The 60,635-nt window shown below is 42.1% G+C and overlaps 4 protein-coding genes across 4 annotated transcripts in view; 3 read left to right on the top strand and 1 right to left on the bottom strand.

Annotated features, from left to right (window-relative positions):
- LOC117449517 (microtubule cross-linking factor 2-like) overlaps positions 1-391 on the top strand; it is a 7,726-nt gene extending 7,335 nt beyond the window's left edge. The window contains exon 3 of the mRNA XM_034087245.2: positions 326-391. Coding sequence (XP_033943136.1) covers positions 326-391 — 66 coding nt within the window. The remainder of the gene's footprint in view (positions 1-325) is intronic.
- A 1,062-nt stretch (positions 392-1,453) lies between these two features.
- Positions 1,454-7,464, top strand: LOC117449065 (protein SPT2 homolog). Its single transcript, XM_034086438.2, has 2 exons — positions 1,454-1,664; positions 2,334-7,464. The coding sequence occupies exons 1-2, from the start codon at positions 1,531-1,533 to the stop codon at positions 3,181-3,183; spliced, it is 984 nt and encodes a 327-aa protein (XP_033942329.1). The 5' UTR covers positions 1,454-1,530; the 3' UTR covers positions 3,184-7,464.
- A 15-nt stretch (positions 7,465-7,479) lies between these two features.
- dnmt3ba (DNA (cytosine-5-)-methyltransferase 3 beta, duplicate a) lies at positions 7,480-38,304 on the bottom strand. Its single transcript, XM_034086391.2, has 28 exons — positions 38,239-38,304; positions 36,526-36,663; positions 36,250-36,395; positions 34,853-35,024; positions 31,671-32,972; positions 31,106-31,314; positions 30,426-30,554; positions 26,131-26,260; positions 25,532-25,585; positions 25,426-25,454; positions 24,829-24,978; positions 23,828-23,896; positions 23,532-23,681; positions 22,565-22,672; positions 20,409-20,538; positions 17,755-17,874; positions 17,591-17,635; positions 17,431-17,510; positions 16,089-16,201; positions 15,642-15,825; positions 14,802-14,886; positions 14,542-14,687; positions 13,960-14,050; positions 12,581-12,729; positions 12,147-12,232; positions 11,986-12,055; positions 10,864-10,982; positions 7,480-7,633 (listed from the first exon to the last, which is right to left on the bottom strand). The coding sequence occupies exons 2-28, from the start codon at positions 36,650-36,652 to the stop codon at positions 7,492-7,494; spliced, it is 4,335 nt and encodes a 1,444-aa protein (XP_033942282.1). The 5' UTR covers positions 36,653-36,663; positions 38,239-38,304; the 3' UTR covers positions 7,480-7,491.
- A 15,243-nt stretch (positions 38,305-53,547) lies between these two features.
- nol4la (nucleolar protein 4-like a) overlaps positions 53,548-60,635 on the top strand; it is a 61,016-nt gene continuing 53,928 nt past the window's right edge. Inside the window, exon 1 of the mRNA XM_034086456.2 lies at positions 53,548-54,169. Within this exon, the coding sequence (XP_033942347.1) occupies positions 53,834-54,169 (336 nt within the window). The 5' untranslated portion in view covers positions 53,548-53,833. The remainder of the gene's footprint in view (positions 54,170-60,635) is intronic.

Below are 60,635 nucleotides of genomic sequence, written 5' to 3'. Positions count from 1 at the left end.
ATACGAACCTAAAAGAGACTCCAAATGCATTCAAAATGATTTAAATGACAGCAAAACAACAACAAAATAGACAAACTCATCACAAATGACGTTAAATGACTACAAAGCGATATAAAATTACCAAAAAGAGACCAGAAAGAGACAAAATAGGACTATTGAGGGTCATACAATTACCATAAAAACACACAAACCCAACACTAAAAAAAAAACATCTAGAAAAAGACACACATTTTTTTAACAAAACATTCAAAACGAGGGCAAAGTGACTCAACATGACTAGCCACAGTGTGGCTGTGGGCCCTTTGTCTCTTAAGCTAATCTGCAGAGCCTTGTTTACCGTGCAGAGATCAGCTGTTACGTCAAACGCTCAAAAAGGAAGAGTGAGGGCTGAGTCGATAATGAGATAAGATTTCCTCTCCTGTCAGATCCTCTCTGAGATCAGGAGCCTCTCCACTTTCTCTCAAAACACATATAAATAAACCTGAAGTAGTTTCCTGACTTTGTGATTTTAAACGTGAGACGGTAAAGATTTTTCTTTGAGTGTTGAAATATATTTTGGTGGCGCCTGGCAGCAGCTGTCTGTCACACAATAACACAGTGTCAAGTTTCTGCCACGCACACACACACAAAGAAACACACACACAGAGAAACACACACACATACAGAGAAACACACACACACACTAACTAATAGTTATTTCAATGTTCTTTGTTACTTCTTTAATTAAATAGAGGGGGGGGCGAACATATCAAAACGTTAGTATGTATAGTACTTTATAGTAAGCTGATTTGGATACAAGCGTCCTCTAAATGAAATGAAATGTAAAAGTATTTCTGATTAAAGGAGTGGATTATAAAGTCGTGGCATTAGAAGAAAATGCCTACATTTAATTCCAACATATAGTCAATAGAATTAGTTTAGATTTTTAGATTATGATCTTGCACATTGATCTGAAAAAACATTATTTATATTGTTATCATTATTTATGTACTCCTTTTTTGTGTATACTCAATTATATACAATAGATGTTTTTAATTAAAAATGGGTAAAAATTAGAGCAGAAAGGGGGAAATGTTTGCTTTCTTTTATATAACTGGTTTCCCTGGTTAATTTAGTGCAATTTGTAAACTGAAAACCAATAATTATACTATTAAAGAATAACTTAAATCGCACAACCTCTGAGAAATACTACTTGTATTTAAAGAATAAGAAAAATGGATGTGCAAAAGTTACCAACAATGGGGGTCAGTTTTTTAACATGCAAACTTCATTATGAGTCCTGAAACTAAAAGAGAACATATTTGTGTGTTTTTAAATGTATTCCACGATTAAGAAATACATTTTTTTAAATTATTATTAAAATACAGAGTGTAATTACACTCCCGTCCTACAGGGGGCTGCATAATCTTTTATCTCCACTGATTTTCCTGCTTTAACACGAGCGGAATAACAACAGAGCCAGGCAGCTGCACACAGACACCGGATTCTGATGAAGTATTATCACATAAATTAAAGTTATTCACAGATTAAATGGAGCCGGTTTTCCGGAGGTTTCACTCGTTTGACTTTGAGTCTGATCAGAGGTTTCAGGAGGGACTGAAGGATTTAAATAAAACCTGCAGAGAGGAGAAACTGCTGCAGCTGAAACTCTTCTTCTACAACAGGTAGGAAACACCTGCAAGTACTATTTATTTAGTACTAATTATGTAGAAAAATACTTTCTACTTGCAAGGAATCTTTGGCTAAAAATGTATTTAAATCATTAATCCACGTTGATGTTTGGAGCATAACATATATACACATATAAAATATAAGAGGCAAAGTAATGCAACATTTAAGAACTTAACTATAGAGAAGAAAACTACAATAACAATGAAAACTGCAGAGGAGAAGCTCTTCTGAGAGGAAATACCTGCAGTTACTAAAGTACTGCCAATAAGTACACATGTATAGTACTGTCTTAATTACTCTACTGCATGTTTCCGACAGCTTCAGTTACTTTATACATTCAGATGTCTTCACTCGTAAGGAATCTACCTTGGTGTTTGGTGCTTAACAATATATAACAAATATAACAAATAAGAGGCGAGGTAATGCAACATTTAAGGACATAACTATAGAGAAAAAAGACCACACACACACACACACACACACACACACACACACACACACACACACACACACACACACACACACACACACACACACACACACACACACACACACACACACACACACACACACACACACACACACACACACACACACACACACACACACACACACACACACACACAGTGCAGTAACTGACTAAATGTGATGCTTGTCTGCAGGTGTGTGGAGCCCATCGACCGGACGAGATACAGAGAGTGGAGGAAACACCAGGACTCTGAGAACAGGGAGGAGCAGAGAGGAGGAACATCTGGAGAACCTACAAGGACATCTACTACAGGAACATCTGGAGAACCTACAGGAACATCTGGAGAACCTACTGGGACATCTACTACAGGAACATCTGGAGAACCTACAGGGACATCTACTACAGGAACATCTGGAGAACCTACAGGGACATCTACTACAGGAACATCTGGAGAACCTACTGGGACATCTACTACAGGAACATCTGGAGAACCTACAGGGACATCTACTACAGGAACATCTACTACAGGAATATCTGGAGAACCTACAGGGACATCTACTACAGGAACATCTACTACAGGAATATCTGGAGAACCTACAGGGACATCTACTACAGGAACATCTGGAGAACCTACAGGGACATCTACTACAGGAACATCTGGAGAACCTACAGGGACATCTACTACAGGAACATCTGGAGAACGTAGAGATACATCTGCGGGAACATCAACAGGAACTTCTAGAGAACGTAGAGACACATCTGCGGGAACACCTGGAGAACCTAGAGAAATATCTACAGGAACATCAACAGGAACATCTGGAGAACGTAGAGACACATCCACAGGAACATCTGCCGAACCAAGAGAAAGATCCACAGAAGCATCTGGAGAGACGGAGGAGAAGCAGCTCTCCTTTGCCGAGGTGATGCAATTCGTTCAGGCGGGACAGGAAGTGCCCGGAGCCGCCACACTGGAAATAAAACCAACGAACGAGAGTCCCACTGCCTCTCAGATGGAGAGGAGGCTCAAACCCTGGGAGACGTAAACCGTTTGAGTGAACTTTAAAATCAGTATTTTTGTTATGAAGCGAGAACTTCTCCGACTCAACGAGATGTACATATTGTAAATAGAGATCAGTTACCAGGTGTCACCTCAGAATAATTATTTACTGAATAATAATAATAATAATAATTGAGCTTCTACTTTCCATTTGTATTTTACACGAGTGTTTCGGTCTCAAGCAACCTTATATTTCTACATTGAAGAGAAAATAAAGCAAATAAACTGACAAAGGCACAGGAAATGACCCATGGATGTATAATAAGAACTGGATACAGCGTCGGAGGCGGGGTCTCGGTCTTTCCTATGAGAGCTGCTCATTGGTGCATGAAGGCACAGAGCGAACCGTCACAGATTACCCATCATGCCTAGCTGTCAGGGCAGAAGAACCTGTAATGTGCGCTCACAGAGCATGCGCCCCTTAAGCCCCGCCCCCGAGCTCCCACTCTCGGCTCAGTAGAATGAATGGAGACAGGAAATAAAACTAGATTTGGCTTTTAGTGCGTTTTACAACTTTAAGGACCTAATCATTCTAATAAGGGCTCTAACACAGTTCATACTGGGTAGTTTATTTAGTTTTTTAAAAAGTATCTTATATATCTTAGTATTGGACGTCTCTCCAATGACTCGGGGTGTTTCTCAATGTCGAGGACGCTTGCTTGGTAGCACATGTCTTCCGAGTCACTTGCTTCAGAAGCGAGGCAAGAATCCTTCCTAGCCTCGGAAAAACGAAGAATGGTGGAACAGGTGTGCGTCATATGCGAGGCCCCGCCTTAAATGGAGCGTGATTCCCGCCACAGATTTGGGGAAATTGGTCCGTGCGCAAAGCATTGTGGGGATTTTAAGACCGGAGTCAGTCTACACATGTGCAGCCTCGAAATTTCTCCAAACGAAGTATGCCGGGCTCGGTAGAATTCCAAATATGCTGGACATTGGAACAGTGCTTCGGCGGCACTCGATGACTTAGTATGCTTGAAATAGTGGCTCAGGAGCAGCCTTCCTCGACATTGAGAAACACCCCGGATCCACACGATCTACCGGAAGATGACACAATGATATACTGCAGCACAACGGCGCCCTCTTGTGGTGGAATCATGACATTGCACTTGCTACATAAATATACTCCATGAACAATATGATAAAGAGAAATAAGAAAAGACATCTGGGGGAACTCCATCCTGCATGTATGAGTTTAATTACAGAAAACAGTAAAAACAATAAAGTCCTGAAAAGGAAACAGATCCCATGAAAATCCCTCTTGCACTTTTTAAATCATCAATTTGTTTACATCACTAATATTTACTGATATCACTGTCATTTCATAAAAAACAAACATCAACACACAGAAAAACAACAACAGACTACAAGAAATACATTTTGAGCTGCGGCCCATTTAAAAACAAACTGTACATGCAAGGTTAGCGCCGTTAGCTTAGCACCGCTAGCTTAGCGCCGTTAGCATAGCGCCGTTAGCTTAGCGCCGTTAGCTTAGCACCATCAGGAATTAAAACACCCAAAAGAATGAGGTAAAAAGAGACACAGAAATATGATTTGACTCCAGTTAAAATGTTGAAAACACTGCAGGGGAAATCCCAGATTCACACTGAAGGCAGCTCAAATATCTTAATGTGTAACGACAAAAACACAAGTGACATTAAAACACTAAATCAGGCACAGATGAGCAGCACTGTTGATGATTTAAGAGTTCATTATAAGGCTAAAATAAGACTTTTAGTTAGTTAAAACACACATGTTGAGATTTAAAGACCATATCAGTGGGTTTGTTTGCTAAATAAACGTTACTATGGGATTAAACGAAGATTAAGGCTTTGGATTTCACATTCCAAGCTTCTATAAAAGGACTGTCATCATAACAAAATCCTACATTTTGAATTTAAGGCATTGAGGGGATCCAATTAGTCTTTTTTAGCATTTAAATCAACATTCAATTGTAATTCTCAGTACGAATAAGGCTTCAAACAATCACCACGGCCCTTAAGAGGCTCCTACTTTGTGTGTATGAGAGCTAATAACAAATATGTGCATCAGATGTCTTCATGCTGTCCAACGAGCATAGACATATTGGAGCCATATCTTTTGTAGTTTTACATATTGTAGGTTAATTTAACGCCAAAAATGACTGAAAACTGAACGTAAGAGGTGAAGTTAAATGCGTTAATTGTTATTTCAATTATCTTTTATTACAGTAGCTGCTGGTTTTTCTCTACTTCTAAAAATTAAACTAATAATATTTTTTTATGAGATTTTAGCATTTTATTCATTATTTTTAGTTATTTTCTTTTTCTTTTACATTTCACCCTCTTTATCTAAAACAAAATCAATCGTGCCAAATGGCTTCAAAAAAATAAAAAGAGACACATGACTGTATTAGTTGGTATCTTCCAGTAGAAATGGTTTGTTCCTGAGGTGGAACCGAGCTGGTCTTTAATAGTCACTTTAATAAAAAATCTCTTTAACACGCCTTGGTTTGTTCTCCATGATTAGACAGAACATATTTTTGGTATTAAAAGCAGACATTGTAATAGAATAATGGAGGATAATAAGAGTTTAGCACCAACCAGTGAGTGATTCTGTAAAGAACCACAGAGAGATGAATGTCATTTGCATAAAACGTATACAAAAATCAGCTGACAATGAACATGTTTGGATCGAAACCTGGTAAAATATTACGGTAAAATACAGAAATACTGACTGAGGTAGAGCCTGAAGCACAGAGCGAGATCAACGGGATTAAAAAAGATGCTCAATAACAGATAATCACTAAATATATATTATATGCATATAACGTGATCGGCAGCATTTAAAATGTTAATTTATAATCCAAATATCCAGCTATGAATGGTTACACAAGTTACTACTTTAACATTACGAGCTTTTAAAAAAATGTTATTTAACGGGAAAAAAAATGTAAAAGGCTAAATGTCAACAAATGAAGCTCAGCGCAAGTTCAACCAGGAAGACCGTCTTTACTCATTCAATTCCTATGTCGATGTTACTACTCCCTCTCCTCTCAATAACTGATCGGGGGCGTCATTCCCCAGCTCAACCAATCACTTCGCTTTATTCTCACAAGCCTATCACAGTGCTCCGCTAAACCTTCGGTTCTCCCCTCCCGAATGATACTCCTGCACAACGGGGCCTCATCGCCAAAACTCCATTACATTAATGTGTGTATTCCTCGCAACAAATATGTATTCTTACATCAGAACCGTCTGTCCTGATTGAAATGATATTAGTGTCTTATCTGTATCTGCACAGACACATTAAGCACATTTAAATGTTAATTTATAATCCACATATCCAGCTATGAATGAAGAATTGAAGTTCCTACTATGATAACAGGGCTGCAGAAACGTACATAATCTGATTTATATTTTGTTCCTAATTTGGTGAAACCTTAGAATATTTGGTACAGCCCTTGTAGAAATATTATGGATAATGTCCAAATATGGATATGGCAAAGGCAGGGTGTCCGCGGGGTCTTAAAAAGCATTACAAGTTGAAAACGAAGGCTATTTAAAAGTTCTAAAAAGTATTAAACAGCATTTTTAGATTTTGTAGCGCGAAGGCCCGTTTACGCCGGTTGCTAAGCAACATCATTATGGGGAAATGCAAGTCTGCGTCCAAATGGTTGGAAGATAAGGAGGAAGGACAATCAATACTGTATATAGTCAATGTGAGGTAGAGTGTGTCGCCAAGGTAACCGGTTAGAACTCCAAGTGGAGATGAGGTCTTAAAATGTATGGAAAGTATTCAAAGTGAATGGGCAGAAGCGTCGGAAGCTTCAACGCACGCCGCCGTGTGGACGGCCGGAAGGCTTTTTTCTAATGCTGAACCAACAATAATGGATAGAAGTAAAGCTCTGACTGAATTAATCCTGATTGTTTATTATAATGGTAGGCAAACACATGTCTCGACTGCTTGTGTTTCCTGTAGGAATTAATACTTTTTACACCTGAGCTGATCGGTCAGGAAAAGGGTTTTTTAACCATCTTTGTGACAACAGATAACCTGAGATTAGCCCAAAAGAAAGATAGTTAACCCCCCGTTAATCTCGCCTCGTGCTTGAGGAGTAGATTATAGTTTGATCAACGCACCGAGAGGAGGAAGTGTCGGTGCCTGCTGGTGAGAGCGGATAAAAACGATGAGAAAAACACGTCTAAAAGTCGAACAGTGAATCAGGACAGATTGAATACCGTGGTGTTTGTAAGGCAGGATCAGCTGTTCACAGTTGTTGTTCACAGTTGTTGTTTACAGTTGTTGTTCACAGTTGTTATTCACATTCAAAGTAGTCCTTCAGCGGGGCGAACAGGTGTCGGATCACCGGGACGCTCCAGGATCTCCCGAGCACTCGCTGCCTCTGAGCTCGACCCATGTTGTTCACATCGGTGTAGTGTTTGGGGAAGCCAAAGATCCTGGAGGAGGAAAGAAGATTGAAATACAGGCTGAGTGAGAGGCCAGTTTATTTATACAGCACTTTTCAACACAAGGCAATTCAAAGTGCTTTACAAAAAATGAAAGACATTAAGAGCACATTAGAAACATTAAAAAGCAAAGATAATAAAACATGAATAAAAGTTACAGAGGCAAGGCAAGTCTATTTATATAGCACTTTTCAACACAAGGCAATTCAAAGTGCTTTACAAAAAATGAAAGACATTAAGCATTAAAAAGAAAAGCTAATAAAATAAACATTAAAAGGAAAAGTACATGGATAAAAGTTAAAGTGCAGTCTAAAATATGAATAGTTCAATTAAACATTAAAAGAAAAAGTACATGGGTAAAAGTTACAGTGCAGTGTGAGATGTGAATAGTTCAATTAAAAGCAGCGACAAAAAGAAAAGTCTTCAGCCTGGATTTGAAAGTAGTAAGAGTTGCAGCGGACCTGCAGGTTTCTGGGAGTTTGTTCCAGATGTTTGGAGCGTAATAACTGAACGCTGCTTCTCCAGGTTTAGTTCTGACTCTGGGGACAGAAAGCTGACCAGTCCCTGAAGACCTGAGAGATCTGGATGGTTCATAGTTTAGCAGGAGGTCAGACATGTATTTTGGGCCTAAACCATTCAAAGCTTTATAAACCAGCAGCAGTATTTAGAAATCTATTATTTGACACACAGGAAGCCAGTGTAAAGACTTCAGAACAGGAGTGATGTGATCCACTTTCTTAGTGTTAGTGAGGACTCGAGCAGCGGCGTTCTGAATCAGCTGCAGCATCCTAATAGATTTTTTAGTGAGACCTGTGAAGACACCATTGCAGTAGTCGAGTCTACTGAAGATAAAGGCATGGACAAGTTTTTCCAAATCCTGCTGCGACATTAGTCTTTTAATCCTAGATATGTTCTTTCGGTGATAGTAGGCTGATTTAGTAACTGTTTTAATGTGACTGTTGAAACTCAGGTCAGAGTCCATGACTACACCTAGATCTCTGGCTTTATCTGTTGTTTTGAACATTGCAGACTGAAGCTCAGCGCTAACTTTTAAACGTTCTGCCTTGGCTCCAAAAACCATTACCTCAGTTTTATCTTTGTTTAATTGGAGAAAGTTCTGACACATCCAGTCATTGATTTGTTCAATGCACTTACTCAGTGTTTGAATTGGAGCATAGTCTCCTGGTGAAATGGTTATGTAAATGTGTGTGTCATCTGCATAGCTATGGTAACTTATTTTGTTGTTCTTCATTATCTGAGCCAGTGGTAGCATGTAGACGTTAAAGAGAAGAGGCCCCAAGATGGAGCCTTGAGGAACCCCACATGTCATATTTGTCAACTCAGATGTGTATTTACCTATAGAAACAGAGTTGTTTCTGTCCTTTAAGTAGGATTCAAACCAATTTAGAACTGTTTCCGAAAGTCCCACCCGGTTTTCCAGTCGGTCTAGTAATATGTTGTGGTCAACAGTGTCAAACGCAGCACTGAGATCTAATAATACTAACACTGCAGTTCTGCCACTGTCTGTGTTTAAGTGGATGTCATTGAAGACCTTTACAAGAGCAGTCTCAGTGCTGTGGTTTGGACGAAAGCCTGACTGGAACACATCGAAACAGTTATTTAAATGCAAGAAATTACTCAACTGTTGAAAAACAACTTTTTCAATGATTTTACCTAGAAATGGAAGGTTTGATATGGGCCTGTAATTGTTCATTACTGAAGCATCTAGATTATTCTTTTTTAAGAGCGGTTTAATGACTGCAGTTTTCAGGGCCTGTGGAAAAATACCCGAGTGAAGAGATTTGTTTACTATATGAAGTAGTTCTGAGGCCATGCAAGGAAAAACATCTTTGAAAAATCCTGTTGGAATAATATCAAGGCAGCAGGAGGAGGACTTCAGAAGTTGTATAATGTCCTCCAGGTTTTTATCATTAATCTGATGGATTAACAGAGCAGTGTGAGATGTGAATAGTTCAATTAAAAGCAGCGACAAACAGAAAAGTCTTCAGCCTGGATTTGAAAGTAGTCAGAGTTGCAGCGGACCTGCAGGTTTCTGGGAGTTTGTTCCAGATGTTTGACAATATCCCTCACCAAGTTCTCACACTCCTCGACCCCTCGCAGTGTTTCCGCCAGACCAGGGCTGAGAGGGCGTGACGTCCCGTCGTGTCACGCGACTTGAATTTTGAATTGAGCCGTCCCTTATAGATACTGTCTCTTTACGTATTGGTGATGGGAATCTTTCGGCTCCTAAACCACCCCATGTTACCACAGTTTCCCATGGAGCCTCAGTTTCGCCGCTGCGAGGCTCCGAGGCTCCGACGTTCACGGCGCCACTAGCACCCCTGCCGAGGCTCGCCGGCAGTACCCTTTCCGTCACAGGAACGAGCTTTGCTGGCGGCGAAAAGAATCCCACCGGACTCCTTTGCCCCTCCAACAGAGGGACGTCCTTGCACTTTTTCCTTTTCGTCATTTCAAGCAATAAAAACTCTCGATCTTCTATCGAATTAATATTCTTTATTAATAATTATTCTTCGACTCGGCTCGAGTTCAGGGCGTTCCGAGCTGAATGAGGGCGTCAAATGAAGGCAAGACGCCCCCCTGGCGGAAACGCTGACTCCTAGTCTTCCCGTGAAATTATAGTTCTTCTGACACTTTTCTAACCTTTTTATATTCTCTTTCAATCATGTTGCATCTCCAGACAACACATGTTCCTGTTTTACTGTTACCCGAACAGTCTTTGATCTTTAAACCCACTTTTCTTTTCAATTCCCACAATTAGGATATTTGAACCTGTGGTGCAGGAATGAGTCCTAAATGAGTCAGCTTTTTACCACTTGGTCAGGAAGTCGTGGCGTGAAGTCGGATTGGTCAAGAACGTGATCGGCAATGAGAATTAAACAGGGAGTCGTAGAAATTAGGGCTGTACCAAATGTATTTTTGTGTTTCAAACACAGATTCAAACTAAAGTAACCAGCCTGTTTGAAACATGTAAGAAGTAGAAAGTACAGGTATTTGAGTTCAACATGTAAGAAGTAGAAAGTACAGGTATTTGGGTTCAACATGTAAGAAGTCAAAGTCCTCAGAAAAATAAGTAGTGGAGTAAAGTACTGATACCAGAAACATGTGCTTAAGTGCAGTAACTAAGTATTTGTACTCCACTACTTCCCCCCTCTGGATATAAGGACTAGACCCAGGATAAAAACATATTCAGAATATCTTACTGTTCCATCTCCGTGCACCACAGGTAATCCTCTTTTCCGTTCATGGTGACGGGCAGCGGGCCCATCTTCCCCTGCCGGATCGAGTTGGACTTTGTTGTGATGGTGCGGACCTTTTCAAACTGCAGGAAGAAACGACAATCAGAATCAGGAAGCACCGAGTTAAACTGAGACGACTTGAATGCCATGGGAAGGACATTTAAATGCGCAATATTACATTCTACAAATACGGGTCTCCTGCTCTCCTCTGAGGAGAGGACGCTTTAAAGTAGAGACACTACATACTGATATACACCTGAACATCAGCAGGAGAGGACTCTTTAAAGTAGAGACACTACATACTGATATACACCTGAACATCAGCAGGAGAGGACGCTTTAAAGTAGAGACACTACATACTGATATACACCTGAACATCAGCAGGAGAGGACTCTTTAAAGTAGAGACACTACATACTGATATACACCTGAACATCAGCAGGAGAGGACTCTTTAACGTAGAGACACTACATACTGATATACACCTGAACATCAGCAGGAGAGGACTCTTTAAAGTAGAGACACTACATACTGATATACACCTGAACATCAGCAGGAGAGGACTCTTTAAAGTAGAGACACTACATACTGACATCAGCAGGAGAGGACTCTTTAAAGTAGAGACACTACATACTGATATACACCTGAACATCAGCAGGAGAGGACGCTTTAAAGTAGAGACACTACATACTGATATACACCTGAACATCAGCAGGAGAGGACTCTTTAAAGTAGAGACACTACATACTGATATACACCTGAACATCAGCAGGAGAGGACTCTTTAAAGTAGAGACACTACATACTGATATACACCTGAACATCAGCAGGAGAGGACTCTTTAAAGTAGAGACACTACATACTGATATACACCTGAACATCAGCAGGAGAGGACTCTTTAAAGGACAGACACTACATACTGATATACACCTGAACATCAGCAGGAGAGGACTCTTTAAAGTAGAGACTTTAAAGAGTCCTAGAATATGGCCCCTTTAAGACATTTTAAATGCAAAAATGTTACCAAATGTATCTATTGAGCACTTTATCATGTCATCTTTCTCACACGGGAAACGTTAAGCTCCTACCATTGCCATGCGCCCGCGTTCCAAGCAGTCCTGCAGGCCGACTTTATCATCCATAGCCGTAGCCAGAGGTCTAAAGAGAAAACCACACAGGCATTGAAACTAAAGAACTGTTTTTAAGGAGCATGTACTGAAGAAAGGGAATATTGATTTGAATTATTTACCTGTTCATGCCGGGGAGGTTTCCCCAGAAGTATCGCGCTCGGTGAGCAGGACTGACCTTCACTGCATCGATGAGGATCGGATTACACTGAAGAAATAATAATAAGAGATAAAGCTTTGCCATTCAATTGAGAGGATTCTTACAACATGTAGGAGCCAACAATATTTTATTTTATTATCATTATTTGTTTACATCCTATAGTCGGTCACTTCTGGCACGTATCACATGGGTGTGACGAAGGTAATTTAATCCATACGATATTGTATTCTGTTGACCCTTTGGTGCAGTTGAAGTCATCGTCTGTTTTATTTTCTTTAATAAATATCAAGAACAACAACTTGAGTACGGACTCTTATTGGTCAAAGCTAAGAAGAATCTGAAGCTCAAGCCGGGGACGAGGGAGATTATCCTAACACTAATAAATAATATAATCACCTCCAGGAATCTGCAGATGTCTGATTTATCGTGGCCGCTCATGAACACCACGTTCTCAAACAGCCAGAAGAACGGGCGGTCGTCGCCCTCCTTCGGCTTCATGAGCGTCAGCAGGCGGTAAAACTCAAAGAACAGACGTCCAGTTCCCTCTGCACCACAGAGAGAGAGAGAGAGAGGGAGGGAGGGAGGGAGAGAGACAGAGAGAGGGAGGGAGACAGAGAGGGAGAGAGACAGAGAGAGAGAGAGACAAAGACAGAGAGAGAGACAGAGAGGGAGGGAGACAGAGAGAGAGACAGAGAGATAGAGAGAGAGAGGGAGAGAGAGGGAGACAGAGAGAGACAAAGACAGAGAGAGAGGGAGAGAGAGGGAGACAAAGACAGAGAGAGAGAGGGGGAGAGGGAGAGAGAGACACGGAGAGACAGAGGGAGAGAGACAGACAGAGAGAGACAGAGAGAGGGAGACAGAGAGAGGGAGAGACAGAGAGAGAGAGACAAAGACAGAGAGAGACAGAGGGAGAGAGACACAAAGACAGAGAGAGAGACAAAGACAGAGAGAGGGAGAGACAGAGAGAGAGAGACAAACACAGAGAGAGGGAGAGACAGAGAGAGAGAGGGGGAGAGAGACAGAGAGAGAGAAAGAGAGAGAGAGAGAGAGAAAGAGAGAGAGAGGGAGACAAAGACAGAGAGAGAGAAAGAGAGAGATAGAGACAGAGGAAGAGACAGAGGGAGAGAGAGAGAGGGAGAGACAGACAGAGAGAGACAGAGAGAGAGAGAGGGAGAGAGGAAGAGACAGAGGGAGAGAGAGAGAGGGAGAGAAAGACAGAGAGAGAGAGACAGAGAGAGAGAGAGAGAGAGAGAGAGAGGGAGAGAGGAACACAGAGAGGGTTATCACCAGGGAGAGAAAACGTGTGAAGATACATAAATAAAAAAAAGACAAAACTAAGAAATTCTCTGAGATTAAAAGCAAAAATGTAATAATATACATTTGGAAACGGGGAATACTCCTGACTCCGACCCAGAACCAGCATATCATCATAACTCTGCTGTTCTCTAACTGTTGAGAAGAGAACAACAAACCCATGAACGCGTTCTCCTCAGAACGACCTCGTGTTCATTCATTAGGGAATTCATAATCTCGGAGAATAATCAAATACTTTTATTGTAAAAAGTCGTACGTTGTTTATTGTCTGACATCGACCTCTTCCATCTCAGCATGTTGTCTGTTTTCTTTAATGTTTTATCTGGGAATGAAAATCTTACGCGGCTCTAAATACTTATTTTATGAAAAGGCCAGATGTATGAAACTAAACATTAATTCATCAGCAACCACCTGTTTCCAGTTCCACACGCACCGCTACCAACATGTCTGGAATAACATACCGAATAATCCTTTCCTCAGAGGGTTGACCATGGAGAGGTCGTTGCATGGACTGCCTCCGATCAGAAGGTCAAACGGACCCCACTCCGCCAGCTGCAACACACACACACATTCCTGTTTCTGTGTTGTTTTGACACACACACACATTCCTGTTTCTGTGTTGTTTTGACACACACACATTCCTGTTTCTGTGTTGTTTTGACACACACACACATTCCTGTTTCTGTGTTGTTTTGACACACACACACATTCCTGTTTCTGTGTTGTTTTGAAGCCCTCTGATTCCCACGTGTTTCTTAAGCGATCGGCATTCAGAGAAAAACGTCATGTTTACTTTCTAAATATTCCCTTTATCTGTAAACCGTAAGAACATATTGAAAAATGTCACATTCAGTTTCTGAAAGTCCAAGTATGTGTTTCGATGTCCAAAGACAGTCACTTTTATTAAGATATAAAGCAGTAAATCTCCATATTTAAAAAGACGAAACCTATTTTCCCCCAGAATAAAAAAAACATCTATTGGAACACTGTTTTGTTAAGAACAAGCAATAAAACAACTCTAGATAAGGTCAGTGTGAACGCACGTGTTTCCTGGTGATGGTTCGAACATCGTTGACGTATTCGATCTTCCCCTCGTGCTTTATCAGCCCCACGGCGATGGAGTCCTCGCAGATCTCTGAGGCGATGTAGCGATCGAGCTTGAAGCCCAGGTCTTTGAGCACCAGGTAGCCTGTGGGGAAGAACACACGCATTATACGCACTGCCACTCAAATAGAAGTCTCGTTTGTATTCGGACTCCCGGTTCCTCTTCAATAGTAAGCATCGACAAAAAAAGATAACCGACCTGTTGCGATGCCGTCGAAAAGCGAGAGCACTCTGATTGGTCGGCGCTGATCAGCGGGGATGGAGGGGTAGACTCTGTGAGGCTCCTGGGATTAAATAGAAAATAGTACACAAGTTTCAGTTTCAGCATTTTTGAGCAAGAGACAGTTGTTGTGTACCGACCGGAGGTTTGTTTCATTATTTAATTAGGGGGTACAAGTGTTGAGAATACTGTATTTCACATTAGGTTGTATCAACTAGAAGAGCATCAGGACTGTTTGAGGCAGATGATAGCTGTGTGATGAACATGATGATTCAGCCTCTATGGAGAGAGACATCAAGCATGCTCATTTCTGACGTGGAGCTAATCTGAAGTAAACATTGAGTACTGCTTTCTAGTCCTCCATCTTGTGACTGTGTAACTCCCTCTCTTGGATATCAGCATGTGAAGGACACTGCTCAGGAACTAGTTGATGCTCTGTATGTGATGACTGTATGTGATGATCCTCTCCATTCTGGAGAGGATCACAGACACATGGATCCTGAGGCTGAAGCTCAAGACGGGGACCAGGGAGTATTATTAACAATGTTAAGTATTCAGAAAAAGTTTAAAGATTTTTGAGAAAAAGTCAGAATTTTTTGATATTTGAGAAAAAAAGTCATATTTTTGAGATTTTTAGAAAAAGTCATATTTTTGAGGAAAAAGTCATATTTTGGGGAAACGTCAGATCTTTACCAACCAAGAAAAATACCAACGAATTCTCTTTTTTAGTTTTGACTACTTCCATCCTGGAGTCAGAAACACATGGATCCTGAGACTGAAGCTCAAGCCGGGGACCAGGGAGATATTTGTAACACGTACGAAGGCCATGGCGCTGTTGTTGGCGAAGAAGTCCTGGACCTTGACGCTCCAGTCCGGCCTCAGTTTGAGGTTCCCGGCACACAGAGCGGGTTTACACATGTAGCAGCTCCACGGATCCATATCCTTCACAGCGTCGAAGGTCCCCGGACCCACCAGGATCTCCAGACAGCCCTTACAGAAACACCTGGAGGAGACAAGAAGATAAGAAGTAATGTTAGTGTTGCAGCAGCATAACAAACATGGCATCGTACAATACAAAATGAAGACAAGAAATAAACAAGAAAGTAGTTGAATTGACAAATTAACAATAAAGCAAGTTATTATATATGCATAAGTATGTGAGGGATGGAATATTAAATATGAAACTGAATATATACATGATTTTAAGTCCAAGAGAAGCTGTGGAGCACTTTAGGTCAAATGATTAGAAAGACTGGTGACGTTTACCTGCAGCAGCTGGTGTTTCCACACAGGATGACTTCCTGTCCGGCGCAGCACACGGTGCAGTACGACTGGTACCCGTCTTCATCGTAACGGAACAGCGTCTCTGTGAAGTTCTCCTGCAGAAAGAGACGTGGTGTTAGGGGCAGCTGAGTTTCAGATGGAGGGTAGACGTTGGGAATTGGAAAAGATGCTCAGAGCTCTGGTTTCAATAGATTACTCTGAACTGGCTCAAACTACTTTGGAGCAACGGACACTAGACAGATACCGGGCTCCTGCCGGTTCCACCAACTCAAGTTTAAGACCTTTTTAAGACCACTTTCAATCGAATTTAAGATCTATTTCACGGCAAGAAAGCACGAAGCATAATTGCTATGAAAGAAGAAATACGTCCCATAGTTACTTACAAAGTAAATGTCTTCACGTTCAACATGAGAACGATGACTGAACATAACAGCACACAGAACTGTGTTGGCGTGTTAGACAGAAACCAGAACAAAATACTGCCTAACCGTGAAAGTGTGTGTGTGTGTGTGTGTGTGTGTGTGTATCTTCTGAGCTCTGCTGCCTTGGCTACAATCTTTCATCGTTGCTGTTGTAGGATTGGTGTTTAGCGTCCACAGCACCTCCGCTTTTAGGGTTGGCGTAGAGCCAAACGTCGCCCGGAGGCAGAGGTCGCGTAAACCGAATAGTTTCCGTCTATGACCGATTTCTTTTTAACAATGACGGAAAAATCTGAAAGCAGTCTGTCATTTTGACAGATTAGAACAAACTCGGAACAGCGCCAAAGTTTCCCCGCAGCGAGGCTCCGGTGTGATGCCGTGTACCGATACCGTTTCCAAACCGTACAGATCATTGAAATGTCTGGGAGTTGTTGCTGTACGCCGTGCGCGCTCCCGCGAGGTGCATGCACATCTCAGCGGGCATTCATAACACCGGCACAACGGTTCACGAGCGTGCTCTCGCTAGCTGAAGCTTGGTTGCTAGGTTACTAGCTGGGTGTTCTCCGATAAGGGGATAATTACTATTATACATTGTACTTTTTTCTCGTCGGTCAAATGTCCGGACAGAATTTATTTTAACGGACAAATTTGAAACTTACCGTTCATGTTTCAATAATAATAATAATAATAATAATAATAATTGTGTAGCAGAGTTTCCGTTAGCAGGCATTTTACCGGCTAACGGAAACCCTGGTGTATATATAACAGTATGATATTGTATCTGTACCACGTTGTGTGAGACTCACTGTCATGGAACTTGTTCTAATAAATGTTAAAAACAAGTGGTGTGGGATGGAGGGAAGCACACCAAATAACACGTACAAACTTATTTGTCATTAAATTACCTTGCATCTGAGACAAAGACCACCTTCGAACAGCGGGTGCTGCACCTGAAGCTCAGTGGATCCACAAGACAAGCAGAAATCTGAAATAACAAACCATCGAGTTAAAATTCAGGATTGTTCGTTGATATAAAATCACACGTCTTCCACACATACAACTTACCTTCAATCGTTTTCCCCTCCTCTTTGACCTTTTCTCGAATCAATTCTGTAGAAAACAAAATCGCACATAAGGAATAAAAAAGATTATACTCTGTGACTAAATCTAGAGAGAAACGTTTACTCTTGAAGACGTGTTTTTTGGACTAAATGTGGTATATTGTGTACCTCGGTTATAGATGATGGCGGGTGTGATTGCCTTGTTTTTAAAAACATATTTCCTTTTCGGTGGAGGCTGGTAGTCAGACGGGGCCGAGTCAGAAGTTTCCAGAACAGCGGCGGCGGCATCTTGAAGAAGCAGGGAGAGACGACATAAGGAGAAAATTAAGAAAAAGCTGGATATGTAACGACTAACAGAGCAAAGACCAGGGTATGGCTGGGGTCGGCGACAGCCAGACCAAGAAATGGCTGAGCCCCAGCCAGCAGCCACTTGTCTGGAAATACCGAAGACTAGAAACGGTTTTGAAAACTGTTGTCACGTAGTGATCGTCTTCTCGATAGAACATCTTTGATAATGTCTTCTGGCCAATCAGAATCAAGATAACGACGTGGTGTTGTTGCAGGAAGTCCCGATACATCGATACAACATTACGTGTTGATAGAAATCAACACGTAATGAAATAAGACGCACGGTTTGATGAGTGATAGGTGGGTGGGCTGTCTTTCATTTTGACACACAGAACAATGGGGGCTATCCACCCTTATCCACCATGTCAAGTCATTCACAGCCTCTTCTCTCTGTGAGGAGCAGCAGGTTCAGCTTTCAGAACAAAGTAACAGAAAACTAAAATGGTATTCATTTTTTTTTTAAATATGTCGTGTAGTAATAGATGTATTTATTTTTCTTCTCAAGAGAGGACCAGAATGTGTATTTTATGTTAGTATTCCCCCCAGCAGGGGTTGGGTTTTCAGCATGTCAACTCTTTCACCTGTGGGGAAATTGCAGGATTGGCTCCAGGTCGCCCTTTTTATTTCATTCAGTTCAATTTGGATTGAGACGGGGAAATAATCGAACCCTCACGCGTGGCGTTTCACTGTCAAGGGGGGCGTGTATGTAATTACATTGACTGACATGAGCCCCACCGCTGTATGGGTTAGCCCTACCATAGCTTACCCAACACAAATACTCTGGCGCCGCCACTGGCAAAGACAAAAGATTACGGATCATTATACTATTTGTAGGCATATATCATGGGTCTCAGATATATACAAATATATTAAAAACATGTCTATGGTGTGTTTTGCTCAAAATACCAAACAGATCAGACATTTTACTGAAGTGCTGTTTTTGGGTCCTTCGCTCTAAAAAAAAAAAATCAATAAAAAAAGAGACGAAAGCTCGCAGGAGAATTCTAGCGGCAGATACTCAGTTAAATGCTGCCGTGATTAAACGCCATCGTGTTCCAAACCACATCAGGGATTCTCTCTCAGGTTTACCACAAAGTGAGTTCCTTTCTTTACTTCCTGCTTCTTCACACACATGCTCTCCAGTACAGGTTAGCTCTGAGTGCTAGCGATGCTAATGTAAACACCGACCATATTACGTCCAAAACAGTCGAGCATTGTTTCTGATAGCAACGTTTCTGATTGGCCCGTGGGTCCGCATTTCAGATGTTACGTCGGACGCAAATTCAAGATTCAAAGCTTTCATTGTCATATGCACAAAGCTACAGAGTAGAAATGGCAATTAAATTCTTCTGACCTGAGCTCCTCCAACGATGTAATAAAATATAAAAATGGCAAAATAAAAAGTAGTGCAAAAAGTCTATTCACTGAATCAGCTCCGTTTTTAGAGATGTGGGTGCGGAGGGAACGAGAGACGGTCTTCTGACGCACCGGGGACACGTATTGATGTATAGAAGACATCAAAAAGTGCATTTCGTACGATAGGAGACCTTTAATACTTCCTGCTCTGCACTTTCCTTTCATTTGACTTGTGTTGTGAGCACACCTCCCTCTCTCCTCTGTGCAACACGTGGGGCTGCCTTATTCCTGCCGTGTTTGGGTCAGTGTGTGAATATTCACCTGAATGCATGTATTTGATTGACACACAAAGGAGCGGTTTAAAAGACATCAAAAAGGGACTTTTAAACTCCTAATAGAGCGGTGCAGGAACGAGTCCTAAAACCAGGAGGTGAGTCAGCGTTTCTCCACTTCCTGTTCCCTCGTCTCAGAGCCAATGGGAGCTCTCCGTAGGGTTTAGGAAAGTATCTGAAATAAGGTCTGTGGTTGAGACACAACGAAGAGACGGATCACGTTTTGTTCTACGACATTAAATCCATCAGCAGGGACCCCACTGGGGATTTCTGAAGAGTGGACGTGTCTGAGAAGCGATGGTTGTTACCAAGTGGCTGAATAGGACTCCAGAAGTCGTGGAGGCCGTTGTACGTCATTACGCCGAACACGTGAACACTCCTCTGAGTTAGTTTCTGTTCTGCTTGAAAGCAAGTCCCTGCCTCCTGCAGAGTGCTCAAACAAACGCTTCAACTTGTGTCTGAATATGGATCTGAAGTCGGCGTGACGTTGAAGTCGTGCTGCTGGACTCGGCTGTAGTTCCTTTATAGCATAACGTTAGCATTTAGCTTCTAGATTTATGATTCGAACATTATAAAAGTAGACATGTGGAGATCATCCGGCTGAACAGAACGTGCATTCATCAAACAGGTAAGTTTCCACAGATCTTAATTCGAGCTATTTTCCAAAATCCTCTGGAGAAACCCGGTTGCTTTTTGTCCAAAGAACCCATGCGCAGTTTAATTCCGGGTCGGCCTACAAAAATACGTCATCCCTGCATCCCTAAATGTTGATAACAGCGCTCTTACCAGGAGGCAGGAATCCCTCGGGGCCGGAGGGCAGGAAACCCTCAGAGGCCCAGTCCAGCATCAGCTTCAGCTCCTTCTCTTTGGTTCCTCCTTTCGCAGAGAACGACTTCCCACAGCGCTCACCGGCCAGCTGCACAACACAAACATTATCTGAGTCAACACAACATTGTCTGAGTCAACACAACATTATCTGAGTCAACACAACATTGTCTGAGTCAACACAACATTATCTGAGTCAACACAACATTATCTGAGTCAACACAACATTGTCTGAGTCAACACAACACAGGGCGGTCGATTCAAACAGGAGAATAGTCAGAAATCAAATCAAATCAAATTTAAAAACGATGTTGGTCGAGCCAAAGTGCTGTACATGTAATTTAAACACATAAAAACACAAGACAATAAATCACAACAGATAAGCAACACATGGAACAGTCAGGAGTCGTGACCGCACTCTGACTAGAAGGCCAGAGAGAAGTAGTGAGTCTTCAGTGTGGATTTAAAAGCCCCTAGGGTCCGGGCCGACCTCACATGGAGGGGCAGTGTTCCAGAGCCTGGGGCCAGCTGCTGCGAAGGCTCGTGCCCTCGGGGTTTGAGCCTGGTCTTGGGCACTATCAGCAGCAGCTGGTCAGCGGACCTTAAGGCTCCGGGGTGTAGCGATGGAGGAGTTCAGCTATATAGGCCGGAGCCAGAACATTTAGGGCTTTAAAAACAAATAAAAGGATTTTAAAATCAATTCTGAACCGGACTGGAAGCCAGTGCAGTGAGGCCAGAGTTGGGGTGATGTGGTCAGTCAGGATAGTCCAGTCTGAGGTCACAAAGGCGTTAATAACCCTTTCCAGGTCTTTAAAAGATAAATACGACTTGGTGTTGGCCAATAGTCTTAGAAAAAGCAGAAGGTATTGGTTACAGGTTAAGTACCAGACACTTGGTTAAACACATCTGATTCAGTTCATTGCAAGCCCTCGGACGCTGTTTCTTGCAAGATGTTGTGTTTTGCCGCGGGCCGTGGGGATTCACTGGTTTAGGCGAGACACCTCAGGTGAATAGGGTAATTTTTTTAACTTAAAGATATCAGCAAGACATTCCTCCAGTTAATTAATTACATTCAGGCAATTGTTTTTTGTATTACAAGTTTTCTGAAATAGCAAGTTTGAATATGCAAATGAGCCATACTCATTAAATATGCGCATATGTTAATCTAACACAAATCTGAACATTGGGTGAAGCCAGGTTCAACATTCTTGTTTCACTCATTTTTGAGGGACGGGTGGCGCAGTGGTCTGTGCATCTGATCATCAGATCAAGGGGGAGTGCTGGGGAACTCTAGTTCGAAACCCGCTCCCGCCGCCACTGCGTCAGGCCGTTGTGTCCTTGGGCAAGACACTTCACCCGGATTTGCTCCTGTGGGTATTGTCCACAGTACATGTATACTTGTAAAAGCGCCTCGATGACCTCGAGGCGTGAAGATGGACGGTGTGGCGCAGTGCGCTGTGCAATGATCATCAGATCAAGGGGTGAAACCCGCCGCTGCTGCTGCGTCTGTAAAGACACTTCACCTGAACTTGCTCCTGTGGGTATTGTCCACAGTACATGACCATTGCATGTATGATATGTGTATTTGTGAAGCGCTTTGAGCATCTGGAAAAGCGCTATAATAAATGTAAGGAATTATTATTATTCGGTAGTCATATTAGAAGCTAAAGTTTTTACAGAAGGGATTTTTTGATATCTCTTTTTATCACTCCATAAATCAGAAAATACTGTCAACAGCCCTAAAATATAAATTTTCGCCATGTTTTTATGTATAAAATGTTGTATAATTCAGGCTATGAATGATATATGAACAAACCCTTCTGTAAAAGCCTTCAGAATAGACAAACTATAGTCAAATAAACACCTAAATGTGTATTTTGTACGTTTCCTTCCAAAAGCCTGAAAGAAAACATGTTATGGAATCAAAAAATCTCGAAATTGACCAGTGCATGAAACACAACGTTTTTGCCTGCCATGTCTCGCTTTAAAAAAACGACCGTAGTAAAAAGAGAAAATGTACAGATATCAAAATCAATCTCGAGTAACAGGATGTGAGAGAAACAGACCATTCGACCTACTGTAGAGATTATAGCGACAGATGTAACGCGGGGTCTTACCTCGATGATCTGGTAAATGGCTTCCTTGTAGACGGGCAGGCTGGCGTAGGAGTTTTTGCAGAAGCACTTATTGAAGGCACTGAAGACCATGAGACCCTCCGTGTAGCTCTGCACCAGGAAGCAAAGATGATGTGAAAATGCAATTCGACACATGTGGAGTTTTCTTCACATTTAGTGTTCAATCAATCAAAGGTAACACCGTGAGACATCGATAAGATAAGACTTTATTCATCCCGAAGGAAATTGTTGTCCCAGAGTTACAATAAACACAGCAACATAATAATAAAACTGTACACTAACAGTGCAGTAAAAAGTGCAAGAAACACAGACGGTCACATGACGAATATAAGACACTGTACTGTAGTGAATATTGAATGGTGAAACATTCATTAGCTAACAATGACATTATTGTTCTATTGATATAAAGGGAGGTCAGGTACTCTTTAAAGCAGCTGCTAGTTATGGGTACTTTTTACTGAAGTACACTTCAAAGCCTCTTTACTTTGACTTGAGTAAAGAAGTTTTACTTTTGTATATGTCTTAAGTGTAATTTGGCTTGGCTTCCTATTTATGGACATGCTTTTATTTTGAAGGAGAGTTAGCGCAGTTGACAGGAAGTTGTTGTTGCTATGGAAACAACATAACAGAGATTAATGGAGAAAAAGTCTACATTAAAAGACGGAGAAAGTAAACGATAGCGTTTATGGTTAAGTGTTAGCACCCCCGAAGAGGCACAAGCTCTTACGTTGATATTGGAGATTTCAATAAATACAAATAAAAAACGAATATCCGAATAACGAAATTGAAACCAGGCGAATAGTACTCCAACGAGCGAATATTCGGGTACAGCCCTACTACTCTCAGTATTTTTAAACACGAGTATCTGTACTTCTACTTCAGTAAAGGATGTGTGTACTTTTGCCATCTCCGTTCATAGGTTAAAAACCAAGGAAAGCGTTCTTCTTACCTCCGAGAACATCCCGTCTCCGAACCACTCGACCCTCCTCATCCCGGGGGGAGAGGATTTACTTTTCCAGGGGATCACCATCCCGGGCCACCAGGAGAAACCCTTCACTTTCCCCCAGATCAACTCCCCGCGCAGGAACCCCTTCCCGTCCTGCAGGGAAAACGTGGATTATCACAAACAGTTAGTGTTGGGAAAATACTGAATACATGGATCCTGATATTGAAGCCAGGGATATTTTTCTAACAGTTTTCCTTCTAAATATAATTTAAAAGACACGATTCTGTTTTATTCTTTACCGTGTAGATGTGTTTCCGGCGATTTCTTGGAGTGGGTTTACTCATCGGAGATGATTCTTCTGCCTGAGACTTTAAAACATTAAAATAAGTGTCAAACATTTCAGTCAAACATTTTTAAAAAGTAGTTTAGGTGAGGAGGATTACAAAATAAAAGCCATAACTGATGTTAGTTACCGTACTTTTCTCCCCATTTTTTTTGTACAGCTAACGGCCACTAGGGAACCTCCTAAATCTATGGATTTTACAGGTAAAATTAACCACCTTTAACAATATGGGCTCTATGGCCGGTCCGCGCCCGCCACCTTTAAGTTAAATTATCTAAATAGATGTTTAAATGTTGGGGTTGGCATACTGATGACAAGGTCCCTGTTGTGTTTTAGACTACAGATATACTGCTTGTATAGATGTTACGAATAATTCAGTATTCTGACATCTGGAGAGGTTTTTTTTTTTTTTTTTAGAGTTCTGCGATTTTCTGGGGGGAAAAATAGGATTTTCAGAAAAGTGAGAATTTTCCCAAAAAAGTGAGAATTCTGAGATTTATTAGAAATAAGATGAGAATTTTCGAAAAAGTGAGTATTTTTGGATTTTCTGAAAAAACTCAGACATTTTTGTTTTTAAGTAAAAAGTCTGAGATTTCATAAAAAAAACTGAACAGTAGAATCTATTTCCCTGTAGTTTTAATTTCAATTATCTAAATAGATTTTTAAATGTCGGGGTTATCTTTATTATCCTGCTAAACAAAACATGTCTGTATCATAAATGTGTGTTTGCCACATTGTCTTCAGTAAATCAAATCACATGGAGAAATCTCATGGGCTCAAGGGAGACGCCAACAGAAAAACATCATAGCTGCAGGGCTCTATTACGCTATCAGATATGTGTTGTGCAAGGAGCTCACTAGTATTTGCCTTTTAGCTAGTTATGTTGTAGTGTTTCAGAGGTCAGATACATCAGTCATGGCCCAAGGGCATTCTGGTAGTATACTTGAGTACACCTACCCCCTCTTCCTGGGACTCCAGACCCTTTCTGCTGTCCTGATCGACAGGTTGGGGGGTGGACCAGGTGCTAGCACCCGCCTGAAACACTGCGCGGGCCTGAGGTTTCTGCCGCAAGCTGCTCTCCCAGCCAAAACTCCCCCTAGTGGACATCTGAGAGACAACACACTCAAATATCATCACAACACACCGTCATAAAGGGAAAACGTAACCGTATCATGCAAGTGGTTATGATGGCCGTAATAATAATGAGGTTAGTAAAGGGAAAAGTATGTCAGCAGATGAGAATATGATGCAGGAGAGACAATACTTTTTCTGAGTAGTTCTGGTCTTTGTTTACTAGTTGAGTGTAAAGCTGAGTAGTGTAGTTTAAAAAAAATGTATAGAAGAAGTAGAAAATGTTCTGGGATTAATGTGATAAATCTAGTGAAATAAATGTACACGAAAAATAAAGTGGTAAATAAATTGTACTAGAGAATTCTGAGATGAAAGTGGTAAATGTACGGGAAAGCAATGTACTAAAAGTTGACAGTTTTCATGTTCAAATAATAAATAAGTAATTTTTTTAATTCTAGCTTTTTTCTGAAATGTGTGTATTACCTCTTTGCCATCGTCTCCATTCTCATCGTCTGTTGAGGAAAATATAAAGCAAGTTTGAACGTTGAAATCTTCAGAAATATGAATCTGATACAGAAATGCTACGTACCGTTTATCTTTGTGAGGCGGACTTCACAATGCTTTACTTTGAGACCATTCATTGCTAGAGAAAGAGAGCATGTGGGCAGTTTGGGATTTGTTTTCAGACTCGAAAAAAATCATGTTTTAATTTTGAGATTTTTCATGGAAAGTAAAAATTCAGCGATTTTCAGGAAAAAGTCATAATTTTGAGAGTTTGGGGAAAAGTGAGAATTTCTGGGGAAAAAAATCAGAATTCTAAAATGTTAGGGGAAAACAGAATTTTGCGACTTTCCCCAAAAAAGAGATTTCTCGAGAAAAAAAAGAGATTTCTGAGATTTTCCAAAGTAAGAATTTTCTGGGATAAAGTGAGAATTTCCCCAAAAATTATAATTCTGAGATTTTATGAAAAAAGTGAGAATTCTGAGATTTTCTGGAAGAAAAAAATGGATTTTCCACGATTTTCAGGAAAAATATATAATTCTGAGAATTTCAGAAATCCTTTTAGCATTTTCAGATCTCAAATACTTTTGCATAACATATACATCACATGAATAATTACTATAATGGCGTGGTACAGTTATCAAATTAGATGCGTATTTATTATCTGGATTATATGATTGCCCTCACCTTCAGCGTGGATTCGGGGGTCCTTGCAGCGGTTGTTATCAGAGGGACATCCGTCGGACGTGAGCTCAGAATCACTTTCTGTTAAAGCTTCACTCTCGGAGAACAGCGTGGCCTCTTCAGCTCCCAGAGCCTGAGACACAGCGAGGGCACAAGATTAAATAAACACAATCACAACTAGTGCTGCGTACCGGTACGCCGAACCGGTACTGGACTTGTAAAAAGTTTCGGTTCAAGTCCGGTGAAAACCGGAACGTCGGGAACCGGTACTTGGACTCGCAAAAAAACTAGCACTTACGTATATTCTGGTGCCTGTGGTTATTTAAACATTCCCTGATAAACGTTATTCAGCGTCAATAAATGAGTGCTAATCCCAGTGTGCTCAGTGAACAACATCACATGGAATTTCACCTTCGATTCACGGTTTGAAAACGTTGCATTTCGCCACGTGCTAATGCTAACCGGAAGTGAATACTTTTCAGAATAAAAGTATTAAATTAAGTGTGAACTTCCGGTTTTTTCAGAATAAAACTGATTTAAATTAAATAGTGTATTTAATTCAAAATTACGCCATATCAACATTGATTTTAATTTCTAACAGTATGTATGTACATCACTATGTATGTAGTAATATGTACTGTATAATGTATACACAGGGTTGGGAGGGTTACTTTGTAAATGTAATCAGTTACTGATTACTGATTACATGGCTCTGAAAGTAATCCGAATACAGTTACAGTTACGTGTCTTAAAAACGTAATCAGATTACTTTTGGATTACTTTCTTTTTCCATCACAGATGGATGTTTTGGTGAACAGGAGACACAAAAAGCAAAAGGAAACTGAACGTGTTTTTACTGTTTTAATGGCTTATCAAGAGCACAACTGAAACATCACATCTGAAACGATGCAACAACATAATACACTTTTTGGGGATGCAGCTTGGGACGTGAGGAGTGAGGGACACGGCTTAGAACAGGCGTGTCGCCTTCTCTCCTAGGACATGAATTAAAATGTCGAACTCGGACTTCATTTTAAGGACATTTCGGCCAGGGGTGTAGAGCTATATTTGTTCAAGCACCGGATTGGCAAAACAGGAGAGTGTGTGCACCAGTCTGCCTTGATCTATGAATTCATGTCTGTGACTCTCACAGTATCTGCTGCCCGCAGCTGTTTTTTAGCAGCGGGAGGGTTAACTCAGCCTCTGAGAAGACGAGCGGGCAGTGCCTTTCACGCACCGCCTTCGCTGTGTGTACCTTCAGAAATAATCATTAGTAAGGCTAAAGAGCGACCGCAGGCTGATGTGTTTTAACCACACACACCTATATATACACACGCGCGATTTAAACGCAGACTTTTGTTCCTCCATGTTTCGTTGTTATTGTTTCACTGAGTGGACCCGCCCCCTTTTTTGGCCCATCTGCGGCGGTAATAGGTTTTGTGCGCTGTGATGATTCGGCTGTACCTTTAGTACTGAATATTACACGTTGTGAGGAAATCTTTCCACCAATAATTCCAATAAGTAATCCAAAATGTATTCACTTCAGGTTTACGAAAGTAACTGTAATCAGATTACTCGTTTTTCAAATGTAACGCGAGCTGAATACAGTTACTTGATTTTTGTATTCTGATTACGTAACGCCGTTACATGTATTCCGTTACAACCCAACCCTGTGTACACATGTAGAGTTGTAGAAAAGACATGGTGTACAGACAGTACAGTACACTCCGACTGTACAGTCACTACAGTGTAGCCTATACCAGTGGTTCTCAAATGGGGGTACGCAGACCCCTAGGGGTACGTTGGAGTACTGCAGGGGGTACGTGAGATTTATGTTAATGAGAAAAATAAAAAAAGGATAAGTAAGTAAGGAAGTTTGAGCAGTGTGGGTTTTATATTAACAGAGTTACACATAATTCAAAACGCGAAGTGTAATAACTGCAGTGGCCTTCCTGTCACTGAGAATAACAAAGGTCCTCAGTGAAGTACAAGCCCATGTTTCACTACATCGTAAGTACAACTTATTAAAAAGATCAGTTCAATGCAACTAAAGTCGTCTTAGTGTTATTGCATGATGTTAAAATTGGTTTGCCATGGATTTAGTGATGGATTGTAAACATTTGAAATGTAGCATTTAAGTGTTTCTCAGTTACAAGGTTGTTGTTTTAATGAATCAGACACCGATGGTGCAGCGCTGTGCTGTACCTCTTTATATAGGCATTTCTTCCCTAACAAATAGTTGTTGTGCTGATCAGGGGGTACTTGGCAGAATTTTTTTTCAAAGGCGGTACATTATTGAAAACACTTTGAGAATCACTGGCCTATACTGTATAGTAGGTGTGTAACAGTGTAATGCGTATAGTCTACTCTACACTCGACCTTTCAGCAACGTGTTAGGGATTTAGGCTCAGTCAGCTCAGGGACTGGTTGGTTACTTTAGTTTGGTAAATGAAATAAACGTTTGAACTTTGTAGTAGTTCACTGTAGTTGCTGTCATAAGTCATTTGTAGACTAAGTGGCAAAAAGAGTTTTTTTTACATTTGTACTTTGTAGAGAAATGTAGACACGAGTTGGAAGGGAGCCCAATAAACCTGACGAGTTTGAATTTGAGTTGATTAGGAGTTAATTTTCAATTGATAATTAGCTCACAAAAAGGGAAAACTCCGGCTTTCCGGTCCCACGAAGCTGGTTCTCCTTTTAGCAGGCTAGATCTCCATGGTAACTTATGCTTAGCGGCTAACCTGGTCGGGAGCAGGTTAGGTTGCAGGCTAAGAGCTCAACTCAGTGAAAGCACCGCCTGCTGACCAATCAGAGCTCAGTGGGCGGAGTTTAAAGCGATCAAGTCATATTACAGGAGAAAGGAAATACAGAAAAACTGCCGTCGCAGGAAAGACGGCCGGCAAAAATCACCGACTGTGTGAACGTGAACATGAATAGAATATCACCTCCATCTTCAGAGCAATCTGACTATTATAACATTAGCGTTAAGAAAGCTTACTTAAATATCTGCCACAACATAAGTACACTGAGTGCAGACGTCGATGTGTCCCATTATCATTCATATCACATCATAATGTATCATATATCTCCTTATCTCAGTGTCACATACTGTATGCAGAAGTATTATTTTAAGCAACACATAAGTTGACGAAACACTCGAGACAAATGTAATTGAAGTCAGATCGTGTTTTAGACGGGCAGTGATATCATAAACCTGTTAATGTACGCATTCAAACACGTGTTCTGTTGCCAGCTGTATTCACCTTGCAGGTGCAGCTCTGTGGCTTTGATCCTGATCAAGTGTTTAAGTCATGGATGTTTAAAGTTTAACTTCTTCATATTTGACTAGTATTAAAGTTCACTTTTCATTCAGGAAGTATGACGCTGCGCTGTGATTGGTCGAATGCTCCAAATACCACCCCTTTCATGTGAACGCGCACCTAACTAGATAGGACACGGCTGGCTTGAGCGATCCACTTGATAACCAGCGTCGTAGTACCGTTTAGCGAGAGCGCGTATGTTTTGGATTAGGCCAACCGGCTAACTCAAACATATCCAGGTTAGGTTGAACCGGCTTCGTAGCATAGGCCCCAGGTACGCAGCACTAATCACAACATGGGCTGTTTACACAACGTCATAAAAACTAAGCTTTTTTCCATTTAAAAATTAAGTCCGGATTTTGAGATTCAGAAAAAAGTTGAGAATTTTGCGATTCTTTGATAAAACTCAGAATTCTGAGATTTTATTTAAAAAAGAAGAAAAAAAGATTTTTCCTTAAAAAAAATTGAGAATTCTTGAGATTTTCAGAAAAAGTGAGAATTTAGATTTTCTTTTAAAAAGAGAGAATTTAGAGATTTTTTGATAAAAGTGAGAATTTAGATTTGTTTTGATAAAAGTCAGAATTTGGAGATTTTCCTGAAAAAAAATGAGAATCCTCAGATTTTCTTGAAAGTGATAATTTTGTGATATAAGTGAGAGTTTTTAGATTTTCAGGAAAAAGTGATAGTTTTGAGAATTACCGATTTTTTCAGAGTTTTTTATTGTTGCTCTTAATGTAATGTAAGGGCTGTGTTGGTTAATACACAGGCGTGCCTCCCTTTGTGTACAGCAAGCACGTGACAATAAAGAAGTCCTGTTTCGTTTACATTTTGAGATTTTCAGAAAAAAAGTGAGAATTTTGAGATTTTCAGGAAAAAGTTTGAGTTTCTTTCTTTAAACACAGTGAACGAGCATGTGACATCCGAATGTCATGCTAAGAGTACAGTGTTGAAGTATTCAGTACAACATATTTCACTGACCTGGGTAAAAACATGCTGCGCCTCCAGGGGCGGGCAGGGCAGAGCCAGCAGGGTCAGAACCAGCTTCCTGAACCCTGATCCGGGCTTAGTGTCCTTCAGTACGCCGGCCCAGTGCTCCTCCAGAGGAACCTAAGTTAAGAAGATAAGAAGTACTTATTATGATACCCATTTGGGACATTCTTGCAGTTGCAGCATACGATCGAAATTAAAAGTACAATACAAATAAAATAGCATTACGAAAAAAAGTTGAAAATATACATACACATTTTTATTTGTATTTACTCGCACTATTTTATCAGTTTTATTGATTAGATTTATTTTGAATGTGTAAAACAACAATACAAAAATGTAACATGAGAATTATTATACAAATCAATCAGTGTCAAATTAATATACAAAAATATTACTGATTCTAAATTATATATAAACAGATGATCTACTTAATTACACATCCGAGAAGGGGTGGGAAGAAGTTTACACTTTATTATTATTTAATCCCACCCTTTCTATCTTGTTCATATATATCCTGCTTACTTGAAGTGAACGGTTATTTATTTATACCTCGGGACTGTGGGAAACAGTATTTCCATCTTTCTGTGTGTACAAACATATTTTGAGATTGTCAATAAAGTTGACTTTGACAGCCTTGAATGATATATACATACTGTAAGCATGTGTACCTGTGCAGAGCTCCCCCCCCCCTCAGCCTTCTGGTACTCCAGGAATTCAGCGATGAGTCCCTCCTCCTCCCCGGAGCTGCAGATTCCCAGCGAAGCCCCGAGTTCCCCGACTGATTTCCCCGTCACTTCCTGTCTGCTCCGAGGGTTCAGCAGCTGAGAGATGCTCCGGAGCGTCTCCTCACCGAGAGGAAGCTTCTCTGCGATGCAACCTGCGGGCATACACGACAGGAACACTTACAATGTATAATACGAGACGCCTCTACAAAGTCCGTTTTTAAATTGCTTCTTAAAACTCTTCTCCTTAGCGTTCGACACTTTTTAGCTTTTAAATATTGCTTTTACTATCTGGCTGTTGTGGTTTTACAATGGCCGTACTATATCAATTATTAAATGCTCAAATGAAAGATCAGTCGGATTTGTTTGTAATGCTTTTTCAAGTCACTCTTGAACATATTAATGATTATCTTTACAATAGAAAATAGAGTTTTGGTTGTTGTTATTGCTGTGTTTTATTAAGTGTGTTGTTATGGCGATCTGCAATAAGATAAAATAATCTGGTCCGTACCTGTGAGTGCGGCGTAGAAAGACAGCGCCTCCTCCTCGAAGTCTTCCACTGCTTTCCCTCCCACATTGATCTCCGAGCCAGACAGATGGAAACTCTTGTCTTTAAGGATTCGGGCGTCTCGTTCCTTGAGGAAGCGACCGGCAGCCTCAGGACGGAGGAAGTACGAGGTGTAGGTGCTCAGCAGTTTACTGGCCTCCTGCAGGATGAGCAGCATGTCGGCTCGGTCCGCTTCCTCCTCCGCCTGCAGGCGACTCTGGAAACTGTGCAGAGGTTTCAACGCGTGCTGCAGGAACAGAAACGTGGCTCTGACTTTGGGGTCCTGCAGCTGGGAGCAGACGGACTTGGCTTTCTCATCTTCGCCGTCACAAGACTTAAAGTACGCGATGAGACCCGTCCATACTTCCAATATGTTGGTGACTAACAGGCAGAACTTAAGGCAGTTGAGATCAAGCGGATCGTCTGCACTGATGTCCGAGCCGAAAACAGCCGTGAGGTCATCGTTCTTCGTAGAGCAGGAGGAGTGGTGGGCGTGCATGTCCACCATGAACTCTTGGACCTGATTGGAGAGCGCCTTGATCCCAGCGTGGCAGGAAGCATCGGCGATGGCGTACAGCCCCCCTATAGCGACTATATTGGGGTTGAGTTCCCTGAGTTGTGTGCAGATCTGCTCCGAATCCGCGCCATCGTCATCCGAATAAACAGCCACGAGATTATCCGTGTGCAACCCGAACTTCTTCACCGTCTCCACCACCGCCGCGGCTTTTTTTTTCGCTCCGGTGCCGTCCTCTGACCGAAGAGCATCCAGAAATTGTAAGCAATGACCGGAGGCGTCGACGTCGAAAAACCCAACGAGGACCACGGACACTGTGTCGTCTTTTCCCAGCGGTTCCCCTCCGAAGATGTACAGGCAGTAAGGCGTGTGCTGGCAGGCGGAGGTGATATCTGTGGGGTACTGAGACCCCAAACGGCAGCGAGCAAAGAGTCGAGCCTTGTGTTCAGATTTAGCCGGGCCGGTGTAGCAGTGCTTGTTGATGAAGCTAACGGCGGCGTCGCTACACGGCAGCGTTTCGGACAGCTGGCTCTGCCTCACGGTCTTCTGGTAGATTCGAGTCCTTTTCTTGTGCTTGTTAGTGTCCGCGTGTCGCCGGAGTTCAACGGGGCCTCTCTGCAATGTCTTCAGGCTGCGGTTGCAGGCGCGGCAGTAGGTGTAGTTATCGCCGAGAGGACTCTGGTCGGCCCAGTCGTAAATATACATCCACTTTTCGTTGAAAAGGAAATTACCGGACGAGCTCTGTAAATCCTCTGACGAAGCGAGAGGGAAACATTTCGGTTAAAACCACAATGTGCTGCGTCATTTTATAATTAGTACATTTCAATTGCATTTATCTGACTCTAAGGACAAGAAGAACGGTGCCGACATATTCACTTCACTTGGTCACTAAAACCCTTTATGAACACACGGTTAGAAATACACTACATTCATACAGGTTTGTACATTTAACGTTTTTAGATAGTAAGTGTAAATATGCACATTGACATTGAATTTGATCTCGTCCCACTCTTATTTATTTATTTGTGTCTATTGGTTACTGCAGTGAGAGTTGCCAAATAAATGTTGTTGTATTTGTATGATGACAATAAAGATATATTCTATTCTATTTAAACAAGCAGACTATTGTGAGTGCATCAGTTAAACTCTTAAAGGTGGGGTCGGTAAGAAAGGAGAAAGCAGCTCGAATGCGCTAGAATTTGAAAGTACGCAGCCGAAAGAAATCTGCCCCTTCCTTCAGACTTCCTCACAGAGCCCCTCCCCCAACACACACGAACGTGACCAATGAGGGCACGAGGCCACCCAGATGATTGGTCGTGCTTTTTCCAGCGCCACGGCTTCCACAGATGAAATGTTGTTATGTATTTATTGTCAAAGCATTTACAGGGTGTATGCAGGAATCCTGAAGTCAAATGTAAGACCTTTTTTAAGACCCTTTCCATACATTTTAAGACCTCATCGCAACTTCGAGTTCTAACCGGTTACATTGGCGACACACTTTACCCCACATGTACTATATTGATTTTAAGATAGCACAACTAAACAGAGTGCAGACAGACTACTGAAGCCTCCTCTCCACATGAACTTCAACCTCTCTGTGAAGGTCAGGTTTAATGCAGTATGCTGCTTTGTTGCTTCTGTACTCGGTGCTCTTTCATTCCAGTAAAACTCCTCAGAAACCAGTAAACCAATAAACAAAACATTGAACTATGAAATATAATAAATGGCAATGCGATATAGGAGCTCCCTCACAAATACCATGGGGTTAAATTGGGCTGGGGCTGTCCGGGGCTAAGCCCGGCACATAGGTGGATGCTCTGACGTCATCACCCTCACACATTTGTCATAGTTTACAAAAAACGATATATATGTTAAGACTTTTCTCGTTCTTAATATAGACTATATTTAGGGTCGATATGTGTTGACCTTACTTTAAAATAGCAGATCTCTGTGACCGGATATAGTTTGGCTTAGACCCCGGCCCCACGAGGACGCATACAGTAAAACGCAAACGCAAAAAAGTCTTCCGTTCAAGCGCATTCGATTCATTAACGCGTCCGTTCACACTAGACCGCTGGAAACGCTGTAGTACATATGCCAGGCCTGTAAGTGGCGCTGCTGCCGCCACAAAACACACCAAAAGCAGCGAAGAAGACCCCGGAGCATGGTTGCCCTTCTGTTTATTCTCTGCGGTGGACGGCGTGTTCTCCTGCTGTATATCTCTCAGGTAGTCCACCAGCAGATAACCAACCCCCCCCCCCACACACACACACAGAGCGGAGCAAGGCAGCGAAACTTAAAATACCATCTTGAGGGGGTTTCCCCGACATGTTGTTTCAGTAAATTAAAGTGTGTGTCATGTTGTCGTTGTTGTGGACCTTCTTAATACCTTGGAAAATGCCGTTTAATACTTTTTAATACTTTTTAATAGCCTTAATTTTTGCTAAATTGATTTATCAACTTTGAATACTTTTTAAGACACCCTGATTTAATGTGTTCATTGCTATCCGGATGTTAAGAGCATTCCATGGAATATCACGAGTGTTTCTGAAGTGGATTACCTACCCCACCTTTAAGTGCTTCTTTTCAAGCGAACCGGGTGGGTAACACAGTGACAGAAAGTACGAGTTACCTATGAGCAGGTTAGTGGTTGCGACAGTGGGGCTGATGTTCTTTCCCCTCCGAGCTCTCACCGGGTCGTACCCTTGCCTTTTCTGATTGGCCAGGTAGAGAGCTTTGAACCACTTTATGAACTCGAAGTTGATTTGAGAGTCCCCTCGTATGAGCTCCACGATGGGAATTGTCTAAACCAAGACAAAAAGAGAACATTTAGGAATCAAAACAACTTCCATATTGCACATCAAGGGTGTAGTTTAACATTGAAAGTAGCATTTGTAGCAGAGAGTTATGGCGCATTTCCACGGCAGGACCTCGCACGGCTTAGTACGGTATAGTAGGCCAGGCTCACTTTATGCTGCGTTTCCATTACAGTAGTAGCTGGGGCAGTAACTATAGTAACGCAGTGTAGGCGGAGCCGTGACGTCATCTTCAATGCGAAACACAAATCCAACATCAGCCGTTAGCTCTTAGCACCCAGAGCTCACAGCTCCTCATATCTGTTCAGAAACTAGACAGAAGTGAAACAAGTACAAACCACAGACTGTCTGTGTCATGGAGAATACAGTCGCTGCTTTATTTATGTCTGTAGGCCGTTGCTGTGAGTGTGGACGGTCGGAGCATATATAACGTTAGCTTAGCCGATCTCCATTCAGAAAGCACACATTTAAGAAGGTTTTTCGCCTGCCGTCTGTCTGCAGACTTGTCAAAGCATTAATTCATGGTTTTTACTAACCGGTATCAGTATGTTGTTACTTCGGCATCATTTTGAAACGTGTATTACAATTAAATCACGGTCAAATATGTTCATCTTGTTGTAGTTGTAGCTCCCGAGCCAGCGATTCTCTCTCTAGTTTAGCATACTCAGCCCGACTCAGCCCGGAAAGAACCTCAATTTTGGAGAGCCAGTAAACTGTGAAAAAGTACCCGCTAGCCGGAACTACGCCAAGTGGAAACGCAACAAACCGCACTGTAGTGGAAATGCACCATTAGAAGAGAGCAACTCATATTTCTGCACTAAGTATCGTTTTATTTGTGATCTATATAAAACTCCTCCGTCAATCCCTTTATTCCTCATTTAACCGTAGTTGTACAACAGAGATACTGTGACCACAAACAAAACATTGTGTTCACGCGTTTCTGTGCAACATAACAACATATGTTGTCACGTTGGTCAACAGAAAGCCTGGACTCCAAGTCGCCCACTTTTAGGTGAACACGTTTCTTGTTGGGTTGAGTCTGATATGGTTTCAGCATTTGGTGCCCTCGATAAGATGGAGAAAGAAAAATAAACAAATTATAAATAGTTTGACATTTGGCCCAGACCAAAAAGATTGTAGGTTCAAAGGAATGAAATCGACCAATCAGCACGTCTCAAGAAACTGTAATGTGTCTCGATAAGAGATAGCATACCTTAGTGATGCTGCTCTTGTCGAAAGCCTTGCAGAGGAGACCGAAGTTGTGCATACAGTCGTCGTCACTTTGCACACCAAACTTCACCTGGGTCATGTCCACGGAGCCGGGAACGACCAAGTCCATCATCTGACAGTGGCACGCACCTGCGGGGTAAACACAGACGGGTCAGAAAGAGGCGTTTTTCACCGCAGTGAGGATGTAACGCTGTGCTGAACACGGGGGGAACCCCAAAGAAAGATTTACGCATAACATCTGCTCAGACTGATGAGTTACCTGAACCCATCTGCCGCACATCTTTGAATCGGGTCTTCAGCAGGTTGTTTATCCAGACCACCAGATAGTGACGGCTGCTTTTATCTTTGCTGTTGGATTCCGGAGTCACAAGCACGGGACTCGCCATCTCGCAGCTCTCTGAGAAAAAAGAAACGATTGAACATGCTCATGACTTTGATAGTGAGGTATAATTGAAATCACAAAATGTTGTACATGGGCTGTGGGTCAGCAGGCAGGCGTGTTGGCGGTTATATTCCAATTACTATTATTAAATCCCAGTTTGGTTTAACCTGTAACCAGTTCTTGCGATTAATATTACATTTAGCATCCAGTGTGAGACTTTTTACATTAATAGTCTTCTTTTTGTCCGTTCATATCATGGATTTGTTGGTAAATAATTGTTTTGGATTGCATTTACATGTTCACTGAAGCCAGGATTGCAAACATGACAAGATTGTGGATGCATGAAGTGATAGAAGAGAGAAAAATGTGTGTATTTAATTGATAAAGTATCTGTAATACTGCATAGTAATAATTTATGCAGATGGAAAAAAGGTAGCTTTACCTCAATGCAGAACATGTAGTTATATAAAACGTAAAATATGTCCATATGAGATGTAGGAGAATAGAAGATTAAAGTAGCAGGACATGGAAATACTGAAGTAAGGCACATCAAACTCGGATCTCTGTGCAACTATCTCATTAATATAACACCCACAGACGGGCATTGGTCGACAGTTGAGTCTTTCTGTGATTCAAACCAAACTACAAAAGGCCACCACCACATTGTTATTCATTCGTAAAACATGGCTGCCTGTCAGTATTACCAAAGCCAGTGTTTACCCCCCTCACCCCATGCCTGACTGCCAGGGATAGGGTGGGGGTGAGACTGGGACAGTGGGTGGGTTATTCTAATCCCCTTTTGTCTGCTTGTGGAGGACAAAGACTGGGTGCTTTCTGTCAAATATCTAATTTCAGTGGTTTGGTTGCATCTTGTTTCCTCGCCATGTGTGTACATTAAAACAGCGATCTGGGTACATTAAAACAGCGATCTGGGTGTTAAGAGAGCCACGCTGCTGCCGTTTCTCCTCCCCTTCCTCCTCAATGTATAGAAAATGAAATCTCGCGTTGTTTATTTTTTGCCGCGAACATCCCCCAGTGAAATCAACTTTCACTTACAAGGAAACAGGAGCTTTAACATAAGATCCTGCTACTTTTCGTGCAGAAATAACGAACAAATGCAATACACCGGAAGGTTTACAGTCACTGCCATACCGGCATGTTAGTTTCAATAATCCCGGGTTGTCTACAACAGATCACATTGCATGCATGGTGCAGGGGCTGCAGCCTGTCTTTATAATATTTACGTTGGAAGCAAGAAGCCAAAAGTCACACAATCAAACAGCCCTGTAAGATAATGTAATAACAGCTGTCTATCATTGCATATGCACTGGAAATCAATGAACTAAAAGTAAATTAGTATTATTAGGAAGTCAAATGATCCAATCTGCTTTTGTATCGCCTATGAGCTGCTCTTTGTTTTTTTTTACCCTACAAAAGGCTGGATTTACAACAACACAGGACAATAAATGCTACAACAACACAATCCTGCGCTCGTAACCCGTGCAAAAACTGCGTTAGGAGGAGAGAGCCTCGGTTTAATATATGGTTTAGTTGTGTGCATGCATAGCAGATATATCGATGGTAACTCACCTCGCCGTTTCCCCTGTAGAAACGGTAGAAACAGATGCTGAACATTAGCTTCCTCCCGAAGCACATTTTCCTTGTGACGTCCTCTCTAGCCGGGAATGATCCATTGGACGACCGAGGCAGGAGGCTGTCCCGTAGAGAGACCCGCTAGCTAACGTCCCCGTCCGGGAGTACGAAACTCCAACCCCCAACCCGCCCCCAACAAGAACACAGCCTGCTTAATAATTAATCAAATGTATCTTAATGCTAGCTTAACAAGAAATACATATCGCCGAGGTTCAGTTACTCCCTAACAATGATGCCGATTAATAATGAACTAGTCCATACTTTGCTAGTTTACGGTCATCTAACCGATTGTAAGAATTGACAAACGTGCTAACGAGCTAGCTACTTTAAAGTTTGCAGCTTCCAATACAAACTAACGTTCGCCTAACATGTTGAATATTACACCTCTACACGAATAGCATTTCAATTAATTATATCATGGTGATCAGCACAATAGTTGATTCTACCTTCATTTCTGTTAGTACGGGAGATACGTCTTTATAGCAACACAAATACGATGTTATAATCGGAGGGGCTTAGGTTTCGGTCTTACTGGCCAATTAACCGTGTATATGTCGCCAGTTGAAATATGAAATATTACATGATTGTTAGCTTTGCCTGCTGACTTTACATAAAGGCGGCTGTAACCGTTTTACGATACCAGTTTTCACAAACCGTAATAACAGCTGTTTGAGTATTAGCCTGTTTCTTTAACCGCCCATTTAATGTACCGACAGTTGTAACAGAGTAATGGCGGCGGCGCTGTTTCAGGCCAAAAGGTGGACGTAAATACTTTTTCGAGCCACAAAAAAGGCGATATGTTATAAGCGAACCTTAACCTGAATATCGGCTATGGTTAGTTTCGGTCATATTGGCTAATTAATGGTGGTGGATATGTCACATATTGAACGCTGAATATAAAATAAATACGGATCGGCCGTGGCCGTCTAAACGATACCAGTTTTCACACATTTATAATGGCAGTAACGGTTGTTGTTTGGATATTAGGTCTGTTTCCTTATCGCATGAACCGACCGATATAACAGTAATGGCGGCGGCGCTGTTTCGGGAACAAATGTGGACGTAGAGACGATCTATAGCCACAAAATTGGATGTTATCATAGATGGTATATATAAAGAATGTTATAATCGAACCTTAACCTGTATACAGGACAGCTATGGTTAGTTAGTTTTGATCAAATTAGCTAATTAACGGTTGGGATGAGCATAATGAAACATTGAATGAATGGTGATTCACGCCTGCTGACTGCAGATTAAGTCGGCTGTATAACGGCTTTAAGGGCAGTTTCGTTCGTACGGTCTGTTTCTAAACTGTCCATAATATTATGAACCGACCGTCGGATATAACGAAGTAATAGCGGCACTGTTTCAGACCAACGGGTGGACGTAGAGACGTTTTATAGCCACAAAAGTGGCGACTTTGTAAGCGAACCTTAAACTGAATATCTTTGGTTAGTTTCGATCATAGGACCAGTGGTGGATATGTCGATAACGATCAACAAGATGGCTTTTACCTTATTAATAACAAAACAGTTCGCGGACTCAAAATATAAACCGACATTTTCGTATTACTGTCAAAAAATAAATGGCCATGAAGCTACCCTGCGCAGACAATATGGCGCCTATTGGGCCATTTTGTGAAAGGACAAGAAGCCATTTCATAATCTGAACCTAGAGTCAAACAACATGACACTCAGGCCTAAACTGTCTATTTAACCATATTTTAAGTATCTATTCATTTATTTGACTGATAAGCCCTTCCATAAAACAATTTAGCATTTTAAGGATTTCTGATTTCAACATACAAAAAATACTAAGAAAACCTCCTAGGGAACTAATGTTAATTATAAAAGTTCCTTTATTATTATTATTATTATTATCCCGTATTCATTTAGACCCTTCAAACTACATTTGAGGTGTGCAGTTACACGTAAGAGTTTGTTTTTAGGTCTTAAATTACATGATAATAGAGACAATTTAGAAATAACTAAATATTAGTCTGGGCATTAGACTATGATACAGTACTACTACTGGTTAGAAACCTGGTAAGCTATTAGAATTGGCATTTAACGCCAAACACCAGCAGTTTTACAGATTGTCGGTAGGATGGTACATAGCTGTTACATACAGGGTTTCACTCAAAAACCATCAATAAATTACTATTTAAATTACCAAAAACTGATGTTATTTTCAATACCTCCGTGCTTGCCCATATTAGTGAAAACTATGCAAAAAAAATTAAATTATCTTTTGTGGCAAACATTTTTTGATTACTGCTTGATATAAATATTTGAATAGAAAATGATATCAGTTTTTGGTTCATTCCAGAATTGGAGGACATTTCATGTCCCCCTATATAAAAAATCTAATAATCCATGCCCAAAATGCTAAAACATGCACTTGTTGTGTTAAACATACTTGTCTTGAGACAAAATGTATATAAAGTTGTAGAAAAAGTGGTTTCAAAATATTATTTAAATTATCAAATAGCTCTCGACCATTCCCTAAAATGGCATTTTTCTCTTGTCCCCGCTTCTTGGTGACCAACTTGCATGTCAAATATAACATTTAAAATAGGGATTTTCTTTACTTTTTTGGTATTATTCTATATCTCTTGTAATGGTAAAATCAATTTGTTAAATCATAAACATATTTTAGATAACAGTAATTTTGCACAGAAGGTGTGTCCCTCAACATGCGTTCAACCGTTCAACCCTGTTACCCAAACCTTTTTAGATTGGCACAGGAAGTGAACAAACTGTAAGTCAGATGACACACTGGAAGTGACATCAGCAAGCCATGTGCTCGTGCCATGGGTAGACCACAACTAAGTCCTCTCTTTTATTTTTCATATTTTTACAATCTTTCCAGTCTTAAAAGAGTGTGGCACTCTGACCCACTCAACCCTGTTACTGATATTATCAAAATAAAGCATATTCATTTCAAAGTTATCTTTCTTGCATTAGATATCAAAGTTTGTCCTTGCCTTGAAAGTAGCATTACATGCTACATCTAGCAATACTTCCTGAGGTTAAAGCTAACATTAGCATTGATTTTCAACCCTGTTACTATAATTAGAGTAACAGGGGTAATTCTTCATTGGAAAATATACATTTGATGCCTAGCTGGGCAAATCACTTTTTTTGATGGTTTATTATCTGTTTTTCCTAAATACATAAAAAAAAATTATAAAATAAAAGGTTAATTTTTCAAAATGTTGGTGTCTAAATTGTCCTCCAATTCTGGAATGACCCTTTTATCAAAGCTTCCATGTCATGTATATATATATTGTAACTTCACTGGACAACACTTCTTTATATTGGATTTTCCTCATAATACAATAATTAAAGGCCTATATTTAACATTTCCCATCTCCGTCATATGTGAGCTACTGAGAGTCACTGAAGAGGTCAGGGGTTAATGTGTGTGTCTGAATTTATGTTCCAGCTATAATAATAATAATAATGTGAGTAAATGGTTAGATGAGGCCAAAAGGCTGAACTCTGATGGCTGTTCAGACGTTCACCGTACTGCAGTATTTATTTATGGACAGTGCAACCCTTAATGTGAAAATGCTCTTACCGTGTGAAATATGGCTTTAATACTGAACACAACGAATGGTCCCTGAATGTGTGTTTATGATGTCATTATGAAGATAACTCTGCAGTGAGTAGATCCACTCAGTGTTCGCCTACAGCGGGGTCACGGGGTCGGTGTGGGGGTGGGGTGGCTTTGTTTTCTCCAGCCCATCCTCCCAGTGTCCGGATAATCAAAATGTTCACTTTGCTCCATGTGGCTGACACTCAGTGACCGTGTAATAGTAGAGAAGGGGTAAACAAGTGTGTGTAATCTTATTAAAAGGGTAAAATATCTATAAAGAGATCGATACTTTGCTTTATAGGTTCATCATACGTTGGGTTCAGAGGTCAGATAGAGGAATTTGGGAGTCTTAATTGTAACCATGCTGACAAAAGGAGGAAGAAAAGCCACCCTCAATTCTTCTGGTCTGAATGACTGGGGCAACAAAGTCCAAGAAAACACTTGGTGGAGTGGAATGAAAGGCCACCCCAGCTCCACCCCAGCTTCCACCCCACCACCACCCCAGCTTCCACCCCAGCTTCCACCCCAGCTCCACCCCAGCTCCACCCCAGCTTCCCCCCCACCACCACCCCAGCTTCCACCCCAGCTCCACCCCAGCTTCACCCCAGCTTCCCCCCCACCACCACCCCAGCTTCCACCCAACTCCACCCCAGCTTCCACCCCAGCTCCACCCCAGCTTCCACCCCAGCTTCCCCCCCACCACCACCCCAGCTTCCACCCAACTCCACCCCAGCTTCCCCCCCACCACCACCACCCCAGCTTCCACCCAGCTCCACCCCAGCTTCCACCCCAGCTTCTACCCCAGCCTCCACCCCAGCTTCCACCCCAGCTTCCACCCCAGCTTCCCCCCCCACCACCACCCCAGCTTCCACCCAACTCCACCCCAGCTTCCCCCCCACCACCACCCCAGCTTCCACCCCAACTTCCACCCCAGCTTCCACCCCAGCTTCCACCCCACCACCACCCCAGATTCCACCCCACCACCACCCCAGCTCCACCCAGCTTCCACCCCAGCTTCCACCCCACCACCACCCCAGATTCCACCCAGCTTCCATCCCACCATCACCCCAGCTCCACCCAGCTTCCACCCCAGCTTCCACCCCAGCTTCCACCCCACCACCACCCCAGATTCCACCCAGCTTCCACCCCAGCTTCCATCCCACCATCACCCCAGCTTCCACCCCAGTTCCCCCCAGCTTCCACCCCACCATCACCCCACCATCCACCCCAGCTCCACCCCAGCTTCCACCCCACCACCACCCCAGCTTCAACCCCACCACCACCCCAGTTCCCCCCAGCTTCCACCCCACCATCACCCCAGATTCCACCCCAGCTTCCACCCCACCACCACCCCAGCTCCACCCAGCTTCCATCCCACCACCACCCCAGCTTCCACCCCACCATCACCCCAGCTCCACCCCAGCTTCCACCCCAGCTCCACCCCAGCTTCCACCCCACCATCACCCCAGCTCCACCCCAGCATCCACCCCAGCTCCACCCCAGCTTCCACCCCAGCTTCCACCCCAGCTCCACCCCAGCTTCCACCCCAGCATCCACCCCAGCTCCACCCCAGCTTCCACCCCAGCTTCCACCCCAGCTTCCACCCCAGCTTCCACCCCAGCTTCCACATGCAGGCTCAGGGGATAGTTATCTAATCATCACTCAATGTTCTTTGTGAATCTGTGGAGTGACGAGGCCCGAGCCAAACTCAAACTATAAGCTGCTTCTAAGAAACATGTTAAGAACACGTGAGTTGTCCGACTGAACTACAGTAGTGTAGCTGTTGTGTAACATTTTCATTGAAGACGAAACAAATATTCCAAATGTAGGATGAAAGTGGCTTTGGATAAGAGCAGCGGCAGATAGCACAGCACCAACCAGTACAGTGGAGCAAGGCCAGACAAAAAGGATGATACATAGAAAGCCTGCAGATAACAAATAGAACAGTATCTGCTCAAAGAGCTGCTAGAAGCTGCAGTATGCTCAGCAGAGTCTCCCCGGCAGCTGCCGATCCGTCTGGACACGAAACACGACAAAAGTCACCGAGAACAAAATCTGACACGCTGTTGGTTTTGGGATTTGTTGACTGTAAGAACGCCGGCCCGCGTATGCTCCGAATGTTTTCAATAAGTTGCATCTGAATGGCACTGACAGCCTTCCTTCGGAGGAGATGTTCTCCAAGTTATTGCTTACTCCTAGCAAAATAACACAATGTCATGTTTTTTAAAAGCTTTTCGGTACATATTTCCAAAGTAGGGCTTTCAAATGACTTTTTCTTTCGACAATGCATTGCTCTCTTTTTAATTTGTGTAATAGTTTATTTTATTAATGTAAAAGCACTACATGATTACAAGGACTACTTCTTTGGGTGATGCACTGCCGCTTCTCACTCGAGATGCTTTTGAGCTTCAACATTTGAACAAAACTCATTTCTGCATTTTAACCTTCACACACACACACACACACACACACACACACACACACACACACACACACACACACACACACACACACACACACACACACACACACACACACACACACACACACACACACACACACACACACGTCCTGCAGCAACAGCACCTCCTAGTTCCACATCACATGAACACGTGTGGAGTCTTTTCTGTGAGAGTGCCGTGTGGTGCCGGCGGAGCAGGAGGAACGACAAGAGGAAGTGTGAAAAGAGGCAGAAAACAGAGGCAAAGGTCAGCGCTGAGAGAGGGGGTTGGGTTTAAGGACGCAGGCTGACAGGTGCAATCAGATGAGACTCACAGCCGTGGCAAAGTGGATGTCGGTGCACAGCAGGGGGCCACTATACGCATGCCAGTGTCAATCAGGAGCTGCAGAGAGTGTGTGAAGAGTGTGTGTCACTCCACAGAAAGCCCATTACGGCTGAGGAGTATCGGCATGATGGAGGACACAAACAGGTGGATTCAAAGCAAAGAGAGAGAGTGGGGGGGGGATTGATTAACTGCATTTTTTTGTTATTATCATTCATCTTAATATTATTGTTATTCTTTATATCCCTGTGTATATTCTCACGTGTCCTACCTGTGTTTCTCTTATTCTGTCGCTGCTATAACACCTGCATTTGGGATCAATGAAGGATCAATGTATCTGATCTTAACCCTGCAGTACCTCTAACATCCAGCAGGGGCCACTCCACTGCATAGGAAGTCAGATTGTATCGAAGTCTATGAGAAAATGTCTCTACTTTCTAATTTAATTAAACATTGAAAAACATTGTGGGCCAATCTGCAGAATCACTACTTTTACTTGTATTACTTTAACTATATGTTGATGATAATACCTTTGTACTTTTACTAAAGTACATGATCTACTCCCCCCCTCTAGCTGAAGACAGCTGTGTGTTCCTGGTTCCTCTGACTTGTTTTACGGCTCTTTGTTTCCCTGGAGTCTCCGGTGTGTTTCACAGATGTTGAGTGGAGATAAGATGCAGTATTGAGCGGTGGGTTTTGGCCCCGGGGTCTCAAACTTTATGCCTTTTTGAGGAACGGTTTCCTCCGGGCCCCTCGGAGCCCCTCAGACCGCAGAGACATGCAACTTCTCTCTGCAGGAATCTACCTATAGAAAATACTGAAGGCTCATATGCATTAACTTCTACTTTAAAGGTGGGGTAGGTAAGTTTCAGAAACCGGTCCGGGCTCGAGATACACTTTTTGTTATATTCCATGGAATGCTCTTAACATCCCGATAGCAATGAATATCTTAAGTGCTTTGACAAAAAATCCATAAAAAAATGTCATCTGTAGAAGCCGTAGTGCTGTAAAAAGTACAACCAATCCGTTTAGCCGGCCCGGCTAAACGATGGCCTACCTGCCTGTCAGCCTTCCACCTGGGCACAAACTTATCTCGTGCCCTCATTGGTCATGTGCGCGTTCGTGTGTGTTGGAGGAGGGGCTCTGTAAGGAAGTGGCAGATTTTCTCCGGTTGTGTATTTTCAAATTCTAGCGATCTCGAGCCGGTTTCTCAAACTTACCTACCCCACCTTTAATGGATTGATCACATGTAGGTATATTAATACATAAATAAATAAGAGAATATAATAAATAAAAAAGTACGAAAAAAACCCATGTCATGCTTTTCCGGTTATCACCCGTCCCCTTGTGTTCTGAAGGTTCTTCTGCATGTGAACGGTCTGCAGAGTCAAGACCTTCAAAGTGCACCCTGTAGCGAGTAAAACTCTAACACAGAGAAGACCGGTCTGCTGCCCCAGAACGCCTCGCTGGACACTTCTCTTTTTCCATTGTTTTCTTCCTGGTCATAGTGACGTAACGGCTCCACACACACACACGCACACACACACACACACACACACGCACACACACTCAGCCTTATCTTTTCTCTGCCGAGGTGCTCCGCGAGCAAAAAAGTGCTCTTGGTCAAAACATTTCAAATGCTGCCAGTGAGAAATAGTGAAGCGACTTTTGAGTTATGTCAAAAATCACATTGACTTTTGACCCTAATAGTAATCACTTATTCCTTGAGTCAAAAAGAGGAAGTTCATCATGATTGTTTTGGCATTATAATATGGTTATAGGGCTAACAAAAACACAATCAAAATATTTTAAAATACATAAAATGTATATGAAAATAACCTAAAAAATCCACAATAATAAGGTGATAATTATTACAATATTTATAGTATAATTTGTTAATCTCAGTTTAATGTCTGCCCCCTGTAGTGTTTGCTCCTTTACTCCCCCTCATGGAATTAGAGATAAAATGGAAAGAGAGGAGTGACACTAATCCAGAGTCACTGCATGTGTGTGTGTGTGTGTGTGTGTGTGTGTGTGTGTGTGTGTGTGTGTGTGTGTGTGTGTGTGTGTGTGTGTGTGTGTGTGTGTGTGTGTGTGTGTGGCCCTTATCTCCCCCCCTTCATGATTAGCCAGACTCATCGCCCTGCATGGTCCGTCGTTTCCTGTTACTTAGTTACCGGTTGCCATGATGTGCCTGGGCCGCTTGTGTTTCCATGGCGACTGTGCCCATTATGTCGTCTCCAGGCTCTCGTCCTGGCCGTCCCGATGCTAACGCCCCCCCCCCCCCCCCCCTCATCAACAACATTCACCCCGGGATCCTTTTATGGTTTTATGTGAAATTCTTATTCTTCATTAGGATCCCCACTAGCATGAGCATTGGCTACTCTTCTTGGTCCTCACTCCTCACACACACAACACAGACAACTAAACAAAAGCTCATAATTTCATGCAATTTACGCTGCTATGAAGTGAAAACTAAAATGCTCCTCCAATGTTAACCATCATTAGCCCAAACAAAACAAAACAGAAATCTATGCTGTTCGTTTTAGTCCTTCTGACTTTGCTTGAAGTCTGTTATATATACACCTGAACATCAGCAGCAGAGGACTCTTTAAAGTAGAGACACTACATACTGATATACACCTGAACATCAGCAGGAGAGGACTCTTTAAAGTAGAGACACTACATACTGATATACACCTGAACATCAGCAGGAGAGGACTCTTTAAAGTAGAGACACTACATACTGATATACACCTGAACATCAGCAGCAGAGGACTCTTTAAAGTAGAGACACTACATACTGATATACACCTGAACATCAGCAGGAGAGGACTCTTTAAAGTAGAGACACTACATACTGATATACACCTGAACATCAGCAGGAGAGGACTCTTTAAAGTAGAGACACTACATACTGATATACACCTGAACATCAGCAGCAGAGGACTCTTTAAAGTAGAGACACTACATACTGATATACACCTGAACATCAGCAGGAGAGGACTCTTTAAAGTAGAGACACTACATACTGATATACACCTGAACATCAGCAGGAGAGGACTCTTTAAAGTAGAGACACTACATACTGATATACACCTGAACATCAGCAGGAGAGGACTCTTTAAAGTAGAGACACTACACACTGATATACACCTGGACATCAGCAGCAGAGGACTCTTTAAAGACACTAGTATATACTGATATACACCTGAACATCAGCAGCAGAGGACTCTTTAAAGTAGAGACACTACATACTGATATACACCTGGACATCAGCAGGAGAGGACTCTTTAAAGTAGAGACACTACATACTGATATACACCTGAACATCAGCAGGAGAGGACTCTTTAAAGTAGAGACACTACATACTGATATACACCTGAACATCAGCAGCAGAGGACTCTTTAAAGTAGAGACACTACATACTGATATACACCTGGACATCAGCAGGAGAGGACTCTTTAAAGTAGAGACACTACATACTGATATACACCTGAACATCAGCAGGAGAGGACTCTTTAAAGTAGAGACACTACATACTGATATTCACCTGAACATCAGCAGGAGAGGACTCTTTAAAGTAGATACACTATACACTGATATACACCTGAACATCAGCAGGAGAGGACTCTTTAAAGTAGAGACACTACATACTCATATACACCTGAACATCAGAAGCAGAGGACTCTTTAAAGTAGAGACACTACATACTGATATACACCTGAACATCAGCAGGAGAGGACTCTTTAAAGTAGAGACACTACATACTGATATACACCTGAACATCAGCAGGAGAGGACTCTTTAAAGTAGAGACACTACATACTGATATACACCTCAACATCAGCAGGAGAGGACTCTTTAAAGTAGAGACACTACATACTGATATACACCTGAACATCAGCAGGAGAGGACTCTTTAAAGTAGAGACACTACATACTGATATACACCTGAACATCAGCAGGAGAGGACTCTTTAAAGTAGAGACACTACATACTGATATACACCTGAACATCAGCAGGAGAGGACTCTTTAAAGTAGAGACACTACATACTGATATACACCTGAACATCAGGAGTAGAGGACTCTTTAAAGTAGAGGCACTACATACTGATATACACCTGAACATCAGCAGGAGAGGACTCTTTAAAGTAGAGACACTACATACTGATATACACCTGAATATCAGCAGGAGAGGACTCTTTAAAGTAGAGACACTAACTGATACACACCTCAACATCAGCAGTATAGGGCCCCTTTAAAAATGTATTGTTTCAGGTTGAAGCCCCCTGCCTCTCCTCGGGTCTTATTTCAAAGTTTTACGACATTTGCTGTGGCATTATCTTAATTTTCTTAATACAAAACCTTGCACTATACAATCAGCTCACACACTCCTGATGTTCCTGACTTACACACTTCACATTGGTAGCTATTCCTTTATAAGCCTGCTTTATGAATATTTAATGTTACCCATGGTTCCTTTTGGTTCCTCATATATAGAGTTGAACCCTTATGTTGTGTTCGGGTCTCCCGTGACCCGTTTCAAGTTAAAATTATATAATAACTGCGCTCTAGTTTTTTGTATGGGAACAAGGCTTCATGATATCCTCCACAACATATAAACATACTGATTTTGACAATTGTAGCCAAGCCTGAAGGTCTCTAAAAAAAAAAGTGTATAATTTGACTTTATAGACACCCCTCCCCCAGCCAGCTCCTTCATGCACTGTAACAATAATTTAAAACGTGTTGGGGGATATTGTATTCTAATATGAGTCTATTATAGTCAGATAACGTAATGATCCACTGTCTTCACTATAGGAGGACAGGAATTGAATCATATGTTTTACTTAAAACCTGCTGTTATGCGATTAGGGCGATCTGGCTCTTTAATCTACATTAAACTGTGGCACATTATAACTATATATATATTATTCTACTCACAGACAAACACATCATGCAGGTTATTCAAACAGAAAGGTTTGTTTTTGATTATTAGAAAGAGTATTATGTTGTTGTGCTTTGCGGGACAGGCCCGCTTCAGGAGGGGCTGCAGTGTTCAGATCCACCGACAGGGGGCAGCACCGATCCCACTTTATCTCTGATCTACCCCTGTGTGTGTCTCTGTTTACTCTTCCCTTAGAGCTCTGTTTCTGCCACTGATTCAGTTTGTTTACACTGTTTACACTCGTCTCTTTATTGTCTCCTGCAGACATCCTCTGTGTCCGCGGTGTCAACACCCTGAGGGAAAACCTATGGGTTCGTGAAAATGAACTTAAGTGCATACTTTACTTTTGATGTCGTTGCTTTGCAGATTTTACTGACTAAACACACTTGATTGTTGACTTGACTGACTGCTGAGTATATCATCTTTTATAATAAGCTTCTCTGTTTAAATCTTTTTAGTAGTGTGTATTACACGAGGTGTGTGGCGCAGTGGGTTGTGCGCTGGTGTTCGGATCAGGTTCAAACCCCACTGCAGTCAGCATGTCGTTGTGTCCCTGAGACACTTCACCCCAAAGTGACATGTGGTGTATTAGGGTTCTGTCCTACGGGCGCTTTGTGGTATTTCTAAAAGACACGTGTTTGTCTCATTGAATGCTGATGCACTTGCAGGATGTGTCCTTTCTTTTGTATATTAATGGTTGAACAAAAAAGCGTCAGCTAAATGCAACATAATGTCATCATTAAGCATGTTATCGTATCTGCAAATACGTGTTTGTTTGTATGTTAAAATACAAATACAAACAGTACAAATGGAAGCTAAATATCTCTAAAGTCAATCTGAAAAGGCTTTCTGCTGCAATGCATCTTGGTAGCTGTAGTTATATCTTCTCTCAACATCTGTACACACGCTTGTACCACATTTTTTAACAAATACGAATGTAATGGGACTTCTGCAGAGAGGAGAGGAAGAAGTGCCGCCTTCACATTGAACCTGAATCTTCTCAGAGTCATGACACATTTCTTTAACGTTGTCATTAAACTCTTTTCAAATGCTTTATCAAAACTGTTTTTTTTTTGGTTGCAGAAAGAAACAGTTATTCGTGCAGACTGCTACGTTCCCTCCTGGACTCGGGGTACAACGCGAAGTGACAACATATAAAGTAACCGGGAGAGAGAAAAGAGGAGAAGAAACGGATTGCTGAAGCCACGAGGTGATGCTTTAATTAGTCAAAGAAAGTAAAGAGGGCTCACCAGGCGATTAGCAAAGGAAGCTAAAGTCAAACTAAGACAACTTCCTCCTAAAACAAAGTGACTACAGAACGGAACACTGGAGCCTCACAATAAACAAAGCACAAGTTAAACTAGCAGGCCGCACACAGAGTCGAGACGAGACACTACACCAGGGTGGCTGTGGCTGCGAGGGGGTGCGGTCGTCTTTCAACCAGGATGTTGTGGGTTCGATCCCAGCCCGTGCAGTCAACATGTCGATGTGTCCTTGGGCGAGACACTCAACCCTGAGTTTCTCCCGATGGCCAACGGTGTGAGTGTTAGGTCCTGGAGTTAGCACTGCTCTGTGTGGATGGGTGAACGACATGTAAAGTCTTAAAGACCGGATAAAGCGCTGTATACGTACAGTCCATTTACACCACACATGCAGCCCAGAGGAGAAGGAGAGCGAGCCTTCCTCAGGTCCTTCATGGAGGCCCTGATTGGGGATTGGGAGCACCTGAGGGAGAGGCTGCACCTGGAGGGAGACACACACACAACACGGCACGTAACACTGGACACTTTGCACATTGAGACACGTATCAGGGGACGGAGACCCCACTCTAAACCCTTGATGTTGATGTGATCCAGTGTATCCGAGGTGAAAGGTCACAGAGTGTATCCGAGGTGAAAGGTCACAGAAGTGAAGCTGCTGTTTTTAGGCTGTCGGCACGGCTCAGAGCTCGGGGGGGGGGGGGTTGAGTGTAATTACAGCAGTTCTGCCTCATTAGCAGTGAGGAGGCGTGGCCCTGAGTCAGGTCTGACAGGAGGAGGAGCTGAGGCAGACCTGTTCCATACTCACTGCAACACTTGGTTTGATCCAGTCTTTTTATATCCAACGCACTTCACGCAAACTGAAATAGGATTTATTTGTGTACAATAGATGCTACTTTCAAACATGCAAACCAAAACTGAGGTTGAAATAAGTTTCTCAAGATCGGCCATTTGATGTGAGAGAGTCAAGTTCTGGGATTTCAGCTTCTTTGATGTGAAGAGTTTCTGTTTTTTTACTTTTGTATCAGAATCTTCAGTATTCCTTTGAGTTGTTCACAAAACATGCCTTTTGAGTAAATCGCTTAATCGATAAGGAAAATATTCGATGGCTGCAGAACAGGCGGAGTGTCTCTCTCCAGTATGTGAGTACTTGCATTTCCCACTGGATCCTGAACTACTCACTGTAACTATTGGTTGTTTGATACAGTGTTATGTTCTATCCAACTCATCTCACTCAAACAAGAGAGTGTTCAAGAGGCTTTCAGACTTCACAAGCAACCTTTAGTTCAAACATAGGCCTGGGATTTCATTGAGCCTCTTCTAGTTGCTTTACTTCTACATCGAAGTCATCCGAATTGAGTTGTTCATAAAATAAGACTTCTGAGGACGTGGATAATCACTTTTCAGGTGTCAGTATTTACGGCGAGTCTGTGAGAAAATACATTTTCCACTGCTGTGATTTTGGGGTCATCTCAACGTGTTTTTCGATGACACCAAACTGGAGATGCTCGTCTTAAAGTCGACCTTTCAAAATAAGAGCAATGTGTTGGGATGTTTCCTCCCTGAGGGGTGTTGGCCTGCAGCCGCCGTCCTGCAGGAAACCCAATGATGAAATTACATGAAATTAAAGGAAATAGCATGCAGGACATTCACCACACACACACACACACACACACACACACACACACACACACACACACACACACACACACACACACACACACACACACACACACACACACACACACACACACACACACACGCGATGTGGGATTCAGTGGATGTGTGTCGGGGTGGGGCTCTGTTTTTCTTTTTGTGTCGACTGCGCGTGTGTGTGTGTGTGTGTGTGTCTGTGTGTGTGTGTGTGTGTGTGTGTGTGAGTGTGTGAGAGAGTCTGGATGGAGAGACGGGGCATCCCACTCACCCTCTGCACGGCCGGAGACACACTGCTGCGCTGCTGTCATGGCAACAGCAGCAGTCACCACCGCCAGCATGGGCCACACACACACACACACACACACACACACACACACACACACACACACACACACACACACACACACACACACAAAATATGTATTCGTGATAAAACTATTATTTGTTTTTATTCTTGAAATTGTTAAATTTGCATTTGAAGAAATGATATGGTCGCAGGGTTTAGAAAACAAACAAATAAATACGATAAATATAAAATAGCAATCAACAAAGCAGAAAACAGAGGATGTAAAAAATGAAGAATCATCATAATACACATGTAACCCACATGTGTGACTGCCAGCGCATGCATCTGAAGAAAGTGTTTCCTGTCAACGGAAATTGTGTAATGAGGTTTGTTGGCCTATCTTGTCATCAGGTGTCTTGCAACCGGACATGCTCTGCAGGCTGCTCCGCAGAGCGAGCCTCTGGTGTAGATGCTGTACGAACGGGACAGACAGACAATGCATTCAAACAGGTGTTGGTGTGATCAGCAGAACATCCGGTGCTGCTCGGACAGAAGCACCGAGCCTCTCAAAGCTGCTGTCAGAAAGTAGGTCGGGAGAGGCGCGACGACTGTTTGCAAGCTTTGTGTTTTCTTTGTTGTTTAGCGCGAGGACTGAGCCTTTTTCTCTTCCTCTTTACGCACAGGTGGGAGAAACCCGCCCCGCGTGCAGTAGGACAGCCCCCCCTCTCTCCCCCCCTCTCTCTCTCTCCCTCTCTCTCTCTCTCTGGATGTGAGGACATTTCTCAGCGCTGCGGTTCGGGACAGCTCGCTGCTAACAGGTGTTCTGCAAACTGACCCGGTTTGCACAGAAGAACCGGCGCGGAACCGCATCTGCTTTTTTTACGCGCAGGACAGGACAGCACGCGCACAAGGGGCCAAAAGGGAGGAGATTCAACCAAGTGCTTTTTATTAGCCTGGGCTGTTCAGAGGGGGGGAGAAAGAGAGGGAGAAAGGGAGCGATGGCAACGAAAAAGGCGTGCGTGGATGCGCCCAAAAGGAGCCGGAGTCCGGTGGTTCTGGAGGCGGAGATGTTCGGGGAATTTCAGGACTGGTGTCTCCGGACTTATGGAGACTCCGGGAAAACAAAGACGGTCACCCGGAGGAAATACAACAAGATCATGCAGACTCTGTTGCAGAGCGACGAGTCGGACGGCGTGTACATGGACAACATCAACGCCAAATTCAAATTCTGGGTAAAGTCCAAAGGCTTCACGGTCGGAACCAACGTGTTGGGGGGGGAGAAGAAGAAAGGAGCCCCGGGGAAACCCGTGCTGTACGTCCCGGTCAAGACAACGGTAAAGTGTGTGCGTGTGTCTTTAGTGTGTGTGTGTGTGTGTGTGGGACTGGATGTCCCGTCGCCGCCTTTATAACTTTGATGATTTTAATGAAAGGTAACTTGGTGTTTTGGTCCCGGCTCGCCTTTCTGGTTTTTTTTTTCTTGTGGTGCAGCCTCACTTTGTGTCCACATCCCAACATGAGCACTCTCATCCCTGCTGCCATGGCAACGCCGGTGCCTCCTGGCAAATCGCGGTGGTGAAAGGTGTCCTCGCTCTTTCTCTCGCGCCCCCCACCCCCCCTGTAGAGAGGTTAAAGTCCTCTGTGTGCGCAGTGTTGACTCTTTATATCATATCATTTTTTATCATCGTGCAGGTCTCGTGCATGCTTGATTGTGGTGATGCATGTGCGCGTTCGTGCGTGCGTGGATGCAAAGGCATGCTGGGCTGCAGGCACTAACTTAGCTCTGATGCTCCAGCATTTCTGACTGTCACATTTTAAATAACATTTTATTTATACAGCCCCCAAGATGACAAGTGTCTCAGGGGATTTTCATTATCAAATGGATGACAGTCAAATATATGTTTTAATTCCAGTTCATACAAATCCATCAAATCCATTTAAATAAAATATATTCAAATAAATAAAATATGATAAATTATAATACAATAAAATATATTTAAATGTATTAAAATAGAATCCAATTAAGTTTAATTAAATATATAAAAAATAAATAAAAAATAAAATATGTTTAAAAACAATAAAATTAAGTTAAATTAAATATATAAAAAATAATTAAATATGCTAAAAGGAAAAATATTTAAATTCGATAAAATAAAGAAAATATATGAAACATTGAGCACAAGCCAGCCATTTATAAGCAATGTTTAAGCTTTATTAAAAAATAAAACTCTTAATCCTGCTCTGAAATATGGGGAGGGTGTTGCATCCCGAACACAAACTGGGATCTTTCTAACTGAAGGCTCTCATTCTACTTTTGGAGACTCTAAGAACCAAGCATCCATTATTACTTATCAAAAATGACACGGGGCATTCATTAGTCTTCCTTTCACAGACCAATCGACGTTAAAACCAGTCGAATATCGGTCTTTGTTTTGCAGAAAATAGTCCCTCTGTGCAGTCTTCGCACTTTTCCTCTCATTGTCCTGGGCTGATGCGGATCGGCACCCGTTGCTCTGGCAACACCTGTGCAGCTGCAGCGTTTCATTGTGCACGTGAAGCCCCATCAAGGACTGCAGGAGAAAACATTTATTTAGGAAAAAATATATATCATTATTATAATTTCACCGAGGCATTTGTCCCGGTGCGTAATTGGTAAGCACGTGATGGGGGGGGGGGGCTGAAAGCGACTCGGAGCTCAGATGTTTCCGGATGAAGGGGTGAGGAAGTCAGGGCGCCCTCCAGTCATCTGATATCCTGCTAGGGATGGACGCAGACACTCATAAATAAAAGCATTGATAAGCGACGTATGACAAAGCATTGCAATAATTAAGTAAATGTCAATGTCTGCATATTTACTCATTTAAACCTCAGAATCAGAAACAGGTGTAACGCAGTCAAGGGATGTGTCTTATGGTGCAGACATAAGCACAGTAAGAGAAGATACATCTCTGAAACAAAACATATTTTAAGAAAACTATCACGTAAAAAAATATAGCAATATTTACACGATTTACCGTTAAAAAATATAATATGTGCAGTATTGGTACGACAAGTGGAAAGCCGTGCAGATAGAAGAGGTAGCTTTAAATGTCGACATTTTTGTAGTTTCTATTAGCATTTTATAATCTGAAAAATGTGCAAATATGTACATTATGTGTATTTCTACTAGACACAAAACAGACAGCTTTATTCCGTCTAAGTTTCTGGTTATTTTTTAAGCTTTTTGTGGACGGAAACTCTGAGAAATCACTATTGATGAAGTGGAATAGAAATAGACACACTGTACATGTTTTGCAGACTAAGATAAGATAAGTACTTCATGGATCCCAATGTGTGAAATGTTTGTGTTGCAGCATACAAAGACATTGGACAACACAAATTAAAAGATTGGAAATAAACAAGAAAGTAAAGTTGAATTACACATTTACAGTAACACAATATAAAGCAAGTTATTGAGTGTGTGAGGCGGAATATTAACTGAACAGAGAGAGTGAGAGTATGTTTGATGACAGTAATTCTGATGCAACGATAAACGGAGCATCGCCCCTCTCCAAGTCTCTGTGCCAGAAAACAGACAACCACCATTTTAAACGAGTGCCTTCAGGGAATAACCCCCATCCTGCTGGTCTCTGGAGCTCCACGGAAAGCTTTGTGTCTAAGGTCTGATCCCTCCACAGGTGTGATACCTGTGTGAGAGCAGGGTTTAGAGTCAGGCCTCCACTCACCTGCTCTAATCCTGCTGAGATTCAGTTTCCTGCAGCAGGAGGGCAGGTGCAGCAGGACATGTTCAATAGCTTCTACTTTGACTTTAGACCTCAATATACACCCCTTTGTTTAACTATTCAACATCCTCCAGGTGAGGGTTACAGGGTGGCATCATGGTGAGGAGTTAAGCAATCAGATGCATTTGGTTAGAGTCTTTAAACCAAGATTACATTCAGTCTGAACCTCATTTTCAGGATGCTATTAACTATTGTGCAGGTGTATATCAGTCTCTACTTTAAAGAGTCCCCTCCTGCTGATGTTCAGGTGTATATCAGTCTCTACTTTAAAGAGTCCTCTCCTGCTGATGTTCAGGTGTATATCAGTATGTAGTGTCTCTACTTTAAAGAGTCCTCTCCTGCTGATGTTCAGGTGTATATCAGTATGTAGTGTCTCTACTTTAAAGAGTCCTCTCCTGCTGATGTTCAGGTGTGTATCAGTATGTAGTGTCTCTACTTTAAAGAGTCCTCTCCTGCAGATGTTCAGGTGTATATCAGTATGTAGTGTCTCTACTTTAAAGAGTCCTCTCCTGATGATGTTCAGGTGTATGTCAGTATGTAGTGTCTCTACTTTAAAGAGTCCTCTCCTGCTGATGTTCAGGTGTATATCAGTTTATAGTGTCTCTACTTTAAAGAGTCCTCTCCTGCTGATGTTCAGGTGTATATCAGTATGTAGCGTCTCTACTTTAAAGAGTCCTCTCCTGCTGATGTTCAGGTGTATATCAGTATGTAGCGTCTCTGCTTTAAAGAGTCCTCTCCTGCTGATGTTCAGGTGTATATCAGTATGTAGCGTCTCTACTTTAAAGAGTCCTCTCCTGCTGATGTTCAGGTGTGTATCAGTATGTAGTGTCTCTACTTTAAAGAGTCCTCTCCTGCAGATGTTCAGGTGTATATCAGTATGTAGTGTCTCTACTTTAAAGAGTCCTCTCCTGATGATGTTCAGGTGTATGTCAGTATGTAGTGTCTCTACTTTAAAGAGTCCTCTCCTGCTGATGTTCAGGTGTATATCAGTATGTAGTGTCTCTACTTTAAAGAGTCCTCTCCTGATGATGTTCAGGTGTATATCAGTATGTAGTGTCTCTACTTTAAAGAGTCCTCTCCTGCTGGTGTTCAGGTGTATATCAGTATGAAGTGTCTCTACTTTAAAGAGTCCTCTCCTGCTGATGTTCAGGTGTATATCAGTATGTAGTTTCTCTACTTTAAACAGTCCTCTCCTGATGATGTTCCGGTGTATATCAGTATGTCGTGTCTCTACTTTAAAGAGTCCTCTCCTGCTGATGTTCAGGTGTATATCAGTGTGTAGTGTCTCTACTTTAAAGAGTCCTCTCCTGCTGATGTTCAGGTGTATATCAGTATGTAGTGTCTCTACTTTAAAGAGTCCTCTCCTGCTGATGTTCAGGTGTATATCAGTATGTAGTGTCTCTACTTTAAAGAGTCCTCTCCTGATGATGTTCAGGTGTATGTCAGTATGTAGTGTCTCTACTTTAAAGAGTCCTCTCCTGCTGATGTTCAGGTGTATATCAGTATGTAGTGTCTCTACTTTAAAGAGTCCTCTCCTGATGATGTTCAGGTGTATATCAGTATGTAGTGTCTCTACTTTAAAGAGTCCTCTCCTGCTGATGTTCAGGTGTATATCAGTATGTAGTGTCTCTACTTTAAAGAGTCCTCTCCTGCTGATGTTCAGGTGTATATCAGTATGTAGTGTCTCTACTTTAAAGAGTCCTCTCCTGATGATGTTCAGGTGTATGTCAGTATGTAGTGTCTCTACTTTAAAGAGTCCTCTCCTGCTGATGTTCAGGTGTATATCAGTATGTAGTGTCTCTACTTTAAAGAGTCCTCTCCTGATGATGTTCAGGTGTATATCAGTATGTAGTGTCTCTACTTTAAAGAGTCCTCTCCCTGCTGATGTTCAGGTGTATATCAGTATGAAGTGTCTCTACTTTAAAGAGTCCTCTCCTGCTGATGTTCAGGTGTATATCAGTATGTAGTTTCTCTACTTTAAACAGTCCTCTCCTGATGATGTTCCGGTGTATATCAGTATGTCGTGTCTCTACTTTAAAGAGTCCTCTCCTGCTGATGTTCAGGTGTATATCAGTATGTAGTGTCTCTACTTTAAAGAGTCCTCTCCTGCTGATGTTCAGGTGTATATCAGTATGTAGTGTCTCTACTTTAAAGAGTCCTCTCCTGCTGATGTTCAGGTGTATATCAGTATGTAGTGTCTCTACTTTAAAGAGTCCTCTCCTGCTGATGTTCAGGTGTATATCAGTATGTAGTTTCTCTACTTTAAACAGTCCTCTCCTGATGATGTTCCGGTGTATATCAGTATGTAGTGTCTCTACTTTAAAGAGTCCTCTCCTGCTGATGTTCAGGTGTATATCATAATGTAGTGTCTCTTCTTTAAAGAGTCCTCTCCTGCTGATGTTCAGGTGTATATCAGTATGTAGTGTCTCTACTTTAAAGAGTCCTCTCCTGCTGATGTTCAGGTGTATATCAGTATGTAGTGTCTCTACTTTAAAGAGTCCTCTCCTGCTGATGTTCCGGTGTATATCATAATGTAGTGTCTCTTCTTTAAAGAGTCCTCTCCTGCTGATGTTCAGGTGTATATCAGTATGTAGTGTCTCTACTTTAAAGAGTCCTCTCCTGCTGACGTTCAGGTGTATATCAGTATGTAGTGTCTCTACTTTAAAGAGTCCTCTCCTGCTGATGTTCAGGTGTATATCAGTATGTAGTGTCTCTACTTTAAAGAGTCCTCTCCTGCTGATGTTCAGGTGTATATCAGTATGTAGTGTCTCTACTTTAAAGAGTCCTCTCCTGCTGATGTTCAGGTATATATCAGTATGTAGTGTCTCTACTTTAAAGAGTCCTATCCTGCTGATGTTCAGGTGTATATCAGTATGTAGTGTCTCTACTTTAAAGAGTCCTCTCCTGCTGATGTTCAGGTGTTTATCAGTATGTCGTGTCTCTATTTTAAAGAGTCCTCTCCTGCTGATGTTCAGGTGTATATCAGTGTGTCGTGTCTCTACTTTAAAGAGTCCTCTCCTGCGGATGTTCAGGTGTATATCAGTGTGTAGTGTCTCTACTTTAAAGAGTCCTCTCCTGCGGATGTTCAGGTGTATATCAGTATGTAGTGTCTCTACTTTAAAGAGTCCTCTCCTGCTGATGTTCAGGTGTATATCAGTATGTAGTGTCTCTACTTTAAAGAGTCCTTTCCTGCTGATGTTCAGGTGTATATCAGTATGTAGTGTCTCTACTTTAAAGAGTCCTCTCCTGCTGATGTTCAGGTGTATATCAGTATGTAGTGTCTCTACTTTAAAGAGTCATCTCCTGCTGATGTTCAGGTGTATATCAGTATGTAGTGTCTCTACTTTAAAGAGTCCTTTCCTGCTGATGTTCAGGTGTATATCAGTATGTAGTGTCTCTACTTTAAAGAGTCCTCTCCTGCTGATGTTCAGGTGTATATCAGTATGTAGTGTCTCTACTTTAAAGAGTCCTCTCCTGCTGATGTTCAGGTGTGTATCAGTATGTAGTGTCTCTACTTTAAAGAGTCCTTCCTGCTGATGTTCAGGTGTGTATCAGTATGTAGTGTCTCTACTTTAAAGAGTCCTCTCCTGCTGATGTTCAGGTGTATATCAGTATGTAGTGTCTCTACTTTAAAGAGTCCTCTCCTGCTGATGTTCAGGTGTATATCAGTATGTAGTGTCTCTACTTTAAAGAGTCCTTTCCTGCTGATGTTCAGGTGTATATCAGTATGTAGTGTCTCTACTTTAAAGAGTCCTCTCCTGCTGATGTTCAGGTGTATATCAGTATGTAGTGTCTCTACTTTAAAGAGTCCTCTCCTGCTGATGTTCAGGTGTATATCAGTATGTAGTGTCTCTACTTTAAAGAGTCCTCTCCTGCTGATGTTCAGGTGTATATCAGTATGTAGTGTCTCTACTTTAAAGAGTCCTCTCCTGCTGATGTTCAGGTGTATATCAGTATGTAGTGTCCTCTACTTTAAAGAGTCCTCTCCTGCTGATGTTCAGGTGTATATCAGTATGTAGTG

Source organism: Pseudochaenichthys georgianus, chromosome 7, assembly GCF_902827115.2.
Source record: "Pseudochaenichthys georgianus chromosome 7, fPseGeo1.2, whole genome shotgun sequence".
Lineage (NCBI taxonomy): Eukaryota > Metazoa > Chordata > Actinopteri > Perciformes > Channichthyidae > Pseudochaenichthys > Pseudochaenichthys georgianus.
This window is presented reverse-complemented; position numbering and strand designations above follow the sequence as displayed.

Coding starts and splice junctions, on each gene's coding strand:
- LOC117449065 (XM_034086438.2), top strand. CDS start 1,531: ATGGAGCCGGTTTTCCGGAGGTTTCACTCGTTTGACTTTGAGTCTGAT. Junction 1,665..2,333: donor AAACTCTTCTTCTACAACAG/GTAGGAAACACC, acceptor GCTTGTCTGCAG/GTGTGTGGAGCCCATCGACC.
- dnmt3ba (XM_034086391.2), bottom strand. CDS start 36,652: ATGGCGAGTCCCGTGCTTGTGACTCCGGAATCCAACAGCAAAGATAAA. Junction 26,261..30,425: donor CGCAGCATGTTTTTACCCAG/GTCAGTGAAATA, acceptor GCTGTGTCTCAG/GCTCTGGGAGCTGAAGAGGC. Junction 15,826..16,088: donor GGAAACACCAGCTGCTGCAG/GTAAACGTCACC, acceptor TGTCTCCTCCAG/GTGTTTCTGTAAGGGCTGTC.